We start from the raw sequence: 66917 nt of genomic DNA on the forward strand, positions 1-66917 counted from the left end.
TACTTATCTATTAGTTTATGAATTTATTTAAATATTTCTTTTAATTATCAATAATTGAGACAAAAAAAATTAAATGGTTCCTCTATATATGCCACCGGAGCTTAAAAATAAACACACAAATGTATATAATCACATATTACATCCCTTGAGCGCAGGAGTGGATAGTGGGGTTCCGCCACCTGCCATCCCATCCGGCCCCCATCTGCAGACGGAGGGATGGGAGACAAGGCTTGGGTTAAATTAAATGATGTCGTTTTGTTACAGTGTTTATTTTGAAATCCCTCCCCCATTGCCTCTCTTTGTTCTCTCTCTCTCTCTTTAAAGTTTAAACATCTCCTTGAGTCGCCGTCGCTTTTAGCCAGTATCTCACTTTCGGCATGACCCCTCGCCCTCCCCCAAAAACGCATAGGGCGGGACTAGGGCCCAAATTATTCGGGGGTTACTTGAGTGCATTAGAAAAATGATAAAAGTAAATATAAATCCAACAATTTGAAGAAAGTTTTTAAATTAGACCCAACTCCAAAATGAAACTCATAAAATAAAAGGAAATACTTTAATTATAAATAAATCATAAAAAATAAATTCTTAAAATGATCTGTTTTAATGTAATATATTTTATTATAAAATTATATATAAGGAATTATATAACATCACGTCATTTTATGAGTTTATATTATGTATTTTTTATTTTTATTTTTATAGCATTTCTCCATATAAATATAGGGTCTTCGATTCTTGAAATTCCTCCGAATAGGAGAAGTATATATCAGTTAAATAAACAAATTATTTCTTCAAAATAAAAAAATATAGCAATTAAATGACGATTTAAGAACAAAAATGCACTTTCTTTTTGACCAATTGCATACCATTTTGCGTTACGGTTGGGTCAATCGGTCCGGATTCGTCTTCCACGTCCGAAATCTTCATTTTCCGAGAATTTCTCTCGGGGGCCTAACCAGAAAGAAGAATTTACAGCGAAAGTATTCAGGTCGGAGAAGAATCGGAAAGTTCATTTCAATCGCCAAACATTCCAATTATACTCAATTGTGTTTGTGCTCTAGCTGTGCGAGCTCTCAAATAGTGGAAAAAAGAGGAAATTCCTTGGCTTTTTTAAGCAAGTTGAACGTAAGGGTTTACTGTCATTTCTGGTCAATGTGTTTGCTATATCTTATTCGTTCTTGAACTTAATCATGACTATTTTTTAGCTCAATTCACCGTGTAGCTCTTGTAATTCTATTGATTCTATCTAGGGTCCGTTTATATTAAAAGGCTATTCGCCGATTTTGCGGCCAGTGTAATTGGCTATGGCTCTAGACGAGCATACGGAACAGGAATCTGCGCCACAGAAGAAGAAACCACCAACTGAGGATGAGAAGAGGTATATTTTTTTCTTTCCACTTTCAATTTTTATTTTTTTTTAACGATAATAAGAACTCTCAAGTGTTACGCTATTCGTTTCTATGTTTTCATTTTATGACGAAAAGGAAAAGCAAAATCGTGCCCGGAAGTTTGATGAAAGCGCTGATGAGGCCCGGTGGGGGAGATTCAAGGCCTTCAGATGGTGATCAGGTAGCTCTTTTCGCTTGCCATGCTCTGGTTCTGCCTGATTGTAATCCTCTTCATTTCAAATTTTGTACCCGGTTAGACACAAAGGATTGAGTTAACTCAAAGATAAACTAGCACGGCTGGGTATATGAGTAGTGGGAAATGCTTCAATCTATAATTTACGATTGAGAGGACTTTTTTGCAATTGACATGCTGTCTTATACTGGGGGGGAGTGGCTTTATTGTCATCATGGAATGTGCGCTATTTGAGAAGTTCGGATTTGACATGTGAAATCTGAGTTGTGTTTTCATATTTTGCAGGTAGTGTATCATTGTACCATTCGAACGTTGGATGGAGTTGTTGTTGAATCTACTAGATTTGAAAATGGAGGTGAGTTGATTGTATGCCTCTAGTTACATTTTGAGTAAACTGAAAATGTAACTTCTGTATTTTCCCTCTGGTTACAATCATAAGTTTTCTTTGCAAAAATGGTTGCTGTTCTATCCTGTACATTAGTAATGCCTATACGGTCAACTCATTTTATTTCCTTTGGTTTGGCTGTTCTTTTCTCTTATGACTGCAGAAATCACATAGTCAGTGATGGTTTAGAGAATAGCACTTGAGTTCTTTGTTCAATACTTTTAAGGTTTATGTTTCAACTGCATTGTAGATTCCATTTGAAGGTTCAAAATAATTGAGATGGAGTCATTCATTAATAGTTATTTCTCATTTATCCTGTAATGAATGTGCTGTTGTTGAAAGTTTTACTATTTGATTTATCTTCTACTATAGCCATTGGCTTGAATATTTATGAACCTTACATGACAGGCAAAGGTACCCCAATAAGACATGTATTGGGAAAAAGCAAGATGATATTGGGATTGCTAGAAGGTATTCCAACGATGTTGAAGGGTGAAGTTGCAATGGTAACATTTTCATTTTTTCCAAAACTCTGTATTAAAAATGAAAATATGTAAAATATATGGCAAAGAATGGAGAAGAATAAACTCAATGTACAGCATATATATTTCATGAAAAAACATTTGGATTTTATTTTCTTAATCCTTGTAGCTTTTGCTAATTTTAGTTGTGTCTGAAAGTTTTCATTTTACTTCCTGGATAAGGACCTTCTAGAGTGATCAAATTAATTACATTGATGGTTTGGATATGCTGGTATATTTTACTTAATACAAAATTGTATTGTTATTTCACAGTTTAAGATGAAGCCTCAATTGCACTATGGTGAGGATGATTGCCCAGTTTCAGCATCTGATAACTTTCCAAAGGATGATGAACTTCATTTTGAGATTGAGATGATAGATTTTTTCAAAGCTAAGGTGAGCCTATCAATTTTCAATTCCTCTTTTGTGGAACTTCACTCCCAGCACACAGTAATTGTCATTACTTTTTGGGGTGGTTGTTACAATAACAGTTCTGTTGACTGAAATTTTTTCAAGATTGTGGACGTTCAATTAATTGGTGTTTTCTTGCAAATTTTTGATTTGCTTTTGATCCCTGTAAATCTGAAGAATAAGTGAGTAATTGCATGTGACATATCTTTAGTTCTAATATTTTCTTGTCTAATTTTGCTGATTTTCAGGTTGTTAGTGATGATTTGGGAGTTTTAAAGAAGGTATTGGAAGCTACATGGTTGTTTCATTGTTTATAATTTCATTAGGGTCATGCTATGATTTTACGGTGCCTTATTGGGAATCTAAGATGCTTTCAGACAATGAAAAGACTGCAAAATTCATTATGATTAATGTCTTTAACCATTATTGTCTGCATGTTGTGTTTCTATTAGATGCTGGCTGTAACCTTTTAATTTTTAAGTTTCTTTTTGTTTCTTAGTGTCTGTCATTCACCAGTCAGAGTATCTGTTCTGAATGTTGCATTGGCTTTATGAAAGAAATATAAATACATGGAAGTGAATTTCTTTATGTGGTAATAATGAAATCTACTTGTCAAAAAAAGAAAAAAAAAAAAATTGTAATAATGAAATCTTAATCTGCTCTTGGAAAAAGGAAAAGATAAGAAGTGCGATGGTGATATATCCGAGTACTCGATTCATTTTTTCTGAGTAAGCGTGTGATATTTATAAGACTTTGAAGACTCCTATATGAACAGGTGATATATGAAGGGCAGGGTTGGGAATCACCAAGAGAACCTTACGAAGTAAAAGCTTGGTAGGAGTTTGTTCTTGTCACTTTATATATTTTCCTCTCTTCTATGTTAATGTTAAACTGCAAAGTGGAATGCTTGAAGTTCCTACTGGAGTATGATTGTTCCAGGATTTCTGCAAAGACTGGTAATGGGAAGTTAATTCTGTCGCACACGGAGGGAGAACCACATTTCTTTACTTTTGGAAAATCAGAGGTCAGCAACACATTTCCTATGCTTTACTTTCTCCAAATCGTTACACATGCTTGCTTTTTTTTTTTTCCCCTTTTTCAAAATAGAATGATATGCATAATGAAGTTTTTTATGTTTTAACTCAATCATAGCTTGCCAATTTGTTGAGATAAACTCAGAAAAGCATGGAGCTTTTAGCTGATTAGAAAAACCATTTCTATTGGATATAACTGGGGAGCATGCTACTTTTTTCCTGTACACAAGCTTATGCACTTTTCTATAAGGTGGTTTTCATTGCTCATTTGTGAATTAGGTACCTGAAGGTCTTGAGATGGGAATCGGAACAATGACACGGGGAGAGAAGGCTATAATATTTGTCACCAGTCAGTACTTAACTCCATCGCCTTTGATCCCTGTGATAGAAGGTTTTGAAGAAGTTCATTTTGAGGTGGAGCTTGTCCACTTCATTCAGGTCTGAAGCTCTTTCTATTGGCAAAACATAGTTATTTGCTCAGCTCATCTATATGTCTGCCAACTATTCTCTGTTTTCAAATTTTCTGAGCTTTTGAGTCTTTGATTTGACTGCTTAATGGTGTGCTTTCTTCTTGGTCATGGTTCCTTTTTTTTGGTGGTGCATTACATATTTCAACCTTTTCTTTGCCTATATATATTAAAAAACCACCCTTCCCCCTTTAGATTCAAATGTTGTCTTGTTGCTTCAAGGTGATGTTGGGTTATTAAAATATCCAAGTCATGTAAAGCATTAGGTTCATTCCGTCTGAAGTTGTAATGTAAGACATTAATTTTTATTTTTTTATTGTACTCTTCCAGCCCTTGTGTCACATGTAATGTAGTTTGTTCCGATATTGTTGAGTTAATCCCTAGATATCAGACAAGCACCCAGCTGGATTCGTACTGGAAAGATGAGTTTACTTTCTATTTATGCATTGACAGGTGCGGGACATGCTAGGAGATGGACGCCTAATAAAACGTCGGATTCGTGATGGAAAAGGTTGGGTTGGGTTTCGGAACACTTCTTCTCCCCTTTGGAATTGATATTAGTTGGTAAACTGAGACTAAAGGATGCTGTATGATTTATCTACTTGCACATGGTTTTGGTTCCAGCTACTGCCTTTTCAGCTTCTTCATTTAATTTTATTATTATTTCATGAACCTAAACATGATTGTATTCTGAAATGATTGAAACAATTAGGTGAATTTCCAATGGACTGCCCTCTTCATGACAGTCAATTACGAGTCCATTACAAGGGCATGCTTCTTAATGATGAGAAGAGGGTCTTTTACAATACAAGAGTTGACAACGGTGGTCAGCCTTTGGAGTTCAGTTCTGGAGAAGGGCTTGTGAGTTTTATGGGAAAATTCATGCTATGTTTGAATATTTTTAATCACCAAGTTGCAAATTTTTAGCATTGAACACCACATTAGCTTATAAATCAACTCACTAACAATGCAAGATCACACAAATCTCACCAATTTGTGCTTAATCTTTGCTGTTATAATACAATTCAACCGAATGAAAATCTAACTGTCGTATGCTAGGTGCCTGAGGGATTTGAAATGTCTGTTCGTTTGATGCTGCCTGGTGAGATAGCTCTTGTCACATGTCCACCTGATTATGCATATGACAAATTCCCGAGGTTACTTTAAAAACTATTACTTTCCCTCTCTGATTGCTATTCAGTGTTGCCAAAACAAAGTATATAGAGTATTTTGGCTATTGTTGTAATTGTCTTTTTCATTATCCATCCTGTCGATCTCCTTTCTTCTACTTCGAAATATGTGAAAGAAAATTTTCCCTGATATGATCAGGCCTGCTAATGTTCCGGAAGGTGCTCACATTGAATGGGAAATTGAACTTCTGGGTTTTGAGATGCCAAAGGTAATCTACGAATGTATTTTTTTTTTTTCGTGCAGCAGATTTGATGCTATAAAACCTATTATGGCGGCCATAGCATATTTCCCTAGGCTTGTTTAAACTGGCTGCAGAAGTGCTATCGTTGACCACTAGACTTGTGTTTTGTTGCATATAAGAACTCTCTCATTGTTGAAGGGGTCATTAATTTTAAAATTTGGTTGATGTCTCATTTTAATCGAAGAAATTGGAGTTTTAACTCAGTTTGCTTGAAATTTTTTATTGATGGCTGATGTATACTCTTAACTCTTGATCAGATCAATTTCCTTTTGATTTTTCTTTCAGGAAGAAATTAAAATTTTTAAATTTCTGGGATGAAAATTGAACCAATGCTAGGCTCATTTACCAAACATATGGATGTCCAAAAGATCAATGAATCTGAGTTTAGATTGGCTTTTCAACATCCACAGAGACTACTACATGACAGACGATTCCTTTTAAAATCTCTCAAAATTTGTTTTGGGCTCTAAGTTTCTTTGTTGGGTGTACATTTAGTAATAACTTGTGTTTAAATTTCTTTAAGGGAAGTGGACCTGAATTTAGTTATAGATTTCTTTGGTTTTGAGATTTCTTTCTTCATTAAACCATGAGTACCTTCACATGTTTGTCTGGTTATGTGATGAAGCGTTTGACACTTATATTGCATAATTTGTGCATGATTTGAATACAAATTGCAGGATTGGACTGGTTTGAACTTCAAAAGTATCATGGATGAAGCAGAGAAGATCAGACTCACGGTATGCCACTGACATGTAATGGTGGTGCATCTAGCAGCTAAGGGATGTTTTTACACATCTTTTCACATCAAACTTGCATATGCACAACTGTTGCAGTCTACTGAGACAGCCCTTGTTTTATCATTGTTCTATGTTGATAAATGACGTTAAATATCCTTACCCTAAAAAAACGACTCAAGTGTCATTCAAGTGAGAGCATCTTACTTGGACCATGGAAAGTGAGATCTCTCATGCTTTTGTTCATTGTCAGGGTAACAGACTGTTCAAAGAAGGAAAATTTGAACTTGCTAAAGCAAAGTATGACAAGGTAATTTTGTCTTCCCTTTTTTGTAATAAAGTATTTCAGATATATTGTTAACTTTTCTAGATGTTATCAATCAAAAGAAAAACTTGCGTTGAATCTTAACCAATGTTTTGAGATGGAATTGCTATTTTATAAAGTACACCTTTCAGTTACTTTAATTGTTGAAAGATATCAATCATGTCACCCAATTTGCCTGGTGCTGTACTGCTACATCATAAATATTATTTATTTATTGAGTGGTTAACTTTTCTGACTTGGAATGGTTAATTCTTTCAATAACTATTGTGGATGGACTCAAATGCCAGCACCTACTTTGGTATTAAGTACTTGAATAATCTTTTATCACCAACCAATGAAAACTGTGCTATTGATATAAACAATATTCTTCTGAATCAACAACTTGAATTTCTTATCTAAAATGTTGCCAATGTATCTGTTGTTCTTTCAAGTCGTCATATAATATTATGGTTGCTGCTCTAGGTGCTCAGGGAATTTAATCATGTCAATCCACAAGATGATGATGAAGGGAAGGAGTTTGCAAATACACGAGTAAGTGCACCTTTTATTCTTATAGGAAACTAAGGCAGTAGCAATTGGTTGATTCTTGATAATGTCATCTTCTAATAGTTTAGCAACCATTTCAATTTTGCTAAGTTTTTCTATCTTGTTTTGAAGAATCTTTTGCATCTGAATGTGGCTGCTTGTCAGCTGAAACTTGGAGAATGCAGAAAGTCCATAGAGACATGCAATAAGGTATGCTTTGTGACTTCAAATTGTGGCAGCCCTGTTTGTTTCTTGGGGGAAAAACATTATAGCAATCAAATTAGTTCTTAGCTTTAATAATTGTAATAAGCTGTCAGTTGATTTTATTGAAGAAGTTGATTGTATGTAAGACATGTAAAACACCAACACCCCCCCTCCTATCCCATCTAACTTTGAAAGAAACCCCCGCATGCTCGTAGGTTTCAGACCATCATTGCGCTGTATATCTTCAACTGGTTTTTATAATTGATTTCACAGGCCAAGATAAATTTTCTTGAGTTTTGTTTCTGATGTCTATTCATCCTGGAACTATGTAGGTTTTGGATGCAAACCCTGCACATGTGAAGGCTCTATATCGCCGTGGAATGGCTTACATGGCAGCTGGAGATTTTGAGGAAGCAAGGGCTGATTTCAAAATGGTAATGCTATTAAAACATAAACAATAGCAATGCTATTGTTTATTTTTATTTTATTTTTTATACAATGAGGAGTAACTAATAATTGACGGTCATAGTATTTGATCATTAAATTCTTCACAACATTTAAAAACTTGCTTTTGGATGTCATCAGATGATGAAAAGCGACAAGTCATCTGAAGCGGAGGCAACTGCTGCTCTTTTAAAACTCCAGCAGAAGGAGCAGGTGGGTTGGAGACCCATAAATTTTCTCTATGGTAGTATCTGAGCTAGAATTGAAAAAATGGTTTATATCATAGCATCTGCTGATCAATTGATGTGCAGGAAGTTGAAAGGAAGGCTCGGAAACAATTTAAAGGTCTATTTGACAAGAAGCCCGGAGAAATTGCTGAGGTTGGAGATAGAGAAGAAGATCATGATACAGGTGAAAAGCAGAGCAACATTGACAAGGGGGATTCGGATGCAGAAAATTCAGATGAATCGCATGAAGATGCAGCCGATGCACGTCAAATGGGTTGGTTCTCCCGCTTCTGGCCGACTGGTAGAAGACTATTTTCAGGTCTTGGATTGCAGAGATGCACCATTTTATGATTTGGATGTCAAAATAACATCCTGGCCTGGTCTTGGTAAATTATGTCATTCCCAGTCATTGAGTGTGGTGGCAATTTATGTTTGGGTTGGCGGCCGGAGAAAGAATCAGTTGTAACAAGCATACATGTACCAAGAAATACAAAATAGAAAATGAATGACCATCTCCAAGGCACCTTTGAGAGTATATTTCTAGACAAATACACTCCTCTTAATAGCATGCATGCATGAGGTAATTAATTATCAGGCCAGAGTCATGTAGTCCTTTGGATTTCGCTATATATGCGAGCCGTTTACTCTGATTTGTGCACATGCATGTACGTTGATGCAACTTTCTATTTCTACTCTCTCAACTGTCCGAATGGGAAAAGTAAATTACAAAAAGGAAAAAAAAGAAAAAAGAAAAAAGATAAAACGGTGCATATTGTTGCATAGGTTGACATTTCATTCTCAATTGGGTTCTCAAGTCTTCTGTCTCACTGATCCTTCTCCCAGTCTTTCTTTCAACTATTAAGCATATAAAATAAACAGTTGAAGGATGTTTAATTCAACCTTACTAATTATCACAGCAGCAATGATAACAACACGCAGTAACATAACATGATCTGTGTCATATCGATCGATAGGAATCTCCACACATTACATATATATTAACACTAATAAAAGACTAGCTAGTACCCGCAAATTTTGTGAAAACTCTTTGAAAAAAAGTTGGAATCTATAATAAAAAGAAAGAGATACTTTTTTTCAAATGCTTACACAGGATATAGACACTCTAAGCCTGTCTAAATCGTTTTCCTGATAAATCATCAAGATATAGGAGAATTAGATCACACAGAATAAAGAAAGTTATCGACAGACTGCAACCACATGCATGATAAGAACGGAAATAGCAGTGAAAGTACACCATGCATGCACGTCCTTCGAAATACATTAACTGATCTTGATACAAAATTAAACTTTAGACATGATATTGGGGGAGGACATGTTCTCGGCAGGTTTGGCTATGGCAATGGCACGAGTCTTGATGATGAAGAACCCAAGGGCATGACCTGCCACCGTGGCTATGAAGATTCCAAGGTTGAAGGACATGACGGAGAGCATGACTAAGTAACCTAAACCCATGCGAAAGGCATAGACAGTGGCCTGAGTCAACTCGCCCACAATCAGTTTCGTCCCCGACTTCACAGCCGGCAAGATAGATAGGACCTCTGTAGCTCGGGCTAGAAAAAAGACAAAGAAGAGAGCCAACATGTACATGCCGAGGTTTTGGTTGGGCCATCCGGAGAATAGGACTATAGCATCTTTGCCCCAGTAGAAGCTCATGTGCATCATCATTTGGTTGCTCATGCCACCATTCGGCATGGTTCCGGAAGGAGGCATGTCCATGTGATCTCCATTATCATGTTCATTAGACATTTCTCAGAGAGAGAGAGAGTTGGCTCGAGGAAATTATGTAAGTTTTTCTTACTGATTGTATATCTAAACAAGAAAACCAATGACACTGGAGGTGATGACGAGATTTGAAATCATGTAAATGGTCATTTGACAGCTTTGATTATCCTTTCTTTTTGTTTTAATATTTAAAATTTTTATATTCCCTAAGAATTTGTTTGTTTGTTCATCTAGTCATTTTCATTTTTTCTTGGCCATTTGTTCATCAACTCGATAGGGTGCGTGGAAATTGGGCTGTAAAAAAAAAAGAGAGGTTTGTGAGGGGTACTTGACTTGCAGAGAGACCGCACGTACATATAGGAAGGGTTAGGCTCTACTTATTTCATGGAAGAAAAATTCTATTTATCATCCTTATACTATGCGTATATTTTTATATTTTACTTTTTTATTTTTTTCTACTTAATTGATGTGTGATGTAAGGATAATGAGTAGAAGAACTCCTCGTAAAATAATAACTACTTGGCTTTTATTTTGGTCATTTACAATAGAAAAGAAACCAACGACGACTTTCAATATTTACAAACATGCCCTTTTCAATCTTTCTCACCTATTTCCTTTTAATCCCGTTACATATTAGAAAAGCACATATTTATATTGTTTATGGGCAAGATTTGATTTGTAAGAAAATTTTATAAATTTAAATCTTACAAATCAATTAATTGCGCTACATCAATTACTTGGGAAGAGGTAAACCCAATATAACACAATCTTTAAGTAAATAGGATAAAGTATAGAGTTAAGATTTGAACTCAGGATCTTTGTTCTGATATAATATAAAATCATCATTTATATAAAAAACATAAGCTAATAGGAATATATAAATTTAATTATTTGTATTATATTATTAGCACTTAGATGTAATCATTAGCTTTTACATCTAAGGTTTCTTTATGATCCGTTTGGTTGTTGAGAAACCGGGTGAATAAAAAGGAAAAATATAGTTACAAACACAATTGTGCACTAATCTGTACACCAATGTGATGTGATTGGTCAAAAAGTAGATTTTATTGAAAATAGTGTTAATTTAAATTTTAAGTATGAATGAATCAGTATTGGTATACAGATTAGTACGCGCATGTGTTTGTATATAGTAAAACTCGAATAAAAATAGAATCTTAGATTCTTGTCTTCATCAAGCCAGTTTGTTTTGAACAACTTATGCATATAAAATACCGGACTTCGTTTCATCTATTGCAGTGTCTTTTATTTTTCTTGGCAACCAAACAGATCTAGCATGTACATGCACACAAAGAGTATTATGTATATATTTGACATGTAATATTTTTTTATGACCATGTGATAGTAGATCTTGAGTTTGTGTTTATCGGATTTCTTTTTTCTTTTTCTCTTTTTTTATTTTTTTTTATAATCAATGTTTTTTCTCCTGGATATGTGAATTTCTTGATATGTTGCTAGCTTATTGGACGAGGTTTATCATGAGAATTACCTTTAAGGAAAATAGAGTTTCTACAAAGAGTAACACTAGTTATAGTCTTAGGGCACCCTAAGTTGGTTTCCATGACAATAACATTTACGAACTTCGATTAAAATTTTAGGGTGATATGCATGTGTATGTGTGCTTTCATTTTTGCATGTACCTGATTCTTATTTAACTTGGGTTCTATAGCACAGACAAATACTTCCCCTCTTGGGTGAGTTAGCAAGCTGAACAACTCATGGAAAGCAGGTTATTTTAATGTTATGGCATCAAGGTTGCTTTTATGTAATGACATTGATAAGCCGAATCCCCAGTATATTCAAGAACCTCATGCATGCATGAATGATATTTTTTATTTTTATTTTGAATATTTGATTTTAATTTAGAAACAAAATCGCGATATATGCCTTAATTTTCACATGTAATATATTTTTATCAACAAGCTACAAAATTTAAATTTGAACTAACACCAAGTACTGCATGCAAGACATGATTAAAATCATTCCATTGTGGAAGATTATAAGGTAATTGAAGGCCGGATTACGAGCCAAAATGAAAAGACAAAGCAACTAGATAGATAATCCAGTGATGATCATCAAAAGACCGAAAAGAAACGAAATTAACCATGGAAAATAACTTCAAAGAACTGAAAAGGAAAAGGTTCTGCTGTGAGTACCTATTATATATATATATATATATATATATCATAGCAGCTAATATATACCTATACCAAGATGATGATCTTTATCGATCAGAAGGTCCACTAGGATCGAGTTGTTTACATAGTCCAAGATAAGTGAGATAAAGAACTCGATCCTTTGCACCCGTCCTGTGATTCTTGGTGTGATGATGATCTTTATCGATCAAAAGGTCCACTAGGATCGAGTTGTTTACATAGTCCAAGATAAGTGAGATAAAGAACTCGATCTTTAGCACCCGTCCTGTGATTCTTGGTGTGCTTGCAGAAATACTTCAACTGCTCAAGCGTGTAGCAACCAAGCATTTGTCCCAGAAGCAAAAACAGCCAGTTTATCGCCTTCTTCTTCTGTGAGATAATCGGTTTCGCGCTGTTTTCTTGACCGCAGAACTTGCACTTTGGAAGAACCGGATTCATCCAATTGCTCGGCGCCCTGTCATGCATGCTGCTCTTGTTCTCCGCGATATAATGCCCAACTTCATCAAACTTTTTCTCCAGATTATACCCAATCTCGTACTGACGCTCGCACCGCTTGCATTGGACAGAGCCAGTAACGGTATCGATTTGCTTGGACAGCAGGCATTCGAGACTGTAGAACGTGGTTCGACGCGTCGTGGCCCATGGGAACGGAGCGTTGACGGTGTCAGACTTTCCCTCGCGCAGCACCCGTGACTGTTTACGACGAGCGCGTATGGGGCGAGGGGGGCCTCCTTCTGGACCGCACATAATCGAGGTACTTGAACCCGAGGATTCCGGTACCAATGCGGCTGGCACAGCGTATAGACGGTGTGGGGTGGGTGGGGATGATAACAGCGCTTGAAGTGATATTGATTGAGCCAGTGGCGAGAGTGGCGGAGGGGGAGATGGCGGCGGCGGAGGAAGTGGCTGGTCTACCGGCAACGAACTGTACTCGCCATTTAGAAAAGAATTAAGAGAAAGAGCAAGCTGCAAACCATTATCATCTTTGTCGCGCTCTTGTTGAAGCTTGGTTTTGAGGTTGTAATGATCTGGGCTATTGTTCTTTCTCAAATCTGGGCTACTGTTCATCCTCCTCAAGTCTGTGCTACGGCTATGGCTATTGTTCTTCTTTCTCTTCTTTAAGTTAAAGTTCATCGTCAACTTCCTTATTCCTCTTCATGATGCAGACTTGGAAGAAGAAGAGGAAAGACGAGACCTAAAAGAAGCAGATATTGTGTAGAAGGATTAATAGAGACGTATCTCAAATTTATAGGGGATCGGGAGTCGAGGACTATTCAAATTATTGTTTAATACTGATAATTTCCCTTTACCGCTGCTGATTGGTTCATACCATATTCTGGAGAAATTACCATATGCATGGTCAATGTCTCCTGTCTACATGCAGCGGGTGATTAAATTGTGGAATGCCAATATTCTTTTTCTTTTTTGAGAAATTAAATGCCAATATTCTTTGTACATATTAATTACGACATGGCGCGGTCCAACTGCATCAACAATTATCATCCCGATCCTGATCTGTAATTCTTCTTTTATATATACACATAATTTATGAAATAATATATATCAATTATTAATTTAAAATTCTCATTATTTCAAAATTCTCATTTTCCTAGAATTTGAAATCAGAATTTAGATGATGATAGGGTATTGAAGAATCAGTGATAGAATTTCAAAAAATAACAAAGAATGTAAAGTACGTACGTAGTTCAAATGCCAGTCATAATCTGGTTTTTTCTGGATCGATCGAGGGAGTCATGAATTCTATTGAAGTTCCAATATGTCCAAATTGTCAGATATTAATCGAAATGGGTGTTAACAATAGGCAATAATAACTGATTTGTCTTGGGTTTCGTAGAGTTCATTAATTTAAATTGACTTAAATTTAATTACTATCCATTTTCCCCCCCTTTCAATCCAGTGCATGCATTTACATGCGGATTTGTTCTCAAGACGTAACTGTTTGAGTCTTGAAGACGTGCATATACAACATTTATTTGTGTGATACACGCAAGAATTATAGCACTTTTACACATTTGATTTTTTCTAAAGGTTACGAGCTATGAAGAAAATTTAGCGATGAGAAATTATGATATATAAATGGAAAATGTGCAAATAATTTGAAACTCATGTAAAAAAAACAACTCACAATTTAATGTTTGAGTCTTTTTTTTTTTTTTTCAAATATAAATACTTTGGCTATAAAAAGATTTTACCAAAGTAAACCTATTAATTGATTGTATATATAATGTATCACATGAAATCATGTCAATTTTGAGTTTATTTTAGTAAAACTTCTTTAGAGGCTGTAACACTTCTCTTTTTAAAAAACCTTGGGATTTGCATGTTTTAAAATTGTATATAATAATTATTCTATATAAATATACATGTCATAAAAAATAAATAATAAACCGATAATTCAAACTGAGGCCACATTAGCGTTTCAATATCTTTAGTATATCTTCGTTTTTATTTGTCTATATTTTTTATTTCACACATCTTATCATTATATAAAGAGTTTTGCTACATACAAGCACAGTTGTGCACTAATCTGTGTACCAATACTGTTTTATTCATACTTAAAATTTAAATTAACACTATTTTCAATCAAATCTACTTTTTGACCAATCACATCATATTGATGCACAGATTAGTGCACAACTATGCTTGCAACTATATTTTTCCTTATATAAAACTTAACGTCGTCATGGTTATTACTCTATCTTGGATTTAAAAAGGCTGCCTAAAGCAAACTTTTCTCGAGTGAATAAGTGACTCAAATTTTGTTAAAATTTGTAGGGCTCTTGCATTTACGATCGAGTCTTAATTAATATTTAAAAAGTTTTAAAAATTCAAAATTAAATTATTTGAATATTACATATTAAAACACTTTTTAATATTAAATAAGTTAGAAAGTATGTTCAAGGAAAAACATTATTTGATTTTTGAAAAGACTACCAATGGACGAAAATATCCATACAATTTTAAGATAATTACAATTTTTAAATTTTAAAGGATTTGGCAGCTTTTGTGAAATAAAAAAGCAAAGATGTAGAAGTTTAATTTAAGCATCGACTAAAGTTGGAACAGTGGGCACCTATCTTTTTATGTCTCTCATGATACAAATGCTCAAGAACAAGTAAATAACTATATCTGGCCGGGCACAAGGGATAGTAGAGTAAAGAAGAAAGAAAAGGATTGAGAAACATTGGTGTTGGGGGGAATGGAGTCATTGACAAGGGTTTCAACAAATGTAGGTAGCAGAGTTGCATTTCTATTTCAGATCATATTTTGAAAATAAAAAATTTGATTTGTAAACAAATTTCTAGGTCTCCTCATACACTATAAAAATAAATTACATCAGAAAAGCATACTGTAAAGAATTTGAAACAGATATTTTCTAATCCTAATTTCTGCTCAAAATAATTTCCTTAGTGAGAAGGGATGCCTTTCATTTTCTGCATGAGTTGTAGTTTGCAATGGACTTCATAGACGTGCATGCACAAGCATCAAATTCATGAGTCACATACAATCACATAAAATGCATCTGTACACAACATTATACCAGTTATAGAGGAACAATGCATTCTCTGCATTGACAATTAACATAAAGGCATATAAGTACAGAGAACAAACTTGCAAAGAGTATTTTCTTGAACACTTAGGCAACGACAGAAGCATTTAACTTAAACTGATATATTTATAAGCCTATGGAGAACAAAACAAAACGAATAAACCACAACTACAAGTGTATAGAGAGAGAGAGAGAGAGAGAGAGAGAGAGAGAGAGAGAGAGAGAGAGAGAGAGAGAGAGAGAGAGAGAGAGAGAGAGAGAGAGAGAGAGAGAGAGTTATGCATACATAGGATCAATTAAGAGCCAAGAGAGACTGTACTTGCAGTATCTAATTTGATCATCACTATACATCCAAATTTGATCATTACAATAATGAAGAATAAGTTATGAAGTACAATATTGACTTTTGGATCTTAATAGAGGATGCCAAATTATAGTCAGCAATCGTTGGTAGGTCTAACACATTGGTTTTCATAGTTTGGAATGTGAAGTGTAAAACACCTAGAAATGTCATAACGTGTGAAAAAGTGTATGTAGGAGTCACTGATGTGGCATACTTTTCATACATCAGTAGTTTGTTAGAGGTTTTAGTTTTTTATTTTACTAAAGTTTACTAGGGATTATCTACAATTAAAGTAAAGAGAATAGTAGTATAGCAAGGATGAAAGATGGATAAGGATGAAACTAGAGAGAGAGAGAGAGATTATATATATTAAAGCTCAAAGTTAAGATGGCAGCTACATAAAGTTAATAGTTTAATAATCTTTGTGAATATTTTAGGGGAGAAATAGTAAAGATTGGTTGATCATGAAGATCAAGATCATGGGCATGGCATGGAGGGGATTCTTTCACATCCCTTCTGAGTTGTTTTGGAGTTTAATATATAATGTGGAACATAATGACTAATTAAATTCTTTAGTACCCCAAATTAATTGGCATAAATTAATGGGTGTCATCTTTATCCCGACACTTCCAACCCATGTTTCTCAACTTTCAACTCCTCTTTAATTAGTTAGATGCTAATTGTTGATTAAGATAACGAACAGCTAGCTAGCTGCTCATTGGAGATTAAGATTTGCACACCTAGTTTAGCATATATAAGCTCTGCTACCCTTGATTCAAGAAGATTGGGCAAAATAATAATAATTCTTCAACATGTAATCACATCAAGAAGCATCTTCCTTAGGATGCATGTGATATGCAAGTGTATCACATCTAATTAACAATTGGTTTTCCTAGTTTCATACAGATCATCATCACCTTGAATACCTATATATACACTTCCATTTAAATACCTTTTTTTTTTTTTTAATTAGATTAACAATATATAGAGCAAATACCCTATTCTCTAATGAGAGATTAACTATAAGATTTGAAAAACATCAGTAGTTAATTAATCAACATTACCATGGTACTGTTTAATTATTAGAGTTAATTAATTACATCTCAAATGTTCTTAATTACTATTAGCTAGCTAGAATTCATTATGGTTCATGTACATCATGATTTATATTCCTCTTTGGGTTTAGAACATTATTCTTAGGGCTATATATTTAGTCTGATACCAATTTCTTATTGCAATTGAGAGCCCTTTTCAGAGCCCACAGGCATGCATACAACATGTAGTCTGTTGTGGGGGTAAAGGGGGCTTATATATGTACATTCTAGTTGCCTTGTTGATGGGTGATTGAGAAAGTAGGAATTTAATGCAAAAATGAAAAAAAAAATCTCAACACATCCACAAAATGCAGATTCACAAAAAAATCTCGTGCAAAAGAGGACTAGATTTTAGATTCAAACATCTAGAAATTAGTAAACAAACAAAAAGCCCAGTTTTTGTAAAGCAACAAGCGTGAATGAAGGGGGAGAGATAGAAAAATTCATTGCAGCCATACCTGTGGTGAAGAAAGGTACCCAAGAGTCTCAATCGACAATCTCGATGTCCGTGGTGTAGAAATCATTGAAAAAGTCCAATTGCCCAAAGAACGAATCTCACGTCACAGATTTTGTATTGGAAGGAGAGGACGACCTTAGCTTCCGCAAAAGGAAAATGAAGTGGAAGAGTATGGGCTTTGGGTGGTGATCAAAGATGGAGATCAAGCCATGCAAGAGTGGGTGGATTAAGCTAGTACTAGGGAATGGGGGAAGAACAGAGAAGTGGAAAAGGGAATGGGCAAGCTAGTTTGGGGTGGGGGGAGGGGGGGGGGGAATAAAACGTTTCATGTTTTGGAGCCCCTTTTTCACTTTTTTGCAATGATGGTTAATTCGTTGCAACAAGTTTTTTCTTTTTGCGGCAAAAAAATTCGCCGCAAAAAGCTATAAATCACTACAAATAACAAATTTAGGTCTCTTATTACCAAGCGATGTTAACAAATTTAGGTCTCTTATTACCAAGCGATGTTAAAAGGCCACGAAGACTTTCAAATTGTTGCAAAAAGTCATTTGTGTTAGAAAATGAAGAATGAACATGTTGGAGTTTTTGCAAATGGTGACAATCACTACAACAAATTCAGCCTTTTGCCACCATTATTTTTCCAGTAGATCATAACTTGCAACTAATACATGCTTTTATTCACAAATGTTATGTCTCCAGAAACCAGTCGATGAATTTGTCAATAAAAAGCATTGTTTTTGGCAACAAAATTTCACCTCAAAATTTCTTGACATTAGAAGTCAATTGCGGCATGTTTTGTATGTGTTATAATGACATAAGTCACCACGGCTGTATTTTCCCATTATTAAAGTCACTCAATCTTTTGTGATGAGTAAAAATTGCTGTTATAACTGGGTTATATAAAATGGACATTGAATCCGCTAGACTTTTCCCCTCTCTTCTCATTAGTCTCTCTATCATTGCGCGTACACTAATTTTGGGCGAAACCACAGCATCCTTTGAGAAAATTCCTACTTATCAAAGATCGAGAATCATTGCTGCTAGAATCTTGTTTTGAACTAGCAACCACTAAATCGTCTTCGATGGTGAAGATTGTTGATGGTTTAGGGATCATTTTTCTGGTCGATTCACGGTAGTATCGGGAGATTCTATCTCCCTAGCTGTCACTGCTTAGTCCTCCCCATCCCTTGATTGATCTTACAAAAATTAGTCAGTTTCAGGCTTTCAGCCATAAGTTTTGTGAGCTAGCAACGAGAGTAGTTGGAAGATACGGTCAAGTAAAAAGCCTAAAAAGCCTTTCGTTATTTTCCATTGCCGCCCTTGTTTTGCTATATTTCTCTGGTTGTCTTAGTTTTTTTGAGATGTATGATGAGGGGATAAGAGGTATTTCTTGGTAGATTTATATCACACGAACCTTTATTGCGCTTGGCATCTTCATAGTTTTGAAAGCACAAGTTGTATTTTTTGTCTCTGGCTTTAAACTTTCCTTCAAGCATTGTAGTTTGGTGTTCACGAAACCAATAACCCATTTTATATTAACTTGTGTGAATACTGAATTTGGGTCCACTTCCTTATGGTTGATTCATCACTCTTTTCGCAAACAAGTGGGATTTGTACCAAGTAAATCCTGTTAGTTTTTAAGATTATTTTATTTTTCTTCCTTGCGTGATTTAGGTTGGTTTGTCGATTTGCTTACTCCAAAACATTGGGTGGCATGCCATGCAATACCAAGAAATAGTTGCTGAAAAACCATATGCAGTACAGTGGCATCTGGTTAGAAAGATTTTTGATGTTGGCTATATTCGAACAACTTTGGAGGATATATTCGACTAGCTAGCCTTGAAGAGTAATCTTCTTGATTATAATTGAACTAAAACCCTATGTGTCTCTTCTAGTATTAGAGTGTAATCTATAAATTGTATGACTTCAAAATGCAAATGGTAGAACACTTGGGTGATAAAAAAAAAAATTCCCTTCTCATTCCACTTTGAAACATTTAGGGCGGGAACAGAGCATAGAAAGGTCAAAGATCATGATAAAAAGTAGGAGCGAGGAGAATCTTATTAGAGGTTTAAGAAAATAAATGATTGCATATACTGGCGTGAGTTTGCACAGTGAACTACCAAGCAACATGTTATGTGCTGGGCTAATTGGGTCTCACTTCATTAGTTGTAATGGTCAATTTTTTGTACATTGGGTTTGCTTATAGTCTAGACAATCATGATCCTTTCATAAATTAATATTGCATATATATATATAGGGGTCCATTTATATAAATTATAACAGATGGTTTTGCAAACTGAGGGTAGAACCAAAACAATAAGTTGGAAAAAGTGGCAGAGTTTTTAAAAATGACTGGTTTTGGTTTTGGTTTTGGAAGAAGAAAGAAGAAAGTGGATGCAGAGTTTATACAGAATAATTTTTTTCTTCTTAGGTCAATGTAGCCTCTGTATGGTTTAGATTTGAAAAGAATGGAGGATACGGAAGGATAATTGCAGAAATCTGAAGACATCTTCATTTCTTAAGCAACTATAGCCCTTTTCTCCTTCGTTTCCCTGCTTCTTTCCAGGATCTAGAAGGAGATGCATATGTAATTCAACATGCATAAATTATAAACAAAGTAGGAATCGAGCGTAGGCTTGATATGGATTATTTTTTGTTGAATTTGGAGTTATACAAAGAGCCAAGAGCTGAAATTTTCATTTTTAGGTCAATTAGCTTGCTTTATTTTTTGGCATCATCCAAGAATATCTTCCAAATAATAAAGAACTTTTGTATACCATCTATTGAGTAGTCCAACTCCAAAGCTCCCATGAACATTCTGCCAAAAAATAGATACAGGTTACATGACTTTTTATTTTTATCTTTCGTTTTTCTTATGGTTTTGAATACTTAATAATTATTTATTGTCTGGGGATGTGCATGCATGGCTGGTTATGGGGTCGACCCATCTCTACTGTAAGGTTTTGAGTACTTAATAATTATTTATTGGCTGGGGATGTGCATGCATGGCTGGTTATGGGGTTAACCCATCTCTACTGTAAGAAATATATATATATATATATAAATTTTGTATATCAAATCAGCTTGAAAGTATTTTGTCTTTTCAGAGATAGATCAATAGGCCACCAACATTATCTTTCACTCCCAAACAAAGCTCTTTGCCTTTTGGATTTTTGCATTACTCGATTGATCGCCAAGGCATCTAAAACAAATAAAAGACAAAACTAAGCCCCACTAAGATCAAAATAAGGTGTTGGATACCTGTAGCTTGCTTTATATACACTGAAAGGTTAGAAAGGATCCAAGTATGAGCAGCTCATCAGTGTGCATGCATGGGTTGATATACCATAACAGCTTCTGGGCATGAAGATCCAAGGCCTGGCAGGAAGGACCAACATTCAAGTCATGACACTCAACATACTAGGCAAACAGAGTAGTCAATCGGACGAAGCTACCTTGTTTTATGCTTCTTTCCAGGAGTATAACCTAACCAATTAACAACCTATGTGGAATAGAATGTAGTTTAAACTATAATAGTTGACCTTTTATAGTGTTAGGATCTGTTTATTTCATATCATTCCTCATTTATTTCTTTATTTATCATTCCTCAGTTTCCACTTTCCAATCTTCCCTTTATTTGTTGTCTTGCAATCTTCTTGATTTCACCATCTTTATGGTGATTGATTGCATAGCGATGGTGGACCAAATTGTTGGTTTAGTTGCATTGCAGTAGATGTAACCACAATGGCCATTGAATACCCCCTGCAAAACCCACAAAACCACGTGTAATTTAGGTAACCAATTATTGTGGCACATTGTGATAACCACTTATTGTCACCAAAAATATGAAATGGAGTTTTTTTTTTTTTTTTTGAATGGAAACCTTTTTATAGCTCAAAAAATGCCTTACATAGCTTCTTGTAATACAATTTCAGAAATACACTCGGGGACATTTTCAATATCCATTAATGGATTTGTAAGTGACATTGCATCTTTGGCAAGGCCTTGTGCAGCTTTATTTCCACTCTCCTTGTGTAGTTGATGGACCAAATGGCAAATGAATATGATATACTTTTTGTCCAGTTGCAATCCCACTAGACTCTAATCATTCCCTACCTTCATGAGGGAGTTAACAACTTGCATTAAGTCCCCTTCTATTCTAAACCTCCTGATTCCTATGTCTTTACAAAAATTAATGATGACTTGCATTGCAACCACTGAAGCCAACAGAGGTCCTGCAACGTACTCTCTAGAGTCACGACAAGCCCCAATGACCTGTCCAAAGAAAAAGTAATAATTACTCCAATGCCTATCTTGCCTCTAGCCTCATCCACTATTGCATTCCAATTCACCTTGAATGATTTTGAAGCAGGTTTCATCCAGGCCCCATGTTGAGCATTTGAGTTCATGTCTGGTTGAGATGCCTCTTGTGTTGCTTGAAATAATAGCACCTCCTCCTTTGCTCTCTGGACCAAATAAAGGGGATTTTGTATCTTCCTTTTAAACACAAAAGCATTCCTCCTTAACCAGATCGACCTGACTATAACATCAGTGATTTCAAGTTCATCTTTGTTCAATTTTCTAGTAAGTTCTCTCCATATTTCTACAAAACTCTCACTCAAGAAAGACATCTTTTGGACCTTTATCTAACCATGCTCCACACATCTCGGGCTGCCACACAAGACCAGAGGGCATTTCCTGCAACTTCTAGATAGGCCTTACAAATTGGACATCTATCTTCTTCTATCACCTTTCTTTTGTAGAGATTGGAACAAGTAGGGATAGCATCTCTACAAGCTTTCAAAATGTGCATCTTCACAGAGTTTGGTACATTTAGCCTCCAAATGTATCTCCATATCTCATCATTCCTTTGCCTATTCAAAGGGCTAGTTTTAAATCTGGTAGTCATTTCTCTGTGAGCATAGTAGGCACCTTTACAGATAGCTTACCATCTTTTGAATGTAACCAAACCAGTTTATCTTCCCTCTCTACTAAGCTGATTGGTATCTTAGAACTTGATTTACTTTTGGGGGGCTGAAAATCTGGTTCAGAAACTGCACATTCCACCATCTTGTCTCTGGGTTGATTAATTCTGCTACTTTAGCATGCTCTCCAATGCTTGGGGCCTCTGAACTATAATGTATCAAAATTTAATTCAATTCATTCACCACACCAAATGAAACATTCCAAGGTATCAAGAACACTGTTGATCACTAGTTCTGACATTATAAGCTTCCCAATTCTCTAATATGCATTCCTTTCCAACAAAACACTCCACGGTGTTTGGATTGCCAATGGTAGTGGGTTCTGTAACTATTGTGTACATTCTTTGTTATTGACTATATGCTGCTTAATTCCACCCTTTTAGTTCCTCTCCCAATTGATTCCAAAATAATAATAATAATAATAATAATAATAATAATAATAATAATAATAATAATAAAAAATAAACAATCTACAGTGATCAATTCATGCATTACTCAATGAATATAGTCAATTCCAGCAAGCTTGGCCAGTACTTCAATGTAACTCCAACTATATTTTCGAAGGACTAGCAAGAATAGAACATGACCTGAATAGCAGTATCAGTTTCCAATGCTATTGTTTGACTAACAGTAGTATTGCTTTAAAAAAAAAATTGATCTTTTGATCAATGGACTCCTTCAGATACTGGCCAAAACAATTGTAATCATGCGCAATACACAAACTTTATCATTAGAAGAATTAGAGAATAACAGAATAGGAGCATACAGTCATGTAACAGGGAGAAGTTTTAGCAACCATGCTCCAGTCCACCTTACTATCAAATGGCTTATAGCAGAAAAAACCCCAACTAATGAATCATAAGTAGTAGCACTCCCCCAATATTCACATGTTGCTTCCCTTAAGAAAAATCCGATTCTCCTCCTTCCCTCCACCATGTTGCCATACATAAAGTTATAGCTGCTAGATGTTTTTAATACTCTGCAAGTTTCATCAACCAAAATGATGAAATTTTTAATGATAGATTCGACTATGTTGACTAAGATGAAATGCACAAATGGGTTTATTTGAGTGTTGCTCACTCTGCTTATAGCAATGACATTTCAAATTTGTTAGTTGGTAGCTAGGAAACTCTATATGAATCCTGTGAGCATAAGTTAGTGTGGTTTCCATTTGCTCCATTGCCATTTAAATTAATTCCATTTGATTTGTACTAATTAACTAAGACTTTCTATTTTATTCTATTTTCAGAATTCTTGAAGCATGCTGGAAATCTAAATTTATATATCTGGGTATAGGAACATCATGTACACTACTAGCTAGCTGGTTAGGTGCCCAAGTTGGTGAGTTAACGTTCTAATTTACACTAATCCGGGTTGAAGTATCATTTTATATGAGACGTAGTTTAACGTATATATGTTAGAGATTACAACCATGGCTTTCTACTTGATGGCGTCTTTTTATTTGCATTTTTGTTTTTGTTTTCCCTTCCTAGTTTTTGATTTTTATTCTTCCTTCATCAATGTAGGTGGCTGAGCTATCTTTTGAAATTTTTTGAAGGTTAACTTGTCATGATGCAACCTTTTTTGGGACATGACCTTTAGCAAATTTAAACTAAGCTGTTTTAGTCTCACACTTGCTGTAATACTTGCCTACTATTTGCCTTGATATAGGGATGTATGTGACATGGTTCCAAATATGTTCTTCCAAGTGCAGATTTTTTAGGTTCTATCAAGGATAAATCCCAACTGATCGTATTCCACGGGGACAAAAGATTATCAAAACAATCTTGATTATGCTATGTAAAAACTGATGGTATATGTACAATTTCCAGGATAAGCAATGCTATATAAAATCTTTTGTGACTTGTTATGATTATATAAAAACAGAGTGTATGAAAGCTCTTTACAATCTAATTTTAAGAGTGAGCTGTGAACATATCTATGCTTGAGTCCAAATGTAGTTTGATGTTGTTTCAATTTCATTCTCACAACTTTTGATTGCAAAGATTCTTGAAAACAAGAAAAAGGTTTTGTAGCTTGTAAAGAATCTTATGTTTGGACACTTCTCTTTAGTTCGGTTCTGATTTCATTTTCTCCCCTCACTTTGAATTGTAAGGCCATCATTGACCTCTCTAAAGATGAAAGAGAAGCTTATTAACCCTTGAAATCGTATAAAAATATGGCCCGACAAGCCCCGTAATACAATTACATTGAACCATTCCTTTGAAATACCCAAATCCTCTATATTGTTTTTGGCCTCACACCTGGTGCATGTAATACTTGCCATATTTGGCTTCATATGTGGACATGTGGCTTCTAATCTTACTTTACACACATACTTGGGAATACAAGTGAATTGGGGACTTCATATCTTTCTTTGTTCATATCTGCAACTTTTTGTCTGTTCTTTTTCTTTTCCTCTTTTGTGTTGCCTACTATTTTCTTGCCCTATTGGTTATTCCACATAATGCTCCTATTGTATATTGACTGCCATGATGCAAGTATTGATTCTGTTTTGCAGTGAAAGGTCCATGGATCTTGTCCTTAGATGAGTGGGTAGACTTATTGGTAAATCCATTATTGTCTAAAAGACCATTATTGTTCAAGAGGAGGTATGAGTCTTTTTGCTACTACATTCTTATACTACATGGTTTGAAGAGCTTGATTCTAATACTGAGGGTTTTTCCAAAGAGAAGATTTTAGATATCAATAAGCATTTCTTTGCTCAACCATCCCATACTAACCCGGCCCGCAAGTTGCAGCTGTTATGACCTGTATGCAAAAATCTATTTTGAGTACTAGTATTTAAGTTAATTCTTCTCTGCTTCTAGTGGCCCCTTTTCCTTAACTTTGTTAATTTACATTGATGATTTTAAACCTACTTATTTTATATATATGTAAGAATTATTGTAGAGAGTTCCATGAACTTGTAGATTTAAAGTTTTTGACTTAAATTATAGAACCATAATTATTACACTCTTTTTCAAGTTGCCATGTCTCTGTGGAGCCTATGATACATCATTTGTTTTGTCAACTATGCACTCAAACTTGGGTATCAAGACAATCCATGGAAGTGACAATGGAGTCTTTGTTTTTTCATGTTTTTCCCATTTGATATTATGCTATTTAAATGTGATTGTAAAGGCTTACTCTACATAAGTCTGCTTGATATAACAAATGGTGTTTAGTTAAACATATAAACATATTTTTCTAAAGATTTGAGACAAATATGTTTCGGCAATTAATCTTTTTCATGTTCAATATTAAAAGTCAATTAGAGTATAATTCTAGGGGCCAGCAAGTACTAAAAGACTTGCTGAATTTTTTTGAGAATATAAGTTGGCAAACCCATTTTCAATAATTTGTTTCTAATGGTTTGTTTCAATTTAACTATACAGTCCATCCCCGCATCATTCACATCAAATCATCACACATTCTTCTTGATAACAACTTTGAAGCTCATGTATGCTTGATTCTCCAGTCTCCATTTACATTTCTTTCTTCTATTACCATGTTCTCTATAAATGTGTTTACCATTTGATGAATCACAAAAATTATTGCCACATTATCTTTGCATATGCGGTATGCTTTCCATATCCTATCAACCATCCCACATTATTCGTAAAGCATGCATATTCTTTTAATGGAGTTGGTCTTGTTATTTATAAATTCTATATGTGATAAAGGTACATTTTGCTTTCTTCTAGTCATGTCACATCCAACTATATGCTTATGGGATAGTGATGCAAAGAAGAAGATTGTTTGACTAAATTAATTGATGCATATGTTTTAAATTCATTTATATTCTGTAGTACCATATTGATCTATCATGATGGTTTTTGAATTCAACTAAAATAAATATTTTCACCTCAACTTTTAGCCTTGTCTCACTAAGTTAATAATAGCTTTAGATAGTTAACATGTTCTATGGATATTAAAATCATTTGACTAAACATATCCAAAGAACGATACTCTACCTAATGGAATAATTGGGGTCTTGAAGTATATACTTACATTTCAAGCTCGAGTACTTGAATTATCAACACATGATAATTCATCACTTTCTAAACTTTTTCCATTCTCTAAGTTAATCAAAAGTCTCATATCATTCTACTTCCCTCATTTCAATGAGTCTATGTTATTTGCTATCATAAAAAACCAACTCTGTGTGTGTGTTTTTTTTTTTTTTTTACCAAATATTAGATAGATAAGGACTGGATGAATATTGAAAATAGATTGCGGTCCAACGGATATGTTGAAGGAATTCATCAATTCTTATCCATGGCTCAAGCCAATGCCCCCGAGAGTGAGACCATTAGGTGTCCATGTTGAATAAGCCGTAATAATTTTTTTCAACCGGTAAATGTCATTAGAGATCATTTGTTCTTGAAGGGGATTGATACTAATTACAAGAAATGGATATTCCACAGAGAAGAAGACCATTTCAATGCCACTCTTTTGGACGATGAAAATAATGGATCTGATTTCGGTGACTACATTGATGATATAGATGAGATGTTAGATGACATCCAAGTGGGATCATTTATGGATCGTGCAATTGGTTTAAATGCTGGTGGTACTGAAGACCACAACTTTAGTGATCCAAGACTCCAGACCTTTGAACAGTTGTTGGATGATGCATGACGTCCACTATGTCCATCATGTACGAAGTTCTCGAAGCTATCATTTGTAGTGAAGTTGCTCCACATCAAGACAATTGGTAGTTGGAGCGTGAAGGCCTTTAACATGGCTATAAAACTATTGAAAACCGCATTCCCGAATGCTCTCTTTCTTGAAGATTATAACGATGCCCGCTGCTTAGAGCATGGATTGGGCTCTGGTTATATGAAGATACATGTATACCTAAATGATTGTGTCTTGTTTTGGAAAGAAAATGTCGACAAAGATAAGTGCCCTAAATGCAACACATCTAGGTGGGTCTCAAGGATGAGTAAACAACGAGTACCTCAAAAAGTGATGCACTATTTTACTTTGAATACAAGGTTGCAAAGACTTTTTATGTCAAAGAAGATAGCACAAGCCATGAGATGGCATAAAGAAGAACGTATTGATGACCTGAGTTGTATGAGGTATCTGGCAAATTCTAAGGTTTGGAAAGCTTTTGATAACAAACATAGTTGGTCTGCCAAAGATGCTCGTAATGTGAGACTGGGGCTTGCAAGTGATGAGTTTAACCCGTTCAATAATATGAGCAAGCTCTACAGCATATGGCCAGTAATACTTATGCCTTACAACCTGCCCCCTTGGTCATGCATGAAAGATCCATACTTCATGATGTCATGTCTAATTTCTAGGCCTAAATTACTAGGAAATGATATTGATGTATTTTTACATCCTTTAGTGGAAGAATTAAAAGAATTATGGGAATATGGTATTGATACATATGATACATTCAGTGCACAAATGTTTCAATTACATGTAGCATTCCTTTGGACTATCAATAACTTTATTGCATATGCTAATCTTTATGGGTGGAGCACGAAGGGAAAGATAGCATGTCCTACATGCAATGCTAAAACTAATTCTATGTGGTTGGTGTATGGGCATAAACATTGTTATATGGGTCATCGTTGATGGTTGGTGCTCGACCACCCTTGAAGAATGAAAAAACGTGCTTTTGACAATAAAGAAAATCACCATGTCCAACAAGAAAAACTCACATCCCAAGCTATACTTGAACAATTACTCGTGGTCTCTAATGTGCAATTTGGCAAAGGTTCAAGGAAGAGGAAACGTACACTACATGAATTAAATTGGAATAAAAAGTCCATCTTTTTTAATCTTCCTTACTGGGCAGACTTGGAATTGAGACATAACCTCGACGTAATATATATTGAGAAAAATATTTGTGATAGTATATTGGGAACATTGCTGAATATTGAAGGTAAAGTAAGGATATCACAAATGCACGTAGGGATTTGGCCAATCTCGGACTGAGGAAAGAATTACATTTACATCATGATGATGATCATTGCTCGATGAGTCTTGCATGTTACACCCTAAATTGAGATGAGATAAGATCTTTTTGTGAGTGGTTGTCACAAGTTACTTTCCCTGATGAATTTGCCTCAAATATTGCTCGGTGTGTGAGCATTAGTGAAGGAAAAATTGCTGGAATGAAAAGTCATGATTGTCATATTTTCATGCCAATGTTGCTTCTAGTCATGATTGGTGGTTACTTACGACCCGACATATTCCTTGCTTTAATCGAGTTAAGTACATTTTTTAAAGAATTGTGCACACAAATGTTGACTTTAGAATCATTGAATCAGCTTTAGGCAGATATTTCTATCATCCTATGTAAACTTGAAATGATCTTCCCACTTGCATTTTTTGATATAATGTTGCATCTCACAATTCATTTACCAAATGAGGCATTACTTATGGGACCAATGCAATATATGTGAATGTACCCTTTTGAGAGGTATCTGGGCAAATTCAAGCATTACATTTGAAACAAAGCCCATCTTGAAGGCTTAATTTCTGAAGCATATATTCATGTTGAGTGCTTAACATTTTGCTTTATGTATCTAAATAACATTGAGACCATGTATCACCGACCTAAAAGAAACTCAGACATTCCACTACCATCTTCTGAAGGCTATTTATCCGTATTCTCACAAAAGGTGCATCCGTTAGGGCCATCTAACACTCACAAGATAGAAGAAACACTCTTTGCAAGGCCTGTTGGTATGTGCTTAATAATTGTAGCGAGATCGAGCATTACCTAGAGTAAGTAATTAATTAATTAATTAATCTTTTTAGTTACTTTACTACTTGAACTATCTATTTTGTAGTGCAGAAAATAACAGTACCATTTTGTAATGAGCATTATAACAAGATCAAACAAGAAGGCACAACTAACATTGAGCATAGGCACCAGGCTCAATTCCTAGGATGGTTCAGGAAACACTTAAGTAATCACTATATATCTAGCTTGTATAAAAATTCTTTATTTTTTGGTTTGTGGGCATAATAAATTACATTCCATTAGGAGTGCATCATCAAGTTAAATATATACTAATTGTAATTGTTCTTGGCATGACATTAGATTCGAGAGTTGCGTACAATGAATCCAACCGAAGTTAGTTATGAAATCTATGCACTTGTATGTGGTCCTGACAAGTGGGTTGCCTCATACGTTAGATGTATAATGAATGAAATTAGGTTTCATACAAAGAGCGTGAGAAACATCGTCGAACGCAAAACAACGGCGTGGTTGTTCGTGGTGAACATCAGTCAAAGCCAGTTGACTTCTATGGTGTTAAAGGATATTTTAGAATTATGTTATATGGGTTGGCATAAAGTATATTTGTTTCAATGTGATTGATGGGAAATCGGTGATAGGAAAAGAAGGATACATGTTGGCGACCACTTGACGAGTTTGAATACTTCTAGAACATCGTACAAAGATGAGCATTTTACCCTTGCATGCCAAGCTCAGCAAGTGTTTTACTTAAAATATATTAGTTTGTCGAGTAGTTGGTATGTGGTTCACAAGATAAGTAATAGGAATGTATATAACATTCCTCTAGTTCTCTCGATTCAAAGTGATGATGATGCAGAATCCTCTGGCAATGATGCTTATCAAGAAGATGAAACTAATCGTAGAAACAATGTGTATGTCAATTGCAATGATCTAGACTTGCTAAATCCATTGCATAGAGTAGATGAAGAACCTTTACACATTGACCCTTCAACCATATTAAAACATCAAACATCCGAACCAACTGACCAAGAGGCCTTCCTTGAAGGTGATAGCTTTGATGAGGACGTGGGGATCGACAACATAAATGACCATAGTGGTGGTAGCAAAGAAAATATTGATCTTGATGATGATACTAGCTCATATTGGAATATGATGGTATGGGCAAGTGCAAGATTTCTTGACATGTTCTAATTAAAATCAATCATCTTATTGATATCCTGCAGATTAAGTGTAGATGAGTGAAGGATTATTACTGTTGTTGTTACTTTTATCAATTCTTTTTTTCCTATATGTATTCATGAATTGTTTTATCTTATTTTGTGTATATATGCATTTTGGTAGAATGAACGTGATGTTCATATCAACAACATGTGGGTGGATTCAATGTACATTGAAGAAGACAATTTGACATCCAGTATGGGAATGTATAACAAGGTTTGGGCTTAGTTTTTTTACTACTTTCAGTGTTCATCTTTACCTTAATGCTAATGGTGTATTGTAACATGCTATATAAATACGTGGTTTCTCTACAACTCATAAATATGCACACTTCTTAATGTTATACTACATAGCATATTCAGAGCCAATACAAGAGATGCATGAAATACATAGTGACTGAACAATTTTACTCTTATATGCAGATGATGTCTTTGGTGGCAGCCAAATGCTTAATGAAGGTCATGAAAGATTAGTATTTACTATGAATGAACTAGGGAGATTGTTTTCTCAGTGATTTTTAGCAATTTTTTGAGCATGTCTTATTAAGGAATGGTAGATTTTAAGAGGTGGTGAATATATCTACAATTCCTAAGAATTTGATATTTCTATTGAGACTTCCATCCAAATTAATGTGATTCTTATATAATTAAGATGGTTTGACAGGTCAAAAGGATTACAAGAACACATAAAATCGTTAGCCCCTAGGTGACTACCACTCCTTCTACATGCATGCCTCCTATAAATGCCACAAATCAAAGGGGAAGTGATGAGTAATGCTAAAAAACATATAAAAGATCTTAAAAAGTAAAATATGAATTAACATTACGTATGTGATGACAATCCAATCAATGAAAACTATAAAAATGGGCTCATCAACATTGGCTACTAAATGATTTGCTATTGTTATTATATTTCTATTCTCAATTTGCTTCTGTACCAACTCATTGAGATTTTTAATATCTTAGAATATAATGAGAGCTAATAGTGTTTTAAAGATTGAGTCAATATTAATAATGGATCTATTGATATTGGGGTTGAGCAATCTAGTTGTAAAATTGGTCTATTGGTCATTTTATCCAATTGTATGATGAGGTGACCATTATTCTAGCATTCAAACAGATGAAATTCTTTTTTCATTCTTTTAGTCAAGTGTGATAATAGAGTAAAATTATAAGCATATCATGGTGAAAACATGATGCTTTCAGTTTATGGATTATTGTAAGACCACCAGCAACTCATTTCCTATAATCAACTATAAGCTAAATTTTAGGGAAAATATATACATATTGAAGTTAGCAACATGGGAGCTGTAGGGTAATACCTAAAATACAATGACACATGCAATTTGGAGAGAAATTGTAAGGCAATCCTAAATCATTCTTGATATTGTATTGAAATAACTTATATTTTAATAGTATATAAAAAAAGAATATAAAGTGAAGTGAGAGAAACAAAGAATAATAAAAAAGGATAAAAATATGATGATTAATAGAGTAGATAAAGAATAAAGAGTAGGATACGGATAGCTCTTGAAAGGTGAATAAATTTGTGACGCCCCCAAATCCCCACGTACGGACACGGAAAAATTGAGACGTCTGGATGATGACAACACGGGTCATCATCCTCCCGACGAGTGCCAAGTGTGTGTAAAAGCAACAAATGTGTACGAAGAAACACGCAGCGGATAGCAAAGTTATAAACTAAGTACCAGAATTTTTTTTTTCTCGTTTAATACAAAACTGTTCAAAACATACATAATAAAATATTACAAACTACAAATATTGTTCAAATCCAACAACAAGACATTAACTACTACTCAATACTTTGGCGGAGCCGCATCCTTGGGCTCAGCCTCCTCTTTATCCTCGAACTCTGTACCAAAATCTACGGAATCAGAAATGGTGCCACAGGTAAGTAAAATCCAAACACCACTAGATAAAAGCATATTAAACTCAAACAACATGCATGAAAGAATGCAATGCACATAACCCATAAAATCACATTTTTTCACGCACGCCAAAAATCCATATGGCCCAAAAACATAACCTTTAAAACCTTTCCTCGCCATTATCCCAGATAATGGCTCAAAAACCAGACCGTCAGAGCACTGTAGGCCTGGAATCACAGGCGGGACTCTACCACCATCCCTACGCGTGCACTATAGGCGGGAATCACAGGCGGGACTCTACCACCGTCCTTGCTTACCACCATCCCTACAAGTTAGTCTGTAGGCGGGAATCGCAGGCGGGAATCGCAGGCGGGACTCTACCACCATCCCTGCTTACCACCATCCCTGCTTACCACCATCCCTACGCGTGTACCGTAGGCGGGAATCACAGGCGGGATTCTACCACCGTCTCTGTTTACCACCATCCCTACACGTGCCTCTGACTCAAACCAGTCAGTCCAACCGTTCACATATACCATAAATCATTTCTCAATTAAATAAAATGCACGTGCATGCACCATGTAAATGCAACCTCAAGGCACAAAACAATCAACCAATCACAAATCAACAAACCAAGCAACTCCGTTCTCAATCCGTTCGAACCTCGAACTCCTCGGACTTAGTCCGGAATCAACCAACCAGCAGTAAATAATTATTGTAAGAGCATAATATATTTAAATCTAAAAGTAGAGTTTGAAAAATATTTACAGCGCTATACGATATTTTTTGAAAGCTCGCTGCGTTACAAAAGGTGGAGGAAAAGCAACGTAACAGTGTATTTTACATTGTGGCCGTGGGTAATAAATTACCCACTTTCGAATGGGGACAAACCAAGGCACGAAATTGATAGAAAATGTTCTTGAGATATTTATGAAGCTATTGGAAGTGAGGTTTGGCCGTTGGTGGTGGTGGAAAAGGCGGTGGAAGGCCGAAAATGAGCTGAACGGAGATGAGCTCGTGGGAGCTGCTCCAGGAATGGATCGGGGCCAAAATTAGGTGGGTTAGGTCGGCAAGAGGTAGTGGAACAAGCTGTGAAGAGGTGGTGGCCGGAGGTGGTGCGACGGCGCCGAAATCAGCAAGAATCCGTGCGGAAAGAAAGGCCTCTAGGTGGCTAACGGCTGACTGGATGGGGGAGATATTTGGTGGAGGTGTTCACCGGTGGAAGGGGAAGAAAACTGGGTGGGTGGTGTAGGTCACGCTACCAGCGAGCGGCGGTTCTGGATTGAGAAAGCAATCGGCGACAGAGAGGAAAAACAGGGCTGGTTCCGTGACTTCCAGCCGTGCGTGGCGGCTAACGGCTGGTCGGATGACCCTGAAAATTGGTGGAGATGATCACTGGTGGGAGGGGAAGATTTTGGTGGGGGTGGTGTACTACACGGTGGCCGGACGGTAGCGAATCTGGCGGTCAAAGGGCCGGCGACGGTAAGAAGAAAGGGAAGAAGCAGCGCGCGGGGAGAGAGAAACCGAGGGAGAAAATGAAGAAGAAAAGAAAGAAAGGAAAGAAAAGAAGAAAAGAAAAAGGAAAAAGGGAAAAAGAAAAGAGAAAAGAAATGAAATGAGGTCTAATCCTCACTCCAGAAACCAAAAACTGATCTGCCAAAGATATTAAAAACATAAAACAACTAAAATAAATTAAACACCACATCAAATAAAATAAAAACAATTTAAAATACAATAATTTAAAATAAAAGAGCTACTATATTAATTAAATTAAAAACACTCATTCAATGAAAATACACGTAAAAGCGGGTCATCACAAAATTGTTAAAAAGAATTAGAGAGATAAATTTTAATTAAAATTTAGAGAATATTAAAATTAGGATATAGTGAGGGACGGGAAAAATAAATACTTTCACGCGGGTAAAGTAACACCAACCATGCACACTGGTTAGGCAAGGGAAAGCAAAAATGTTTTCAAAATTTAAGGCTGAATTAAAATATTTTCTAACTCTACCACAGATACTGCACATTAGTTGCGCTTACCATTCCGTAAATATTATCCCACAAAGAATGAAAATCAGATCATTTGGTCCAACTTTCATTAGAGTGGAAGGAGTTTGGGAAAGAAACGAGGCCTGGAATGCTCACTTGAAAGAGGAAGAAAAATATATCAAACACTCCAACGTGGGCTCTAACAAAGATCCAGGAATACACTACAAGTTAGTCATCCAACTTTCTAGCTTTTGCAAATTATCTCTCCTACTCTGACTCTCTATTTCAAAAGTGGATTAATTGAGGCATGTTAATGAAATTTGGTTGCAATTTTTTAATAAGAAAGATTCTTCATATAACAATCGGAGGGTCCATTGATCATTCTAGTTTGTGTGGCTTTGTAGGTGGGAAAATTGTTTTTTGTTTGTAATGATGGAGTAGAAATATATGTACAGCATGAATGATGGATGACCACTCATCTATGTGCATAGAAAGTTTTTTTTTTTGTTTGCCCTACATGTTTCTTAACTTCTAAGAGGTAAAAAAATTGTAGCTATTTTTACCTACTCACCCATGCAAATCAGCAAGTCTAGGAAACTTGTTCTTTAAGTGGTTAGCAGCAACGACACTTGGAAGTAGAAAATGAGTCACTTTTAGTAGGTGTTTTAAATTAATATTTTGTTATGGCAATCCATTAATGTAAAATGGAATATTCATACATTTGGTTAAAATTTGGCATGAATAATACCATGTTGGAAGTTCTTCTACCGTTAATAATAGATTTTGCCATATACGAGTATTTTCATGTTTCATCTATAGAAAATTAGCAAAGAGTCATGTAGAGTTTTAGGTAAGGGGATTGATTTATAAAAAATGCTTCTTTGCTTTGTTAATTCAGTTGTTGGGTTCTAGTCCGCACTTGTGTATGAATACAAGGGAATAAATTAATGATGCATTTTTCCTCCTTGTCATAAGGTTTGGACTAATATTGCACATATAAATTGAAAGTGGTGAGATGGGTAAGAGGAAGATGGCACGGACTAGGTGGCATACGTGTTCAATGTCCACTTTTGAGTGATATACGAGATAGGGAACAAGACACACCATCAGACGATTCAACTCAACCACTGAATGTTGGTGTAGATGAGACGTTGGAAGGTGCAAATGAGGCTAATAGGATTGTGGCCACTGAACATAAGTTGAAAGATTGACCCTTATAGAGAATAGTAATGTTTATTCCACTTATTCTCTTGGTCACGAGAGATTTAAGAGAGTTAATGATATTCAATTTCATATAATGAAGATTTGCCAACTTGAAAACGTGGTCGGGGACGAGCAAAAGATACGCTATTTGAACACGTTCATAAATTTGGAAAAATACATTTGAATATTAAGGATAGATAAAGAGGTCCATCGTGTGAGAATTACAACATATTTTCCGGATGAATGACATCAATTGTGAGGCTTCATGCAATCATGCGCCATGCAAGCTGGAAAAAAGTATCAAAAAAGGAGAAAGATGAGCTAATTAACCGTGTTTGAGTATGATGATTTATTACTGGTTTTGTCAGACAATTTTTACCAAATGTCTTAAAAGAAATTTATATTTCACTAATATATTTTTTCATAGGCTGACTTTATATTAGATTAGACACAAAGTTCCCATCGTGAGTGTGTGACAAACGCACTTGCTCAAAGATACAATGCATTCTACTACCTACTACTCAAGCAATACCTTGGCTATTCATCACACGAAACGGCACTTTCTGGTGGGACAACTTGGGTGGAGAAGCCTATATGAGAACACTTATGTGCATTGTGATCAAGTGAACCATTCAATGTAAATATTAATGTATATTAAGTTCTTTATTTTTTAAAACATAATAGTTATCATTTTTTTTTTACTAATTTAGTAGGGATCATTTTATAGACCTGATGAAGTAATGTTTGAAAATTAAATTGTTCAAGTTAAATATTAATATATATAAAGTTCTTTCTTTTTTAAAACATAATGATTATCATTTTTTATTACTAGAACGGCAGTAGGGATCATTTTATAGAATGATGAAGTATTGTTAGAAAATTAAATTGTTCAAAGTAACTATTAATGTATATAAAGTTCTTTCTTTGTTAAAACATAATAGTTATCATTTTTTTATTACTAGAACATCAGTAGGGATCATTTTATAGAATGATGAAATAATGTTTGAAAATTAAATTACAGAAAATATCACAAAGAAATAGCAAAAATAGGCAAAAACAATGAATCAACCATTCAGGTGGTAGAAAGCCTTTTGTTAGGATTATGGAGGAAACTGTAAGTTGTAGGTAGTACATTTTTCAATTTCAAAGAGTTATTTCTTGCCTATGTGATTGGAGTACCTAACAAAGTCATATCTGATGATAAAGAACAAACAAGCCCCGAACTTGGTAGCTTTTTACAAAGAAGTGCATTGGTCAAGAAAGAAAGGTAGATTTATCACTAACACTGCAGAACACAATTATGTAAGTGTTTAAATCTATTGATGTTTTTAAATTAAAACTTCTTAAATATTAGATAATGAACAAGATAATGGTGTTCATTATCTATGGATGTAGAATCTGATGCTTGAGAGGTTGAATGAGAGCAAGTTGGATGGGAACATGGATGAAATAGCTAATGCAGTGTTTAAGGAGATTTTAGGACATCGACCAGGTTATGCAATAGGACTAGGCCACTCTGTTTTACCTGAACCATCTCTTTCATTGCGCAACAATAGGGATTATCAACTCGTTGTTGAGGAGAACGAGAAGAACAAGAATGAAGCAAATTTCTAAGAATTCTAACGAGAAATTGATGAACACTAGCATGTCTCGTTATGAGTCTCAGAGGGAATCTTAGCACGAGACTCTCATTGATGCCTAGCCATCTTAGGTACATAAAATCATCCCTGCTTTTGAATTTTTGTGAACTGATGTTGAAGGTTGATCAGCCAGTTGATGGGGATGATGGCGTTGGAAAAAAATTTTGTTGAGCAACTTAGGATGCGGCTTGGTTTTAAGTGATAAGAAAGTCATACCGGACATGCATATTGACAAGTGCATATTACTCCTTTGCAGGCTTGGTTCGTGTATATAAATTTTATTCCCTTTGTTAGCTGTTTTATGTCCTACCATGAATTTAGATAAGTTTGATAGCAATTTATTTGACATTAAATGGTAGGGGTTGGTTTTTGGATATTTAAGATAACATTTTTGTTTGCAGATTTTTTTGGCATTGGATACATAACTAGGAATCGTTAATGAATTGCAGAAACTATCACTAAGGGTAGAAAGTTACTAATGAGCTATCTCTACTTAGAGTTATTGTATTGTCTGCTAGTTTGGAAATTTATTAATACCATGATAGTAATGCTTAAGGTTTTCTTGATATTTTTATGCAGCAAGTTTTAATCAATTAGCAAAGGGACTAAAAGGGACTACTGCTAAAGACACAGTGTTGCCTGAGAGACTAAGTGAATTGGAGAAGAAGTGTTTTTGAGCCAAGATCACACCTGCTTTTTACCAGTAACTTATCAAACTATTCACCATGCAGTTCTTGAATCTAGATGTATGGACTACTTTAGCAAGTTGCTATATTGTTGAAAATTTCTGTTTTAGGATGTTATTTATATTGGCTGATAGATCAGGTGGCATTTTATGTGGATCATGTTTAATGATAGCTGAAGTAATCTATAAAATATGTGTGTTTATATGGAAGTGCTTTAGCTAGTTTTGGAGTTGATAATATCAATTCAGTTGTTACGATGATGGCATTTTTGCAACAGTGTTATCAACAAACACCATTAAATTGTGTGAACATTCTATCTTGGGTCATTAATGACCATTATGTCATATTGATTATTATAACAGTGGTAACGATTTATAACCATCATTGGGAAAATGATGGACTCATATCATTACAGGTACCACTTATAGGCATTAAATTTGACTAATATGCAATGAGAAATAATAATGTTGACTACAATGCAACCCAATATATATATATATATATACACACACACACATATATATGAGCTGGAGTCTTCTATTATGTACAATGTAAGCCCCACGAAAAAGATGTTTTAGTGGCAAAATTAATTAGACCTGCATGCTTGAATGTTCTAAACTATAGTGGCAAATCTCAAATTCCTAAGCCATCTAATTATGGAAAATAATGTGGATTCGATTAATTCACATATTATTTTTTGTGATGCTGATTTGTGGAAAAAAACTTTTAGTAGTAGTATCAACTCTTCAATAAACCTTTAGTGTTAAGAAACCTATCGTTCAATGAATTTTCTGTTGATAATGAATCTTTGCGGAAATTGATTTTTATTAGCATAAAATAAGCTAGGGGTGAGCATCGGCCAATCCGGACCGGCAAAACCGACTGGACCGGTACTGTTTGGACCGGACCGGACCGGACCGGACCATTTTTAAGGGACCGAAAAGATTCGGTCCGGTCCCGGTCTAAGAGTTTTTCACCCCGGACCGGACCGAATAGAAATAAAAGAAAAATATTATTTATATATATTATTTATATAATAGTTGTATATAATTAATTATATAATTATATATGGTATAAAAAAATATTAATAGTCTAATATAGACTATAGTTATACTAATATAGTTATACTAAATCACTATAACTAATACTTCAACAATAGCTATAGTGACCTATATTAATAGTCTACCATTAATACTAATATAACTATATATATTTAGTATCAATGTATTACTATATTCTTTAATGTATAACTATTAACTATAATATATAGTACTAGTATAACCGATCAAAAATATATATATATATATATATATAATACTAGTATATATATTAATGTATTAACATATTATAAAAGTTATAGAATAAATTATAATATATCATATATTTGTAAATTTATAATAGTATTAGTATAGTTAGCTTAATATATAATATGTTAGTATTAAATTACTATAACTACATAGAGTATTAGTAATAAGAGTATTACTATTATTTAATATAGTATTACATATAGTATTACTATCATTACATATAATTAGTAGTTATAGTATTAGTACTAGTATAGTTATTAATACTAGTATAGTTATTAGTACTAATAGACTAATAGTATTAGTTATTAGTATCACATATAGTTACATATATAGTTATCACTATTACTATTATTACATATAGTTATTAGTTATAGTATAGTTATTATTACATATTTTTATTAGTTATAGTATTATTACTAATAGACTAATAGTATTAGCATATTTCTAATATATATATATAATACTATATGTATATATATTAAATATATTACAATATAATTACATAAATATTAAAAAAATGTCAATAGATAAAAAAAATTAAAAAAAAAAAAAGTCAACCTTGGACCGACCGGACCGAATAGGACCGGACTGGACGAGTCCTGATGGAGTTCGGTTCGGTCCAGGGTGGGAAAACCCTGGACCGAATAGGTCCGGTCCGGTCCACAAAACCTCCCTGGACCGGACTGAACTCACCCCTAAAATAAGCATCAAAATGGATTGTTTTCAAAGAAAGTTTTTGTTGTAAAAAACATTATTGATTATGTATATTTGCGGAAATTCTAGTTTAGCAGCATACACAGATCGGCAATAATAGTATTTTCCACAAAACAATTTCGTCCATAATTTTTTTTTTTAATTTTTTAGTTGTGGTAGTTGTGTTTTAGCAGCGGTATCAACTTTTTAATAGAACCAATTTACAATAACTACTTCTCATCGCTAGCTGCTTGTTTTGCTGATGAGACTTTGCAGGAAGTAAATTTTTTTGGCACAATGTGCTGCCAATATATTCTATTGTGGCGCTTACTATTTGTAGTATGCTAGAAATAGTGACAGAATTTCTTGACGAGCTTGTTCTTCCTTTTCTCTCATGGCTATGATATATCTTTTTGCACTAGTCTCGTTCCTTTTTTTAAGCATTCGTTCGAGAAATCTCAATTTGTGATTTTCCATAGAACTACAGTGATCCTTTCCATAGTGATAAGGACCTATGGCAAGCAGACAAGGCTCATATGCCTTGCCATTTGTCTCACGTAAATGGTGGTGCACTTTAAATACACAACACTCTGGATCAATTAGAGTATTACTATTGAGACTGACCAACCTAATTTCATCAATGGAGATAGCATGATGAGCTCCACCAATAGGCAACTGTCTTATTCTAAATATCACAGAATAGTTTGTTTAGTATTATTGCATTTCAAGCCAAACTTTGTCACGTGCATCTTAGAATATAATGAAGGTCCTCAAGCTCAAATCAAAAACCATAATGAATGTTGACAGTAGATTTTATTGTTTATTTACCAAATTCTCAGATTTTATCAATAGCACATCCTTCTTCTTTTTACCATTATCAAATTGAGTTGTCATTCAAGATTATACTAAATGCATATTTGGAATTGCAGTGGATAATTTATCTTTTAGATGAAGGCTTATAAACGCAAAGCTTAAGTAATAGGCACAGTTATTAAAAAGTTATTTATCGTTTAGAAACCATATACCTAAAGCATTTTAAAAAATGTTATATTTATTTAGAAGCAAATTTAAAAAGTTTTTTTGAGGTAGAAATGATATAAAAAGTCATTTAATTTTTTAAAAATTACGACTATATCCTTGTTAGAAATCAAATTTTATAAAAAAACAACCGAAGTAATCTAATAGAAGTTTTAATAAGTATAATGAAAAAAAATTCCTTACGATCCACAAGTGAAATAGTAACACAATTCTGCATAAGATTCGGACAAAGTTGTAATTATATCAAAATTATATGATAAATTTCGCCCATTGACAACTTTTTTAAAAATGTAATTACGCTCTCTAATATTCAAAAAAGTACATTTGAAAAAAAAATCAAATTGTTGCTATTTTTGAAATGTAGTTTTTAACTTTTTTATTATTATTAAAAAGAACTTTAATATTTGTCAACTAAACAATCTAATTTTATTATTAAAATACTTTTAAGGCTATTTAAATATTCTTTAACTTTCCTAATGGACCCCCAAACAAATACTAAGAAAAAGTAAAGTAAATTATTAATTTTTTAAACTAAATATCTGAAAAAGGTTAAAAACAAAAAATGAGAGAGAGGATTTAGATCGATTTGGAAGTGACAACGATCCCCTCGAATTATTAAAGATTTACAAAACAACCATTTTCTATTTAAATAGACAAAGTCAGGACCCTTAACAATTCTTAGAAAAACAGAGTATCTCAATTAAGTTAAAATATTTCACATAGATAATGTCTATGAGAGAGAGAGGGTTCGGTGAGAGAGAGAACTAATTGTAATATGAGTCTTTCTACGGCCACCATTGTAGGCCTTGCTGGTTTTTCCGCTATAAAAAAATTATAACATTATTAAAAATTATTTTTTTAATCATTAAGTTAAAAAAAAAAAGGGGGGGGGGGGGGGGGGGGGGGGGGGGGGGCGCCGTCGAGAGCAACCATCAGGTGGACACAGCAGGACACACTACCGAGGGCCCAGGACCCACGCACAATTTCTATGCCTCGTGCCGTTGACAAAGCCTTCAGGCCTCTACGTCCAGCCCCAACGTCCCACGGCCCCTTGGCCGAGCTCACTTCTTATTCTCCAAGGTTTCCCTTCCCTCAGCCGACAGATCTCCTAGCCTCAGACCCTTCACCAGCATTCCCATGTCGGCGTGTCACATTTTCCCATCACAAATCACCACTCAATTTTATTTTACCTCGTAAACTCACTATAACTTGCCCTTTAGGTGCTTGATTGACTGCGAATTTTAATTTCTAAAGCTAAAGAGTGAGAATTCTATTTAAATATTAATGTTGCTATTTAGATTGTATACTAATTATTTGTGCAGCACTCAAATCTTAAAGATTACTAATTCCCAAAAAAACAAAAAAACAAAAAAAAAACAGAGATTCAGATCATGGAATAGCTGATTACAGTTAAAAAGAGACGATATATATATATATATATATATAGTTACAACTATTAATATTGAAAACAAGAGATGCCAAGTGCTGTTTTAAGTATGTTATGGGAGAAAACAAAAGAGACATATTTGTTTAAGGTAACGGATGGACTTACTTTTGCTTAATGATTCGAAGTAGTGGTAGATGGCACCTCTGGCCTGCAGATTTCCGCTTCTTTCGCTTTACAGAAATAAAAGTTTGTGATAAGCAAGACTTCCATCCACGCAGTCAACTTTATAATCCAAGGACTGACTGTGGGAACAAGGATTGGAATGGAGACTCCATGACCTGATTCCACTACAGAATAATATCTTTTGACCAACTGACTTGTATAGACAACTGATCTCATCATTTATATGACGTGACATTAAATGATAGATTCACAATTAAAATATAAAAAAATAATTTTTAATTATCTAATGTCATATCTATCATAAGATGATGATGAGATCGAAAATGATAAAAATTGAGATAATGAGTAGCATTATTCTATTTTATAATCTTAAACACTTGATTAGTTATTTTATCATAAAATAATATAATCAGAAACGCAATTTGGTTTCACCATGTGACTTGTCATGTGGACAGGTGGGTATATTCTGTCACCTTAATCATCCAAGTTTAGTAACAACATATGAATTAAGTACTATAGTCTTAAACCCAAGTTGGATCGGATCCCTCGGCAAGACTAGTCATAATTTGAATTAATTAACTTTATATAGAATAATATGATCATAAATCCAATTGGGTTCCACCATGTGAGTACTTCATGTGCAGGCCGGCAAGTGGCAAGTCAATATAATATTATAGAAAGATGCATTATATGATCTGTCATCCTAATCATTATAGGTAACTAAGTACTTAATTAGGGTACTCATGCTAGACTAGAGGAACACCGAAGATCCGTATAAAAGATTTATCGATCGGTATTATTTTTTATAAAGTATTTACGTACGTGTGTGTTTTTCTTCAAAAAAATATATATATATATTAAAAAATACTTTAAAAATAGTCTAGTTTTTAAATAGTTTTTTGCAAATAGTTTTTATAAGATCTCGTTATAGACTAAGCACTTCTTAAATATATAATAATAGTCTAGTTTATGTTGATTACGGATGTGCATTTCTTTTTCATCAGAGTTGTTAGTTAGAGAACTCACTTTTCATCCATTGACTCCCTTTTTCTTGAATTTCTTGGCAAGTAGCATGTCCAAAATTGTTTAAATTAGTTGGTCTTACCAATCATGCGGTTTGGTTTGTTTTAGACTAATTAGAAAACCTAAAAACCCTATGCTGGACATCATGAATTCGAATCAAGATTGACCTAAAGTACTCATTGAGGCAAATCCGGATAATATGAAATATTTTAGTCATTTCATATTTTACATTAAATCAATACTATCCAATTCATATGAGGTGGAGAGGAGAGAAAAAAAAAGGTCTACTTATATATTTATTTCTTTGAAGGCGGGAATCTATGTACAGTAAGAGAGAACTCATTAATTTTACAAGTCTCTTCTCCATTTTCTCTCAAGAAAACCGAGGTAGAGTTTGGGGTCAATAACATATCATTTCAGGCATCGGCATAGGTAGTCAATCAAGATTAAGAGATAGGAAGGAAAGGATGGATGATCAGGAGGATGATCTTAGTTTGGTGGGAAAAGTGTGGATGGGTCATGTCATTGGCAAAAATGTGTTGGCTTCAACTATGGCAAATATATGGAGCGTAAGTAAACCTGCAGAATTCAAAGACTATGGTGCAAACTTATTTTCTGTTTCATTCGCAACGCATGCAGATAAGTTAAGGGTGATGGCTAGAAGACCTTGGTTGTTTGATAATTGTTTGTTTGTTCTAAATGAATTTCATGGTTTCACTCATCCAACCAAGATTAATTTTGATAGAGAAGAGTTTTGGATGCAAATTCATAATTTGCCATTAGCTTATATAATGGCAAATTATGAATAAGGAAGGTAGGGATTAGATTGGTAAGTCAATTGGAAGAGTAATAGAAATGGATCTTCCAGATGATGGCATTGGGTGGGGATAGTTTGTCAGAGTTAAAATTGATGTTTTGTTACATAAGGCGTTAGCAAGGGGAAGAACTTTTCGAGTTAATGGTGAAAATGTATGAATACCGATAAAATATGAGAAACTCTAGAAACTATGTTTTGTGTGTGGCTGTCTGGTCCATAATGTAGACAGGTGTTTATCTAAAACAAGTGCTTTAGTAAAGAATCCAGTGCAAGGGCAACAATTTGGGACCTAGTTGAGAGCAGATCTTGTGGGCATGAGGCGTAGTCAAAGCAAACCAGCATGGTATGATTATCAAAACCAAGCTAAAGCTGCACCAGGGTGGAAAAGCAGCAATGGAGGTGAGGAAAGGTGGAGGAAGGAGAAGGAGAGCAAGTTGGAACCTGAAAGTAACGGAGGGGTAGGCAAAAATTTTGGAACCTTTTCAAATTCAAATATTGGTCCAAGGATTAGCATGAGGATTTAAATTCAGTGGATAAGATGAGGGTGGTTACTGAGGATATGGAGATACGTATGTTACAAATTAAGGGAAGATCAATTTTTAAAAATAGAAATGAGGGAGAAGCAACAGAGTTGGGCTTGGGCCTTGTCACAAAAAAAGTTAGTCAAGTCCAATCACATGTGAATGAGGGTGAAGGATGGGCTAAACAACTAAAACCAATTGATGCCGAGGATGAGTTAGAAGCAGTATCAAAGAAGAAGCCCGAGTTGAGAGAAAATGAAACAGTTAAAGTAAAGAGCAAATAGAAGAGATGGGCTAGGTGTAAAGGTATGAAATATGCAATTACCACTTCATTAGAAGGTAATAAAAGAGTGTTATGTGATGAAGAGGATGATGTAGTGTATGAGGAATGCAGGAGGAAACAGAAAGGATGCATGCAAGGAGTATGCCATGAGGGAAGAAAATAGATTGGCGGAGGCTACATGGCAGCCCTGCCAGGAGCCATGAAAACCTTAAGTTTGAACTGTCGGGGACTTAGGAACCCTTGAGCAGTTCAAGACTTTCACTTGATGGTGAAGGAAAAGAAGCCTGACTTAGTTTTCGTAATGGAAACTAAGTTAAATGCAAAGAATTGGGATTGGTTAAAAAAGAAGTTAAACTTTGATGGGTATTTTGCGATTGATCCTATAGGGATAAGTGGTGGTTTAGCATTGTTGTGGAAATTAGAGGTGGGATTAACAATTCAATCCTATTCTAAAAACAATATCAATGCTAGTCTAACGTGGGATATGGGGAATGAGAAATGACAATTCATAGGATTTTATGGCCAACATGAAGTGAATAAAAGACAAGGCACTTGGGAGTTGCCTGTTTCTTTGAAACTTGATGAGCATATGGGTTGGTTGGTTTGTGGGGAATTCAACGAAATACTGTCACATGAGAAAGAGGGGGGGGGGTGGGGGAGGGGTAGACGTGAGATGCACATGAATAGGTTCAGGCATACTCTTGAGCAGTGTGGATTGTTTGACTTGGGATATAGATGATCAAAATTTACATGGAGTAATGAGCAGTGGGCACAATGATTCTACTTACACTAAAGAAAGATTAGATAGGGGAGTAGGAAATAAAAAATGGTTGGAATTGTTTAAGAATGTACAATTAGACATTCTAGTGGCTCGAAGGTCAGATCATATAAAAGCTAGGTGGATATTCTTGTAAAGAACCTCTACTTGTCCAATATTGAACAAGTATATATACATTCTACTTGTCCAATTGCCCGGCCCGAATGTTTAAGACGATATATATGGTTATAACTATTAATATTGAAAACAAGAGATGCCAACTGTTTTAAGTATGTTATGGGAGAAAACAAAAGAAAAAAGTAATCACAGAACAGACATATTTGTTTAAGGTAACGGATCGACTTAGAGCAGTCTTAATAGAATAGCTAAACATAAAAAATAAAAATAAAAAATAAAAAATAGATGTGGATAGCAAAGCATTGGAAAGTTAATTTTTGCTACAGTAAATATAAAACAAAAGTCAAATTTGATGTATATTGTAGATAAACCAAATATTTTTTTTATTACTACTTTTAGCACGTTCTCTCTCTTCTCTCGCATAGACATATACCAAATATCATTCCATTTATTTCCCAGTAGCTTTAATTCATGAGCCAAATAAAAACACATGACTCAAATAAAACACGAACTTATGATTTTTTAATTTTTGAAAATATCACATCACCCAATAGCCTTAATTCAGCTAAATAAAAACGCATGACACAAACTTATCATTCCGTTTATTTTCTAGTAGAATATGATTTTTGAAAATATGGTTTTTTAATCAATAATTTAATTAGAATATGATTATTAATTAATATATAATAGGTAGAATGGTAAAATATGATAAAATTAAATAAATTGGTAATTAAAAAATTAAATTTTTTTTTAGGTTAATATTATTGTATTACTATATAATGAATAAATGAATAATCTAATATAGAAATTTGATGTGAATAGAATAGTCAAAGTCAAATTTATCTCATATTATTTTATTATTATATAATAAAAAAGTAGCTATTTCAATGTGAAAATTTACGTGAATAAAATAGTTAAAATTTAAATTCATCTTATATTTATTAAAAATATTCTTTACATATACATAACCAATTAACAAAGCTCTAAGCTTTTACTTAATGACTCGAAGTAGTAGATGGCACCTCCTGCAGATTGCAACTTCTTTCACTTTACAGAAATAAAAGTTTGAGATAAACGAGACATCAATCTACGCCGTCAACTTTATAGACCAAGGATTGACTGTGGGAACAAGGATTGGATTGGAGACTGCATGACTTGATTCCTCTATAGAATAATATTGTTTGACCGACTGACTTGTATAGACAAACGGGTATATTTTGTAAGAAAAATCTATTTATCATCATCTCGATTCTTATCATTTTCTCATCATCTCTATAATATATTATTAAATGATAGGTTTACAATTGAGATAATACGTTACTCTATTTTGTAACCTTAAACACTTGATCAGTTACTTTATCATGAAATAATATGGTCTGAAATGCAATTTGGTTTCACCACGTGACTTGTCATGTGGACAAGTGGGTATATTCTGTCACCTTAATCATCTGAGTTTAGTAGGTACATATGAATTAAGTACAATAGTCTTAAACCCAAGTTGGATCCCACGGCAAGACTAGTCATAATTTGAATTAATTAATTTTATATAGAATAATATGATCATAAATCCAATTGGGTTCCACCATGTGAGCACATCATGTGCAGACAAGTAGCAAGTCAATAATTTTATTAAATCTTCACATGATCTTTGTGATATTATATAGAGTATACTGTTATCATATCCATTTGTTGAATATTCTTGTCTTATGTAAGTGAGTTTAATTTTAAATATTTCTTTTTCGTACTTGATACGTTTGTTATATATCATGTCAAATCTTACAAAATTTATATTTATTACCTTTTAGAGATTCATTTTAATCTCTATTAGATGAGCCCAATGATACAGAGTAAGAGGCCAGTATAACGGGCCCAACGGGTTAAAAACCCACAAGTTCACCGTATATTCACCATCCCCTTTTGGGATGCTTTCACCAAATTGGGCATTGACTTCAGCAAACTGCGGCCATCACTCACATCTTTGAAGGGAATCTCTTGAGATGTAGTACAACTATTGGGCACAATAACTCTACTGGACATAGCTTTAATAATTGTAATGAGCTCTCAGTTGATTTTATTAAAGAAGTCAATTGATTGTATATGTAAGAAATGTAAAACAACCCCTTCCTCCCCCCACACCCCCCTTCCCCTTCCTTCTCCCCCCGTGACGTTGGTCTTGGGAAAAAAGCCTCCTTCTGCCTCTCTGTTCCCCGTTTGGAATGACAGTGATATGTACTTATAGCAAACTGTAAAAATTGGTTGGCTTTATCACCCTCTAATGTCATCATGGGCCATTACTATGAACAATTTAGTTGTTTGGTGAATGAATACAAACAAAAGGAGATGTAATTGATTATCCTATCTAACTCTGAAAGAAACCCCATTATTGCACTGTACATCTTAAACTGGTTTTTATAATTGATTTCACAAGCTAAGATAAATTTTCTTGAGTTTTGTTTCTGATGTCTATTCATCCTGGAACTATAATAGACATCCTGGAACTATGTAGGTTTTGGATGCAAACCCTGCACATGTGATGGCTCTATATCGCCGTGGAATGGCTTACACGGTAGCTGGAGATTTTGAGGAAGCAAAGGCTAATTTCAAAATGGTAATGCTATTAAAACAGAAACAACAGCAATGCTATTCCTTATTTTTATTTTATTTTTATACTATGAGGAGTAACTAATAATTGGTGGTCATGGTATGTGATCATTAAATTCTTCACACTATTTTCAAACTTGCTTCTGGATGTCATCAGATGATGAAAAGCGACAAGTCATCTGAAGCGGAGGCAACCGCTGCTCTTTTAAAACTCCAGCAGAAGGAGCAGGTGGGTTAGAGACCTATAAATTTTCTCTGTAGTAGTATTTGAGCTAGAATTGAAAAATGGTTTCTATCTATTAAAGATCAGTTACTGTGATGTTATTTCCTAGAAATTCTTCATATTTATGTTTTACTCTTTTAAGCTTTCCTATTATTAGCTTGTGTTGTAAGTTGTATTTCTGTTTTAATGAAGTTTGTAAGTCTCAATGTAAGCATATATAAACATGTTCAATGGAACATGAATAGTAGAACAACAGAATCAGTCCGTGATTAAGGATTGAGGTTTCTCAATATTTCCCTTGTTTTTCCTCTATTTGCTTCTTTGTTTAAAACTAACAATTGGAATCAGAGCTAATTAAATAGGTTCATCTGAGGGTTGAAAATGGCTACCTTTGGTGCAACAACTTCAGTTCCTATTTTTAATGGTGAAAACTACGATTATTGGAGCATTAAAATGAAGACCTCTTTCCTATCTCAAGATCTATGGGATGTTGTGGGAAAAAAGTGACAATGCCAAAAGGAATCTCGAGTTCAACTCAAAGCAAGCAAGAAAGCACCAAGGATGCAAGAACTTTATTTATCCTACAGCAGGCAGTCTCTGAATCAATCTTTCCAAGATTGATGAGGGCCAATACTTCAAAGGGAGTATGAGCGATTCTGCAGTCAGAATTTCAAGGAAATGCTAAGGTAAAACTCATCAAACTTCAAGGTTTAAGAAGAGAGTTTGAAAACTTAAAAATGAAGGAATCTGAAAAATTAAAAGAATATTGTTCCAGATTAATTGAATTAGTTAATCAGATGCGTGCTCATGGTGAAGAGGTGATTGGTTAAAGGATTGTTCAAAAGATCTTGATCAGTTTACCTGAGAAGTATGATCGTATTGTCGTAGCAATTGAGGAGTCAAAGGACTTGCAAATTCTATCAGTTATTGAGCTAATAGGATCACTTCAAGCTCATGAACAAAGGGTAGCAAGAAGCGGTGATGGTTCCTTGGAGAATGCTTTCCAATCCAAGGTGAATTTGAAGAATAAGAAAACAAAAGATTATAAGAAAAAGCCTCATAAAGATCAAAAGAATTCTGATTATAAAGAAGGCAAGTTGAAAGGAAAAATTGGAGAATTTCCACCATGTGGTGTTTGCAAAAAAACAAACCACTTAGAGAAAAATTGCTATCATGTCGGGAAGCTTCAATGTTGGAATTGTAAGAAGTTTGAGCACATGGAAAAAGATTTTAGATTTAAAAACAATCACCAAGCTCACTATTCTGAAGAAAAGGAAGAGAATGAGCATTTATTTTTCGCATGTCAAGCCCTTACTCAAGAAGAAAAAGTCTTGTTCATTGACAGTGGTTGTAGCAACCATATGACTTCTAATGAAACAATTTTTACTGATTTGGACACCTCTATTAAAGCCAAAGTCAAGATGGGAAATGGAGAACTTGTTGAATCTAGAGGAAAAAGGCACAGTGGCCATCTCAACAAAGAAAGATACTAAGTTTATTAAAGATGTTTTACTTGTTCTTTCTCTAGATCAAAATCTGTAAGTGTCGGCCAAATGATGGAAAATGGTTATTCTTTGTGTTTTGAGAATGATTTGTGTAAAATATATGATGAAAAAATAAAATGGAATTGGCTGAGGTAAAAATGGGGAGAAGTAGAAATTTTCCCATTCAATGGAGCTTTCCTAAGGCTATGGTGGCAATAGTGGATGAGACAATATTATGGTACCAAAGATTTGGGCATTACAATATCAATTCTTTGAGATTATTGCATCATAAGGGGATGATGAGAGACTTACCTCTCTTGGAAAAAGAAACTGAGTATGTAGCTGTTGCTGGATCTGCAAACCAAGCCATTTGGTTAAGAAGAATTCTTGAAGACATGGGTGAAAAGCAACTTGGATCTACTCAAATATTTTGTGACAACAAATTTGCTATTGCAATTGCCAAAAATTCTATCCAGCATAGTAGAACTAAACATATAGCTATTAGATATCATTTCATGCATGAAGTGGAATCAAATGGAGAAATTGAGGTGAAGTTTTGTCGGTATGAAGAACAGATTGCAGATATTTTTACTAAAGCACTCCCTCGAGACAAGTTTGATCAATTTCTCAGATCACAGCTTGGTGTAACTGGAAATCACATCAAGGAGGAGTATTAGAGACCAGTTACTGTGATGTTATTTCCTAGAAATTCTTCATATTTATGCTTTACTATTTTAAGCTTTCCTATTATTAGCTTGTGTTGGAAGTTGTATTTCTGTTTTAATGAAGTTTGTAAGTCTCAATGTAAGCATATATAAACATGTTCAATGGAACATGAAGGGTAGAACAACAGAATCAGTCCGTGATTAAGGATTGACGTTTCTCAAGATTTTCCCATTTCCTCTGTTTGCTTCTTTGTTTAAAACTAACAATATCATAGCATCTGCTGGTCAATTGATGTTCAGGAAGTTGAAAGGAAGGCTCGAAAACAATTTAAAGGTCTATTTGACAAGAAGCCTAGGGAAATTGCTGAGGTTGGAGATAGAGAAGAAGATCATGATACAGGTGAAAAGCAGAAAAACATTGACAAGGGGGATTCGGAAGTGGAAAATTCAGATGAATCGCATGAAGATGCAGCCGATGCACGTCAAATGGGTTGGTTCTCTCACTTCTGGCCGACTAGTAGAAGACTATTTTCAGGTCTTGGATTGCAGAGATGCACCATTTTATGATTTGGATGTCAAAATAACATCCTGGCCCAGTCTTGGTAAATTATGTCATTCCCAGTCATTGAGTGCGGTGGCAATTTATGTTTGGGTTGGCAGCCGGAGAAACAATCAGTTGTAACAAGCATACATGTACCAAGAAATACAAAATAGCAAATGAATGACTATCTCTAAGGCACCTTTGAGAATTGAGAGTATATTTCTAGACAACTACAGTCCTCTTAATAGCATGCGTGCATGAGGTAATTAATTATCAGGCCAGAGTCATGTAGGCCTTTGGATTTCGCTATATATGCGACCTGTTTACTCTTATATATGCACATGCAAGTACGTTGATGCAACTTTCTATTTCTACTCTCAACTGTCCGAATGGGAAAAGCAAATTACAAAAAGGATTAAAAAAAAAAGAAAGGGAAAAAGGTGCATATTGTTGCATCGGTTGACATTTCATGCTCAATTGGGTTCTCCAGTCTTCTATCTCACTGATCCCTCTCCCAATCTTTCTTTCAACTATTAAGCATATAAAATAAACAGTTGAAGGATGTTTAATTCAACCTTACTAATTATCACAGCAGCAATGATGACAACACGCAGTAACTTAACAGGATCTGTGTCATATCGATCGATAGAAATCTCCACACATTATATATATATATATTAACACTAATAAAAGACTAGCTAGTACCCGCACATTTTGTGGAAACTCTTTGAAAAAAATTTGAAATCTATCATAAAAAGAAATAGATACTTTTAATTGAGTTTTTCAAATGCTTACACAGGATTTAGACCCACTAAGCCTGTCTAAATCGTTTTCCTGATTAATCATCAAGATATAGGAGAACTAGATCACACAGAACAAAGAAAGTTACTGATATAAACAGAGACTGCAACCACATGCATGATAAGAACAGAAATAGCAGTGAAAGTACACCCTGCATGCACGTCCTTCATAATACATTAACTCTTGATACGAAATTAAACTTTAGACATGATACTGGGGGAGGACATGTTCTCGGCAGGTTTGGCTATGGCAATGGCACAAGTCTTGATGATGATGAACCCAAGGGCATGACCGGCCACTGCGGCTATGAAGATTCCAAGGTTGAAGGACATGACGGAGAGCATGACTAAGTAAGCTAAACCCATGCGAAAGGCATAGACGGTGGCCTGAGTCAACCCGCCCACAATCGGTTTCGTCCTCCGCTTCACGGCCGGCAAGATGGACAAGACCTCTGTAGCTAGGGCTAGCAAAAAGACAAAGAAGAGAGCCAACACTTACATGCCGAGGTTTTGGTTGGGCCATCTGGAGAATAGGACTATAGCATCTTTGCCCAAGTAGAAGCTTATGTGCATCATCATGTGGTTGCTCCTGCCACCATTCGGCCTGGTTCCTGAAGGAGGCATGTCCATGTGAAATCCATGATCATGTTCATTAGACATTTCTCACAGAGAGAGAGAGAGAGAGAGAGAGAGAGAGAGAGAGTTGGCTTGAGGAAATTATGTAAATTTTTCTTGCTGATTGGATATGTAAACAAGAAAACCAATGATACTGGAGCTGACGATGAGGTTTGAAATCATGTAAATGGTCATTTGACAACTTTGATTATCCTTTCTTTTTGTTTTAATATTTAAAATTTTTATATTCCCTGAGAATTTGTTTGTTTGTTCATCTAGTCATTTTCAATTTTTCTTGGCCGTTTCTTCATCTACTCGATCGGGTGCGTGGAAATTGGGCTATAAAGAAACAGAGAGGTTTGTGAGGGGTATTTGACTTGCAGAGAGACCGCACGTATAGGAAGGGTTAGGCTCTACTTATTGCATGTGAGAAAAATTCTATTTATCATCTTTATACCATGTACATGTTTTTATATTTTTTTTAATTTTTTTTTCTTAACAGGTATATGACGCAAGGTTGATGAGTAGAAGAACTTTTTCGTAAAATTTAGCTTTTATTTTGGTCATTTACAATAGAAATGAAACGAACGACTTTCAATATTTACAAGGACGCCCATTTCAGTCTTTCTCACCTATTTCTTTTTTATCTCGTTCCATATTAGAAAACACATATTTATATTGTTTATGCAGCAAGATTTGATTTGTAAAAGAAATTTATAAATTTAAATCTTACAAAGAAAATCGAGCTACATATATCAGTTACTTGGGGAGAGGTAAATCCAACACAATCTTTAATTAAAAAGGATGAAGTATAGAGTCAGGGTTCGAACTCAGAGATTTTGCTCTGATACCATTTAAAATCACAATTTATCCCAAAAATATAAGCTGATAGAAAGAGGTAAATTAATTATTTATATTATATTATTTACACTTAGATCTAATATTTGGATTTTACATCTAAGGTTTCTTTATGATCCGTTTGGCTGTTGAGAAACCGGGTGAATAAAAATCGAATCTTGGATTCTTGTCTTCATAAAGCCTATCTGTTTTGAACAATTTACGTTTCATCTATTGCGGTATCTTTTATTTTTCTAGGCAACCAAACATAGCTAGCATGTACATACACACAAAGAGTATTATGTATATATTTGACATGTAATATTTTTTATGACCATATATGCCTGTGATAGTAGATCTTGAGTTTGTGTTTATTTGATTTTTTTTTTTTTTAATCAATGTTGTTTCTCCTGAATATGTGAATTTCTTGATATGCCGCTAGCTTATTGGACGAGGTTTATCAGAATTACCTTAAGCAAAATGAAGTTTCCACAAAAAATAATGTTAGATACAGTCTTAGGGAACCCTAAGTTGGTTTCCATTATAATTAATTCTTCCAATATTCAAAAAAGGATGATTGGAAGCTTATGAGAAAAGATTTCCTAAGGAGCACCCATGTACGCAATGAAGTCACTTATTTACCCCAAATATTTTAATTTGAGACATATTTTTTACAACAACAACTTAGAAGATCAAATCGTAGTAACGACTCACTTGAAAACATAAGAAACAATGGAAAATACAGTTTGTGCAATTGCTAGTAGAAGTAATAAGATAGCCGCTAGAACTGAAAGTAATGCCCAAGGGCTACTGAAATAATCATGCTTTAATTTCGCCTTCCATACATTCCAGCGTCTGTCACAATGCTTCTTTACTTCCTTGATAATGTCAGCGTAATAGAAGTCACCGGTAGTAGTGGCGTTGAGGGTAAATTTGTTAAACATGTTGGAAACAACTTCATCACCACCCATCCAATTATTAATTATTCCATTTCGACGAAGTAATTCGACATCCTTTGGGGTGTCAATCAGATAATCCATGAGGATTACAAAGTCAAGGACATACTTGAGATTAACATCTTGACCATATTGCTCATAGGCAATTAGATTTCGGAAAATTGACTCTGTGCTATCTCCTATATTCATAGGTGGGATTTCCATTACTCCATTGTTGAACTTTATGTGAAACAAGTTACCTGTCTCTGCCTTCTTGAATTTGACTCCAGCCTCTTGGAGCTCTATGACATTTGGTATTAACTTCCACTCTTCCGGCGTACTAAATAGAATATCCCTAAATTTCTTTGCCTTCTCGAATTCAACTCCAACCTCTTGAAGGTCTGTGGCAAAAGGTATTGACTGCCAGTCTTCATTCTCATTTGGACCAACTAGATCCTTTAAATCTTGTGTCTCTTCATTCTCATGTGGACTTCCCTCTTTATGTGAAGGACTCATAGCTTTATGTATCAGACCAAGTAGATGTTCAATGTTGGCATTTGAAACACAACTTGATCCACTGACATTCAATTTACATGATAATTCCGCCATGCCATAAAAGAAACCTAGGGCATAATCAAGAAGTCGAGTTGAGACCCTTTCACTCACATCCTTGGAGACTGAGCTTTCATCATCAGTAATTTCATGTTTCTGGTCAAAATCAATGACGTGTTTGCTAGATTTTCTAGATCGGTTGCCAAGTAGTGTCTGGTTCTTCTCACTTTTATTTGCAAAGGTTGTGCTCTCACACTGAGCATAATCATATTGTTGGTTGCAACTGTCACTCATCTCGAACAATTCACTAAGAATGAAGAATGGTAGTTGATTTTCAAATAATAGTAGATCACGCATTATGCCATTAATCATCCAATTTGTTTGAAAGATTGGTTCATTTCCATCGAATTGGGAGATTGGATAGAACTGACATTCTTGGAAGATTCTGTCACGGAAGCTACGGAACAACTCGATGATGAAACACCCATCAAGTAGCAACATTGCTACAAACTCATCTGAGGATAATTTAGGGAATTCATCTGCATAAAATCGACGGGCTCGTTCTTCCTTTGCTTTCATGGCTGTGATATATCTTTCTGGACTAGTCTCTTTTCTATTTTTAAGCATTTGTTGGAGAAATCTCAATTTGTGCTTGTCCATATAACTACAGTGATCCTTTCCATGGTGATAAGGACCTATGGCAAGCAGACAAGGCTCATATGCCATGGCATTTGTCTCACGTAAAAGGTGGTGCACTTTAAATACACAACACTCTGGATCAATTAGAGTATTACTATTGAGACTGACCAACCTAATTTCGTCAATGGAGATAGCACGATGAGCTCCACCAATAGGCATCTGTCTTATTCTAAATATAAGAGAATAGTTTGTTTAGTATTATTGCATTTCAAAACAAACTTTTTCACATGCATCTTAGAATATAATGAAGGTCCTTAAGCTCAAATCAACAACCACAATGAACTCGTTGACAGTAGATTTTGTTGTTTATTTTCCAAAATCTCAGATTTTAGCAATAGCATATCTTTCTTCTTTTTACCATTATCAAATTGAGTTGTCATTCAAGATTATACTAAATGCATATTTGGAATTACGGTGGATAATTTATATTTTAGCTTAAGGCTTATAAACGCAGAGTTTAAGTAAAAAACTACTATTAAAAAGTTATTTATCATTTGAAAACCATATATCTAAAGCATTTTAAAAAATATTATATTTATTTAGAAACAAATTTAAAAAAGTTTTTTTGAGGTAAAAATGATATAAAAAAATCATTTGATTTTTTAAAAATTATGACTATATCCTTGATAGAAATCAAATTTTATAATAAAAAAAACAACGAAAGTAATCTAATAGAAGTTTTAATAAGTATAATGAAAAAAAATTCCTTATACGATTCACAAGTGAAATGGTAATACAATTATGCATAAGTTAAGGGCAAAATTGTAATTATATAAAAATTATATGATAATTTTCTCCCATTGAGAGCTTTTTTAAAAGTGTAATTACGTTTTCTAATATCCAAAAAAGTACATTAGAGAAAAAACATGAAATTGTTGTTATTTTTTAAACATAATTTTTAGCTTTTTTTTTTTTTTAATGTTACAAAATACTTTAATATTTGTCAACTAAACAATTAATTTTATTATTAAAATACTTTTAAAGCTATTTAAATACTTTTTTAACTCTCTAACGCAGCCCGAACAAATCCTAAGAAAATGTAAGGTAACTTATTAATTTTTTAAACTAAATATCTGAAAAACGAAAAAAAAAAAAAAAAAAAAAAGGATTTAGATCGATTTGGGAAGTGACAACGATCCCCTCGAATTATTAAAGATTTACAAAACAACCATTTTCTATTTAAATAGACAAAAACAGGACCCTTAACAATTCTTAGAAAAACAGAGTATCTCAATTAAGTTAAAAACCAAAATAATAAATGAGAGAGTTTTGTCATAATCCACTAAACTTTGCCCATATTCAGATTCGTCTTTTGTAATTTTTGTAAAGAATAACACATTGTGCTATGAAAAATCTTAGTTCAAACCCCTTCATTAAATATTCCGTTCACACTATTGGATAAACAATGATTTTTCTGATTTCAAAAAATTAAAATGATAAAAATACAATCATAATCTTTATTTAAAAATATAATTTAACGTTAGAAGACTCAATGCATTTTCTGTAAGAAATAATAATGGGAAGGGAGAATTAGCAGGGAAATGGATGAAAGTTGTATTCTGTATTGAACTTGAAAGTGGTAACTGCTCTCTTTGAGGTTAGCTCCCTTTTCCCTCTCAGTATGGGAGAAAATCTCCTCTCAGCCGGTTTACAAATTCTACACCATACACTTAATGTGACAAACCGGGTTCATTAATTAAATATAAAAACACAAAAACTGGCTCTACATTGTCCGTATTTTTGTGTCTTTTCATCAAGAAAATTTGATTAAAAAAAAAACAAAGTGAAAATGAAACCAACTCAAAACTTAGAGAGAGAGAGAGAGAACTCAATGAGAGAGAGGGGGTTCAGTGAGAGAGCTTGATGAGAGAGAGAGGGGGTTCGATGAGAGAGAGAACTTGATGAGAGAGAAAAGGGATTCGGTGAAAGAGTGCTTGAAGAGAGAGACGGGGGTTCGTTGGGTTCTTCAATTAATGCATTTCATCTTTTTATCTTTTTGTTTATTTTCTTATGTAATTTTCGAACACCTTTAAATATAATATTTTTAAAATTATAAAATTATTAATAAATACTTTTTTAATCTCTAATTAACCAAAAAAAAAAAAAAAAAGGCAGCAGTCAAGACCCAGCATAACACACAGCATTTCTCCTGTAATAAATGCAGATTGTATAACTTCCCATGTCGGCGTGCCACATTTTCCCTTCACTATAACTTGACCTTTTGATTGACTGGGAATTTTAATTTCTAAAGCTAAAGAGTGAGAATTCTACTTTTCTATTAACGTTGCTATTTAGATTGTATATTAATTCTTTGTGAAGCACTCAAATCTTAAATATTACTAATTCCAAAAAAAAAAAAAGATTCAGATCATGAAATAGCTGATTACAGTGAAAAAAAAAAGACGATCTATATAGTTATAAGTAATAATATTGAAAACAAGAGATGCCAAGTAATGTTTTAAGTATGTTATGGGAGAAAACAAAAGGAAAAAGAAATCACAAAAGAGACATATTTGTTTAAGGTAACGGATGGACTTACTTTTGCTTAATGATTCGAAGTAGCTAGTAGTAGATGGCACCTCCTGCAGATTTCCGCTTCTTTCGCTTTACAGAAATAAAAGTTTGTGATAAGCAAGACTTCCATCCACGCAGTCAACTTTATAATCCAAGGACTTTAGACATGTGGACTGAGTCCTCCTGTTGGGATCTACGTATAAGGGATAAGAGAAATCGTAGTTATGTGTACTGAGTCCTCCTGTTGGGATCTACGTATAAGGGATAAGAGAAATCGTAGTTATGTGTACTGAGTCCTCCTGTTGGGATCTACGGATAAGGGATAAGAGAAATCGTAGTTATGTGGACTGAGTCCTCCTGTTGGGATCTACGGATAAGGGATAAGAGCAATGGTAGTTGTAGTTATGAATGTATAAGTGATATATAATTATTTTAAAAAAATTAAATAAATATAAAATCTACATGAAAAGAAATTAATTTGTTAATAATAAACTCTACTTTTTTTTCAAAATAATTACATATGAACAATTGCGTACTCTACAACTGTATGTAACATTACTCGAAAAGTAATAAGTTGTAGAAGCGTTGTGTATTCTTTTTTCAAAAGAATGACGTCTATTAGTAAAAAATTATTCTTTTATGTAAATCTTATATTTAATTACTTTTTTTAAAAGAATAACCACGCTCTATGACTATAAACATTATTTCTTATATATAAATAAAAATATCTAAAAAATATTTTAATTTTTTATTAAATGATATAACTCAGGTAAAGCCATGCTCTGATTCAACCTGTATAAATATATATAAATAGGTTTACTTTTATTATTATTTTTATGTTAAAATTTTTAACTTTATAAAAATTTAAAAATATAAAAATATAAGAGAAAAGTGCTTACATGGTTTAACCGAATGAGACAAGTGGAATATTTCGTAATCTTCAACATTTGAGTTAATTTTTCGTTTGAAATATTAATACGGTCTGAAACGTAATTTTGACAGCTTGGTTTGTAGACAGAAATAAATTCATCTCATCATTATAATTTTTTTAAATTCTTATATAAAATATAATAAATAATTTAATTTTTTAAATTTTAAAATAATAATAATATTTAAAAATAATATTATAATAATATTTTATTTAATTTTTATTTAAAATCATCTCATTTTCTCTCATTATCTAAATTATACCTTTATTCAAAAAAAAAAAAAAAAACTATACCTAATACGATTCCAGAAGATAATCTAGAATTTGGTCAATCACGTTTCTTAGAAGTTGATAATAGACCAAGGTCAATCACATTTATTGGATTGGAGACTGCATGATTTGATTCCTCTAAAGAATAATATCGTTTGACCGAGTGACTTGTACAGATAAGTGGGTATATTTTGTAAAAAAAAAATCTATTTATCATTTTAATTCTCATCATCATTTTATTATTTTCACGATATAATATTAGATGATAAGTTTATAAGTAAAATATAATTAATAATCTCTAATTATTTTAAGCCATATCATAAGATAATGAAAATTAAGATGATGAGTAGAATTCTCTATTTTGTAACCTTCGACACTTGATCGATTAATTTATCATGAAATAATATGGTCCGAAATGCAATTTGGTTTCAACATTTGACTTGTGTGGACAAGTGGGTATATTCTGTCACCTTACTACATATGAAGTACTATAGTCTCAAACCCAAGTTGAATCTCACGGCAAGACTAGTCATAATTTGAATTAATTATCTGTATATAGAATTGTTGATGTCATGTTTTGTAGCCCGAGCAACTCCACAAATGCCCAACCCAATGACTTGTAACTAAGAATAAATGAGAGCTCTTGAGTGGTGGGAGACACTTCCGATGCTAAAGTCAGTGTGCACTTTTCTGCGCAAGCTATAGTGAGAAGTGAGTATGAAGAAGAAGAAGAAGAGAAGAGACCCCCCCTCAACGAGGGAGGGGATATTTATACCAGGCCCGGACCTCGCCAACGAGGGAGATCGTAGGTTGTCAGTTCGTACCTAGGTCAAGCCATACTGTCAGCCCCCTGTGATGGAAGCCTCTCTCTCACTCACTTGTATTTGACATGTTGGGTGATTAGATCTAAGGTTTGTTGCTTGTTGGTTGGCTAGATCTAGAGTTACCTCAAGGCAACACAAAGATCCAAGTTGGGTTGTTGGTGAAAATTAAAACTAACTCAGGCTAGCACTTAACTCTCAAAAGAATTGAAGAGAAAATTCTCATTCATTGGAAATAACATAACATAATTGATGAATAAAGAGGCAAGGCCGAAACTTATATATAGAAACCTCTAGGGTTTCGGCCACAATAGATCTAGATCTAGATCCCAACATACATCAACTCCTAACTTAAAGGAAATAAAATCAAATGCCTAAAATAAAATAAATAAATTAAGTTGAAAATAAATAAAACTACTAAAATAGAGGACTTGGCTAGCCACCCTTGTAATTGGTGCCCCCATCCCTAAAAGTGAGGGATTTGTCATCCAAACTCCTAAATTCAAGGAATTAGCCTCAACTTGATCTTCCTCTAGTCTTGGGCGCCCAATGTCTCACCACCCAAGCCATGCATGCAACCTAATGCAACCCTCTTAGCTTCAGCATGCCTAGCCCTTCTAGTGGCATTACGAATGGCTCGTCTTGAATCTCCATCACCCTGCCAGGCAACAGTGTGGCAAGGCATAGTTGTGGTGACCACTGGCACCCTAGGTAGCACGTCGTAGCGAGCCTGCCTCAGGGGCATTGAATGCGGCGTGGCTCCCCGATCGTGGTATGCCTACTTTTGTGTTCCATTTAATATGACGTGTCCTTGGTCAGGCCCTCCCACTCCTAGACGTGCTCAGCCGCCAAGGCTTAGGGGCAGTGATTGCCCTTGTCCTTGCCTACAGAGACTTGTTGGCCAGGAAGACCCAGAGGCCTAAGAGCACTAGAGGGCTCTTGAGCTTCAATCGCCCCATTAACTTCTAATCGGCACATGCTGCCCCGCTGCGAGGAACGCTGCGACTGAGGAAGAAAGGCGCAAGATGCACCTCGAACTTCGAGAGATTGAAGACAAGTATGCAGAGATGGCCAAGCGGATGGGTGCATCTTTCACCATGGCTCAGCTGCTCATTAGCATCGACCTGCCATACAGCATAGAAGTTATGTATGTGCCTCTCTCGCCTAAATTCAAAGTCCCCCAAATGGAGGTGTACGACAGGTCCAAGGACCTACTAGAGCACCTGGAGACGTTTAAGGCCCACATGACCCTGCATGGGTTCCTGGGAGTGATTGTCTGCCGAGCCTTCCTATTGACCCTAAAAGGAGCTGTGTGAGCCTGGTTCGGATCCTTGCTATCAAGAACCACAGACAACTTTGACGAGCTGGCTCGCCTATTCTTGACGCAGTTCATGGCAAGCCAAAAGAGGAGGCACCTGAAGTCATACATTTCGAAATTCAATCAGGAGTGTATGATCACAGACGACTAGGATAAGAAGATCACCCTGGCCGCCCTACTTGTGGGGATCTGGCCTCGGAACCCGTTTATGGTCAAGATAGCACAGAGGGCCCCCACAACATTGAGGGATTTTATGGGCCGAGCCGATGGCTTTATCAATGCTGAAGATACCCTTAAGGCCCTAATGGCTCCGCGATGGACCAAGCTAGACTAAGTGGACAAGAAGGCCACTGGAAAGAAGGGTGGGCCTAATCGCGAAGGAGGTAAAAAGGAAGCACCAGAGGCAAAGAGAAGGGGTGAAGCACCGGTTTAGGCACACGATGGGCCCCATGCACACATGAGCATGATTGTCGAAGGTGAACTCTCTCGTAGCCCACAGAGGGAACTACAGTGGGGCCAAGAGGGCCACTAGTATTGCGCCTACCACTTGACAGACGGGCATAACATCGAGGACTGCTATACTTTAAAATGGAGAAGGGAAGCGTTAAAGGGCTTGTTGGACCAGTGGCAGCGATCGGAGGACCGACATGACTGGCATGAAGGCGGCCGCCCAAGGACTCAACGGAGCATGAGCCTTATAGCCTTAGGAGACAAGGGGCTGGAAGAGAAGTTTAGAGGAGCCCGCGATGCAGAAGCCTGGTGAGGATAAACAACCCAATCAATGAGATTCACACAATCATGGGGGTATATGCAGGAGGAGGAACCACCTCGTCAGCTCATAGGGCACATGCCTGAAGAGCCTGGTATGAGGAGGTATTCACGAATGGAAGGGTCGCCACCTGAACTAGAAGACATTTCGGGGGTAACATGATAACCTTCAGAGTGAATGATGAAGAGGGCATCCTCCACCCGCACGACAATGTGTTGGTGGTAGCTATGCAGATCATAAACTTCACAACCCGAAAAGTCATAATCGACAATGGCAGTTCGCAAACATCTTATTATGGGAGGCCATCATCAGGATGATGATCAGCCTGGACAGACTGTGTCTGGCCCCCATGCTGCTCAAAGGTTTCACAGACGACATTTTCTAACTAATGGGAGCCATCACTCTATTCGTGCTGGCCGGGAAGGCTTCCAGGACTTTAGCTACAATGGTTGATTTCCTAGTGCTCAAAGCTCCCTCTTTGTACAATGTGATACTGGGATGCCCAACCCTGAGCAACCTAAGGGTAGTAGCTTCCACCTACCACCTCAAAATGAAGTTCCCCACGGGCTTGGAAGTAGCGGAGGTTCACAACGAACAAGTGCTGGCTTAGGAGTTGAGGCATAAAGTCAAGGAAATTGAGTTGATTGGGGAAGCAAAGGAGGCAGCTGGGCCACCTTCACTGCCAATCCTGGCCAAGTGGGATGAGGAGGTTTCAGACAAGCGAGCACTCCAGCAGGCAGAGCCCAACGAGCCCTTGGAGCTAGTCTCCATTGATCAGCAAATGCCCGAGTGAACAGTGCGAGTCGGGACCGAACTGGCCCCTAAACTAAGGCAAGCCTTGAAGCAACTTCTTATCGAGCATCAGGACGTGTTTGCCTTGAGTCAAGATGAGATGCCCGAGATCAACAACTCTATCATTGAGCATCGTCTTTGTGTGGACCCGACAGCCAGGAAAGTCAAACAGAAGCACCAAAGCTTCAGTGCCGAGAAGTATGCAATCATAGCCGAGGAAGTGGACCGTCTCCTACCTGCGAAGTTCATCCGACAGGCTCACTATCCTGAGTGGCTCTCCAATGTGGTTCTAGTAAAGAATGCAAGCAAGGCTTACCCAAATGACAGCTTCCCATTGCTGCACATCGACTTGATAGTGGACTTAACGGCCAGACACTCGTTCCTCAGTTTCATGGATGCGTACTCTGGGTACAACCAGATCCAAATGAGCCCAATTGTCAAAGAGAAGACAGCCTTCATCATGGTCCGAGGGCTCTACTGATACAAGGCCATGCTGTTTGGCCTAAAAAACACTGGCGCCACATATCAACGGCTAGTCAACCGGATTTTTAAGTAGCAGATCGGCCGGAACATGGAGGTGTATGTGGATGACCTGCTTGTGAGGAGCAAGAAACCCGAGCAGCATTTGTCTGGCCTTCAGAAAGCCTTTACAGAACTATTAAGGCTAAAGTCCCTATATTAGCCGATCTCCCGTTCAACAAAGCCTAGTCCCTAAACTCGCCGCTGGGTTAAGGTCGAGTCCTGAGCATTAGGGGTGTATAAATAAATCGAAAAATTGTCCTGGACCGGACCTGTTGGTTCGGTCTGGCTTTCGACCGGTTTGGTCAGAAATCAGTTATTTCATTTTAAAAACCGGTCAAATTAGATTCGAAATTAGTTTTACATTTTCCAATACCTGACCGGGCCAGTTCACATATTATATCATATATATAATTATGTATAAAATAATATATTATAATTTATAACATAACATTTTAATCTTAAACATGAATATTTATTTGATCATATGTTTTAAATATAAAATATATATACTAAATACATTTTATTGCCTAATAAATTCTCTACATATTTTTTTTGATAAATACATTAGTAATATTAATATACTTAATATATTAAAATCAGAAAACCAGACCAAATCAAACTAGAATCTGTAAAACTGAAAGTACCAGTTTAGGGGGGTAACCGGTACGTAATTGGTTTTAAAAACTGCAAAACCAGTGTTACCGGTTCTGTCTTAAATTTTATCCAAAATCAGACCAAACCGGACTAGTTACACTCGTATCGAGCATCCGAGCTCTACCCCCATGGCTGCTTGGATGCGAGTCCCTAAACTTGCTGAGTCTCGTGTCTAGCAAATTCGAGTACCTAGACTCATCACGAATTAAGGCTAAAGTCCATAGACTTGTCGATCTTCTATTCAACAGAGCTGAGTCCCTAGACTCACACTGTGAGGTTAAAGCTGGGCCCAGAGCATCCCGAGCTCTACCCTCATGGGCTCTCGGATACAAATCCCTAGATTTTCCAAGCCTCATGTCTAGCAAATCCGAGTCCTTAGACTCGCCACAGGTTAAGGCCAAAGTCCCTAAACTTGCCTATCTCCTGCTGAGTCCCTAGATTCGTCGAGGGGTTAAGGCCAAGTCCAGAGCATCCCGACCTCTGCCCTCATAGCTACTCAGATACAAGTCCCTAGACTTGTTGAGCCTTGTGTCTAGGAAATTCAAGTCCCTTGACTCAACACGGGTTAAGGCTAAAGTCACTAGATTGACCAATCTCCCGTTCAACAAAGCTGAGTCCTTAAACTCGCTGCGGGGTTAAGGTCGAGCCTAGAGCATCCCACCCTCATGGCCACTCAGATACAACTCCCTAGACTTTTCCATATCCCGTTGAGTCTCTAGACTCGCCGCAGGGTTAAGGCCGGGCCCAGAGCATCTTGAGTTTTGCCCTCATGGCCACTCGAATACAAGTCCCTAAACTTGTTAAGCCTCGTGTCCAGCAAATTTGAGTCCCTAAAATTGCCACAAGTTAAGGCTCAAGTCCCTAGAATTTCTTTCATTCAACAAAGCCAAGTCCTTAGACTTGCCACGGGGTTCAGACCGAGCCTAGAGCATCCCGAGCTCTGCCCTCATGGCCACTAGAATACAAGTTCCTAGACTTGCCGATCTCTTGATCAACAAGGCCAAGTCCCAAACCAAGAAAAAAAAAAAAGGGAGAGAAAAACAGCTTGCGGGAACTAAGGAAACACAAAGCAAACAAAAGGAAAGAAGTCTTATATATATGAGTCAAAGTTACAAGGTAAGGTTAAAAAATATATGATTACAAGAAAGCATAGTTTCTATATGGTAGGATCAGTGGCTTCCTAAACCAATTAACTTATGCAGTTCAAACTCCTCCCAATATGCTTCCCAGTATGGCAAAAGTGCAAGCATTGATTGATTTTGACAGTGGGAATTGGAGTGTGAATAGATTTGAAATCTATCTTTAATGAAGAAGATGCCGCTGCTATAATGCAAATCCCTCTAGTATGTTACATAGTGAAGATAAGATGATATGGCAATATACAAATGCTGGCTCTTTTTATGTAAAAAGTGCTTATCATTTACAAAAACAATTGTTGGAATATGAATCCGGGTGAGTCCTCTAAGTGCCATGTCCCAGATTTGATATGAAAGAGATTGTGGAACTTGAATACTCCTATGGTAGTTAAAAGTTTTTCTGTAGAAAGTATGTCATAATTGCCTACCTACAAGAGCAAATTTAAAATTGACGAAAGCTATTGTTACCGACCTGTGTCCAATATGTAGCATGGCCAGAGAAGATGTTCTGCATGCGCTGTGGTCGTGTGCTGCAGCTACTGATGTATGGAGTGTTTGCTGTAGAAAAGTTCCGAAATTGGGAGTTAATATGGTGGATTTTCTGTAAGTTATGGAGAATTTGTGTACTCTTCTTGATCCAAATGAGTTGGATGAGTTGGATGAGGCGGCTGTAATTAAGAGCCTGTTTGGTTCGAGAGAAATGCATTTGTATTTGAGGATTTGTTTGTTCATCCAAATGTTCTAGTTAGAGCAGCGGAAAAATTGAATGATTATCAGAGGGTCCGATGAGAGATGGGAAAAAATAATTGTGGTAGGCCTCATGAACAAGTTGTGTGGTCACCTCCTGCAATGAATTGGGTTAAAACAAATTGGGATGTTGCAGTAGATGAAGAACATAATCAGATTGGTATAGACAATGTAGTCCGAGCTTTTCAAAGTGAACTACTAGCAACCATAATGGCTCCAGTTGAGTTCTGTTCTAATCCAACTGCTACGGAAACTCGGGCTGCACTAATGGCATGTATTTTCTGTAGAGATTTAGGGTTAGTTAATGTGACTCTTGAAGGGGATGCATTA

At 35.3% G+C, this 66917-nt stretch overlaps 6 protein-coding genes and 1 long non-coding RNA gene across 21 annotated transcripts; 3 read left to right on the forward strand and 4 right to left on the reverse strand.

Moving 5' to 3' along the window:
• The first annotated feature begins 791 nt into the window (after nt 1-791).
• On the forward strand, nt 792-8948 carry LOC122279576 (peptidyl-prolyl cis-trans isomerase PASTICCINO1). Of its 3 annotated transcripts, none has more exons than XM_043090274.1 (21): nt 792-1125; nt 1270-1378; nt 1485-1569; nt 1867-1936; nt 2375-2472; nt 2761-2883; nt 3147-3179; nt 3674-3732; nt 3838-3922; nt 4212-4370; nt 4853-4910; nt 5112-5260; nt 5459-5556; nt 5729-5798; nt 6509-6568; nt 6819-6875; nt 7353-7421; nt 7548-7625; nt 7952-8053; nt 8205-8276; nt 8375-8948. In XM_043090274.1, exons 2-21 carry the CDS (start codon nt 1305-1307, stop codon nt 8639-8641), a joined length of 1866 nt encoding a protein of 621 aa, XP_042946208.1. In that variant the 5' UTR covers nt 792-1125; nt 1270-1304; the 3' UTR covers nt 8642-8948. The 3 variants fall into 3 exon arrangements, with proteins under 3 accessions (XP_042946208.1, XP_042946209.1, XP_042946207.1); XM_043090275.1 differs by having other exon boundaries at nt 1294-1378; XM_043090273.1 differs by having other exon boundaries at nt 793-1125; nt 1251-1378.
• Nucleotides 8949-9592: 644 nt separating this feature from the next.
• Nucleotides 9593-10057, reverse strand: LOC122278684 (copper transporter 6-like). Its single transcript, XM_043088869.1, has one exon. It carries the CDS (start codon nt 10055-10057, stop codon nt 9593-9595), a length of 465 nt encoding a protein of 154 aa, XP_042944803.1.
• Nucleotides 10058-12387: 2330 nt separating this feature from the next.
• LOC122278685 lies at nt 12388-13341 on the reverse strand. The gene has a single exon (XM_043088870.1). It carries the CDS (start codon nt 13339-13341, stop codon nt 12388-12390), a length of 954 nt encoding a protein of 317 aa, XP_042944804.1.
• A 5235-nt stretch (nt 13342-18576) lies between these two features.
• On the forward strand, nt 18577-38226 carry LOC122279110. Of its 12 annotated transcripts, none has more exons than XR_006229464.1 (5): nt 18577-24001; nt 25182-25272; nt 30732-30824; nt 31031-31313; nt 37911-38226. XR_006229464.1 is itself a non-coding variant. In XM_043089449.1 (5 exons), the coding sequence occupies exons 1-4, from the start codon at nt 18755-18757 to the stop codon at nt 27302-27304; spliced, it is 447 nt and encodes a 148-aa protein (XP_042945383.1). In that variant the 5' UTR covers nt 18577-18754; the 3' UTR covers nt 27305-30824; nt 31031-31254. The 12 variants fall into 12 exon arrangements, 1 of the variants encoding a protein (XP_042945383.1); XR_006229468.1 differs by lacking the exon at nt 37911-38226 and adding an exon at nt 26059-26123 and having other exon boundaries at nt 31031-31254; XR_006229469.1 differs by lacking the exon at nt 37911-38226 and adding an exon at nt 30436-30545 and having other exon boundaries at nt 31031-31254.
• Nucleotides 38227-48596: 10370 nt separating this feature from the next.
• On the forward strand, nt 48597-52030 carry LOC122278880 (peptidyl-prolyl cis-trans isomerase PASTICCINO1-like). The gene is made up of 3 exons (XM_043089091.1): nt 48597-48772; nt 48923-48994; nt 51438-52030. Exons 1-3 carry the CDS (start codon nt 48698-48700, stop codon nt 51702-51704), a joined length of 414 nt encoding a protein of 137 aa, XP_042945025.1. The 5' UTR covers nt 48597-48697; the 3' UTR covers nt 51705-52030.
• Nucleotides 49233-53600, reverse strand: LOC122278881. The gene is made up of 4 exons (XR_006229373.1): nt 52978-53600; nt 50785-50826; nt 49850-49987; nt 49233-49644 (listed from the first exon to the last, which is right to left on the reverse strand). It is a non-coding gene; the product is annotated as an uncharacterized LOC122278881 (long non-coding RNA).
• A 948-nt stretch (nt 53601-54548) lies between these two features.
• Nucleotides 54549-58880, reverse strand: LOC122278065 (UPF0481 protein At3g47200-like). 2 transcript variants are annotated; one of them, XM_043088146.1, is made up of 2 exons: nt 58652-58880; nt 54549-56285 (listed from the first exon to the last, which is right to left on the reverse strand). In XM_043088146.1, exon 2 carries the CDS (start codon nt 56273-56275, stop codon nt 54641-54643), a length of 1635 nt encoding a protein of 544 aa, XP_042944080.1. In that variant the 5' UTR covers nt 56276-56285; nt 58652-58880; the 3' UTR covers nt 54549-54640. The 2 variants fall into 2 exon arrangements, with proteins under 2 accessions (XP_042944080.1, XP_042944079.1); XM_043088145.1 differs by having other exon boundaries at nt 58656-58879.
• Nucleotides 58881-66917: the final 8037 nt, after the last annotated feature.

Source organism: Carya illinoinensis, chromosome 10 (assembly GCF_018687715.1).
Source record: "Carya illinoinensis cultivar Pawnee chromosome 10, C.illinoinensisPawnee_v1, whole genome shotgun sequence".
NCBI classification, from domain to species: domain Eukaryota; kingdom Viridiplantae; phylum Streptophyta; class Magnoliopsida; order Fagales; family Juglandaceae; genus Carya; species Carya illinoinensis.

Bases quoted from the DNA above. Each gene is read 5' to 3' on its own strand.
- LOC122278880 (XM_043089091.1), top strand. From the start codon at position 48,698: ATGGCTCTATATCGCCGTGGAATGGCTTACACGGTAGCTGGAGATTTT. The intron at 48,773-48,922 runs GTAATGCTATTA...GGATGTCATCAG, and splicing joins CAAAGGCTAATTTCAAAATG to ATGATGAAAAGCGACAAGTC. The intron at 48,995-51,437 runs GTGGGTTAGAGA...ATTGATGTTCAG, and splicing joins AACTCCAGCAGAAGGAGCAG to GAAGTTGAAAGGAAGGCTCG.
- LOC122278685 (XM_043088870.1), bottom strand. From the start codon at position 13,341: ATGAACTTTAACTTAAAGAAGAGAAAGAAGAACAATAGCCATAGCCGT.
- LOC122278065 (XM_043088146.1), bottom strand. From the start codon at position 56,275: ATGCCTATTGGTGGAGCTCATCGTGCTATCTCCATTGACGAAATTAGG.
- LOC122279576 (XM_043090274.1), top strand. From the start codon at position 1,305: ATGGCTCTAGACGAGCATACGGAACAGGAATCTGCGCCACAGAAGAAG. The intron at 1,379-1,484 runs GTATATTTTTTT...TATGACGAAAAG, and splicing joins CCAACTGAGGATGAGAAGAG to GAAAAGCAAAATCGTGCCCG. The intron at 7,422-7,547 runs GTAAGTGCACCT...CTTGTTTTGAAG, and splicing joins AGGAGTTTGCAAATACACGA to AATCTTTTGCATCTGAATGT.
- LOC122279110 (XM_043089449.1), top strand. From the start codon at position 18,755: ATGGTGAAGATTGTTGATGGTTTAGGGATCATTTTTCTGGTCGATTCA. The intron at 24,002-25,181 runs GTGAGTTAACGT...TCTGTTTTGCAG, and splicing joins CTGGTTAGGTGCCCAAGTTG to TGAAAGGTCCATGGATCTTG. The intron at 25,273-27,090 runs GTATGAGTCTTT...GATATTCCACAG, and splicing joins CCATTATTGTTCAAGAGGAG to AGAAGAAGACCATTTCAATG.
- LOC122278684 (XM_043088869.1), bottom strand. From the start codon at position 10,057: ATGTCTAATGAACATGATAATGGAGATCACATGGACATGCCTCCTTCC.